Source organism: Neolamprologus multifasciatus, chromosome 23, assembly GCF_963576455.1.
Source record: "Neolamprologus multifasciatus chromosome 23, fNeoMul1.2, whole genome shotgun sequence".
Classification (NCBI taxonomy): Eukaryota; Metazoa; Chordata; class Actinopteri; order Cichliformes; family Cichlidae; genus Neolamprologus; species Neolamprologus multifasciatus.
The window spans coordinates 15,090,803-15,155,170 of record NC_140460.1 but is presented as its reverse complement, the minus strand read 5'-3'; the positions used below and the strand labels follow the sequence as shown (position 1 = coordinate 15,155,170).

The window sequence follows — 64,368 nt, the reverse complement described above, 5'->3', positions numbered from 1 at the left end:
AAATTACTTCAACAAAACAACTCATGACCCCAAAAAAGACTCAAAATAAACACAAGAAGATATTAAACCAGCCTCGGAGAGACCAAAACGACCGCAAGGAGACCCAAAATGACAACACAAACAACGCCCTGCTTTCAGTTTGGGTGTCTCACTAACATGAGTGAGTGAGTCAGTAGGTGGGGGGGCCTTTGACACATTTCTGCCCTGGGACCCATTGTCACACAGTTCTTCCATGAGGTTAACATTACTCACCAACATCAGCCAAAGGGTTCCCACTGCACTTCATGTACACACACGGTGATATTTTCAAAATCTCCTTGCAGGTCTCTGCTGACATATCCCTCAAATCTGCATTTCAACAAGTTCAACATATTGAGCAATAAAAGTGTTTATTTGGTCCAGTTAGCATACCATTCCTATTGGGGGTATTCTTTTCTCAGCCATGCTAAAACTATAGCCCCTGTCTGAGGTCCACTAACTTTAGCCTCACATCACAGCTGGTTCTTATACTGCGCAAAAATATGACTAGGCTACATTTCATTTTGCTGCCAGAATCCATAAAACAGGACTCATTTTGCTGAATTGCGGGTTCTGCTTTGATTGTGGCACATGGGTACTGCATGTGCTTTTTTTCCTTTTTTTTTCTTTGTAGAGATTGGAGGCCCTCGTGCTTATTGCTGGAAAATGGAAAAGAGTGGTTCCAGTTGGAAGACGAGTAAAAAGTTCTGTAGCTTGAAATTACACTCCTCCTCATAATGACAAACCTCAATTATAACTAGATTTATACCACAAACATCTCCCAGTCAATTAATGTTAACATCTTTTCTTTTCTCTCTCTCTCTCTCTGTGCTCATATTTCTTCATCTCCAAGCTGGACCTCTGCATGCATGTGTGCAATGTGTGTATTCATGCGTGATGCGCACGCACGAGCCAAACAGGGTCCTTCCTCCCTGCGTTTAATTTCACCAAGTGGTTTGCTGCCCAAGCCACAATCCAAGCTGAAAACAAAAACAAACTGGAAAAACTGAGCCAGCACTCGCCGATTCTTCCAGTTCATAAGTCTGTACTGTTTGGACAAACTTTCCTGTTTGAAAAAGCTGTTCTCTCTATCCACATGCTTCTCTAATGAAGGAGTCTGGGGACCACAAAAAACCTGCTAGACTCATCATATTCGCCTCATCTACTGTTCATTTCATCGTGATCTACATGTGTCTGCGTTATACTCGCACCTGGCAGCACCTTCCCTTGCACAGGAGAAGTCAGATTGCATAAACCCAACAGTTTCCTGTGAAAATAACTCTATTTTCATTTGAGGCAGGCGGCAGTTTATGTTTCTGCTAGTGTGGTCGAAGTCGTAATTTCTTAGGAGGAGCCTAGGGGCGCACGTGGCTCGTGCAGACACATCATTCATTTACACTTGACCAAATTGTGGCCTCAATCCCAAAGCAACTTTAACCGCTCCGGGAGGTGGTTTTGAGTGGATGACACATAAACAGATTAGAATCCCGAACCACAATCTGTTGGTTGTTTTATGCGTTACTTGTCGTTTTTGATAGATCCAAAAAGCGTCTCTCTAAACGAGCAAACAGATATGTTTATGTTTTTGTGAGACTAATTCATAAACAGAATTGGAGGTTTTTTTAACGTTTGCGAGTGACTGTTATTGCTCTAAAACTCACAGAGCGCAGGACCATCACTGATTATTTTCAACAGAAGGAACTTTTGTTGAGCTCGTTTGGATTTGTGCCATCGCAATCATATCATCTGTGGTGCAGATGCCATTAATGCAACAGATGGTGCCTGCTTTTATGTTTGCGGATGTGTGTTTAACATACCATTTTCTGCCTGTTGCTTTTTATTCAGTTTACCAAAAATACCTTGTTAAATAAAGCTTTAACAAACTACTACAACGTCAATGTCACATGACTTGCACGGAATAGAGAAAAGAATCACAAGTCAGTAAATATTTTTAACTATTTACTATTTACTACTATTAACTATTTACTCTTATTTTGTCAAGTATGATCAATCATCTTTGGTTAGTTGAAGTCAAATTAAGGACGTAGGCATTTTTTCCCCTCTTGTTTTCCTCTGGCCATAAAATTTGGTAAAACCAAAATCAAATCTAGATGAAGTGGAAAAGTAATGCTTTGTTATACTGAACATACTATAGTAAATAAGACAGATTTTATATAAGATTTCATATCTTTACAAGAAAGCCAAATGTATCCTGGTCCAAAAGAGAATATTGGCTTTGACTTTGGAGTCATTGGTGTTAAACTGATATTTGTTAGTTTGGGATTTACTGTGTTAGTTTTGGTTTTTAAGTGTCATTGGTTCTTACCATTTTTGTTGTCGTTGTTTTGTTTTTTAACTGTGGCACTGACTTGAAAATTAATGTCTTGGGAGATGTAGGTTTTGAACTTGTTATGCTAAAGCCGAATGTGACAGGAACAGATTCTGATGAGTGCCAGTTACCTTTTGATACAATATTTAGCAGCTTTTCCTGTTCCTGTTAACACATTAAAGTTTTAACTCTTACACACAGTCTCACCTGCACATGCCAGGAGCGACTATTGATAGATCACAAATCAAAGGCAGAGGAGATTACTCTCTGTCGGTTTGATTTTCAGTTGGAACTAAATGTAATTTTGTATTTGCACTTAATGTGATCAGCTTTTCATTTTGCCTTACTGTATGTGTGTTCATTGGTGTAAGACAACACTGCTTGTCTGCGAGTAGGGCAGAGTGTATTGTTGAGGAGAAAGGTGCCAGAAGGAATGGCACCTTGTTATATTAGTGTTTGTACATTAAAAGCTTTAAAAACAATCTTCTGAACTGAATTACAAAACTTGGGACTTGTCAAACTTAGTAACTTACTGGGAACTTCATCACCTGGCCTTGATGCTTAATGGGAAGTTCCAGTTATCTCTGAAATAAAATAATTTGAGCTTAGTTAGGTTTATTAGGTTTATTTTTGACACACAAACACACACAAAAAAACCCTGACTTATGGGACATTAATCTTCTTTTCAGTTTAACTACACAGAATCTGATTCCTGAAAACACAGCTTTTACTTACTGCCCGGGCCCACAAGTGACACGCAGCGAAAGTTGCACGAGGAAAGGCCATACTTCATTAAGATCTGTTTTTCCATCCAGGATCCGGCAAAATGCCTCACCATCCCTCAAGAGTTCAAATCTATGCTGTAACCAAACCAAATACACCAGGTCCAAGTACCCTCTACTAAGCACAACCAGATGCCTGCCCCCTTCTGAAAGAGAAAGAGAAAATACACACCTTTCCTGTGATTGGTCCAGTGGAAGCCCCAGCTGATCAGTGAAATCTGTCATCCAGAAAACAGATGTGCAGACTGCGTGTAGAAATTATGTTTGCTGCCTGAGGCAGCACTGAAAGGTGAAGGAGGCAGAGGTGTAATTTAAGAATAGTAAAATAGTGCATGGAAAGGGAAAGCTGCTGCAGCTGATACTGACACACTGAGAGGCCAATGCCAAATTTTCAGTGGGTTTAGTGGTGAAAACCGCTGGAATCAGAAAACTGATTGCCTTCATTTTAGGCATGAGTAACTACGTTCATGCACAATTTTATCATTTGATTAATTCAGTTTTTCTGGTCAATAACAAATGCTTTGTGGATAAGGGCTCCTACTATATTAAATTATAATATAATAACCAGAAATACAATTTTCTGTTTACTGCAGAAAAAAAAGGTGAGATGAAATCCACCTGAAGATCACAAATAGCCTGAGGCACTGACCCAACCTTCAAACTCCCCAGATTCTTATTCAAGCATCCATGGGATGCCCCAGAGCAAGTTTGATCCAAGGAGACCCTCCAATTCAACCCACAGGATCTAAGATAACCCACTCCCAATGTTCTGTGCCGATGCCTCTCTGGTCAGAGTTGTTTTAGTTGTTTAGGTGGCTATAGTGTGTTGATGATCAGTGTATGCTGACTGTACTTTAAATGGCCTCAATAACATCATCAAATTCATTGATAACTGATCACATATCCGGCTGGCATGACAGAACAGAAAAACAATAGCAGTGTGGATCAGGTGGGAGTCTATTTCACAAACTAGTCGTCAAAACCTGGAGCAGCCCTGAGGCTGAGAGACATGTTCTCAAATAAAGGCCATAATGCAGGCTCTCAATTTTGTTCCTGGCATTTGTCACTATAGATGATGAAGAAACGTCATACCACTCATTTATCTTTTTTTTTTTGACAAATCATTAAAAATCAGCCTTTGACCCCTTGCCTTTGAGTCATTTCCCATGAAAATAACAAAAAGAACATATGACATGAAAAAAGTGAATGTGTACATATGTCAGAGTTAAGAAAATATGTATCTTTTCATTCACAATCCAGCTCCTTAAATTGTGGTGATGACTGTGAGAACGGCAAAGGCGTTGATTCCAAAAGGTTTTAACTGAAAAAACAGAAAATGCAATTCGACCGTCATTATAAAACCAGTATGTCACGACATAACTATTGCCCATTAAGTTCATAGCACCCACATTGAACATTATAACTGCAAAAGTGTGCAGTAAATCATCTCCTGTCTTATCCTAACAGTGTGATTCAGCGTAGCAACAGCTAACCAGCAGAGCGGGCAGATAGGAAAGGTGTGTTTATATTAAAAACCAGCAGACAGATAACAACTGCTATTTTGGATTTTCATGTGTGGATTTAACACCTGCAACATGAAGGAACAATTTTGACTCCGACATAAATTAAATAATTAAAAACAATCAAATCATGACTGTTTAGTCTGATAACATCTTGAATCTGTTGGTCTTGGAATTAGGCTCGGCTCTTAACGTCATATCCAGACTTACTTGAAAACATGAGGTAAGGCGATCTGACTAGATGGAAATCTCTACCCATATCACTCATGGGAAGGGTCGCCACTATAAAAATGATGATCTTGCCAAAAATAAATTACTTATTTTTAATGATCCCTAACAAACCATCACAAGATTGGTTCAGATCTCTGGATTCACATATTTCTAAATTCCTTTGGAAAGATAAACCCCCGCGCATCAGCTTAAAAACGCTACAAAGAACCAAGGATAGAGGAGGACTAGATCTGCCTAATTTTCACCAATACTTCTTAGCCAACAGGCTTCAGTTCATCTCAGAATGGTTAAAATGTACCCTCTTAGATGAGCCCTGGCTAGATGTTGAACAGGCACTATGCAATGATCTAGAGATTTCAGACCTACCATTTATTAGCTCAAACATCAAAAGACATGAATGCTTTAAAAGCATCAACATCAGCTTTTCTCTGTCAGCATGGTGGGAGTTTCTAAAAATAACGGAGTCTTCATTAATCCCATGCAAACGTACACCTATCTGGAATAACCCTGACATATTACAAAACAAAAATATGATTAATTTCCCAGAATGGAGTTGTAAAGGAATTAAATACTTAGAACATATATTAGAGGGAACAGAATTTATTCCATTTGACAGACTAGTTACACAATATGGGATCAACAAGAAAAGATTTTTAGAATATCAACAAATTAAATCCATAGTAAAAAAGAAATTTAACCTCAGTCAAGTTGAATTACAAACACCACCAAGTGTGGTTCAATTTCTTACTCTTAAATCCCCCAAACTATTATCTAAAATATACAGAACACTTTCTAAAATAGATGAATCAATATCCCTTCCTATTGCAAAGTGGGAAGCAGATTTATCAGTCAGCTTAGACCAAAACGTCTGGTCTCAGATTTGCTTAAAAACCTTTAAATTTATTAAAAATCCCAATCTGCAATTAATACAATACAAAATACTGCATAGAGTGCACTATACAGGTCATCGAATGTTTAAGATGGGCTTTACATCCGCCAACAACTGCTCACACTGTCAAGGCAATACACCAGACAGTTACATCCACGCTCTTTGGTTCTGTCCACCAGTGCAGAAGTTTTGGCACGAGATATGTGAGGACTTATCAAAGTGTCTGAAATGTAAAATTCCAACCTCCCCTTTAGTATGCTTGTTGGGAAATTTGGATGATGTCACTACAGAAATTAATACAGTCCACATGGTTTTTATTGCCCTATGCATCGCCAAGAAAACGGTCCTCATGAACTGGAAAAATAAAAATAATCTTAATTCTAGCCAATACAGAAACTATCTAATAGATCACATTAGTCTCGATATAGCCTCTGCCACCACATTAGATCAATCCCTCTGGGCTCCTTTGATCGGCTCCATCACCTAGCGGGGGTGGGGGGTCGTGGTTTGGTCCCGCCTTGGCTATTGTGGTTGATGTGGAGGTTGGGATGGGCTTAGGGCACCTGGAGGACCCCTAGAGACGTTATCCCTGGAGGGCTTAACCCGGGGGTTGTGTTCATAACCTGGTTAGTGGCTCTGGTCGCTCTCAGAGGTTGTTCTCCTCGTGGCCGCGTGCAGCGGGGCTGGAGGATGGTCTGTGCTGGCGGACGTAGGTTACTGGCCTGGTGGCCTGGCTGCCCCTGAGTGGATCCGGGGCGGGCGTGGGGGTTTGGGGTTCGGGGGTGCTTCGCCTCCGTGCTGGGGCTCTGGCTGGGCCTTGGGGGCTTCGGTCCTCGTCGGTGTGTCGCCGGGGTTGTGGGCGGGTGGGTGCACGGGGGCTCAGCCCTGGCGCAGGGGGCCTCTTGTGCATCGGCCTAACCGGGGGGCTCTTGAACTGGCAGGGAGGTTGTTCCATCTTTGCAGGAGTCCACTCTGCAGGTGGGGGAGAGACATAGGAGAGGTGGAGAATAAACTTAACCTGGGTGTCTGTGTCTTGTGTAGTCTGGGAGATGATTGAATGTTGGGGTGGGTACAGTTTCCTCTGCGGTGGGGTGGAGTGGGCTGCCCCGGGTCCTGTGGGGCTTGGCGGTGTTGCTGCCGTAGGCCCCGGTCTGGATGGGCCTGGGCTCCCTTGCCTTGGTGGATACCAGAGGACGGGGGTGCATATTGGGGTCAGCGGGGGAGCTGGCCCTAGGGAGGGACACCCTCCCCTCCCTTCTTTTCCTCCCCATCCCCGGCTGCCTCCCTCTTCACGCTCCACCACACCCACCCACACAGGTAGGGCTTTGGGGTGCGGGTGTGTCACCAGGGTGCAGGGGAGACATTCCCCCCCCCTCTGTCCTCTTCTGGCCACCTGTGCCTCAATTTTATCTCACAACTTAGACATCCACATTACTTACACTCTCATAACACACACATATATATATATATAGGGCCTTGAGGGTGGGCACGTTAACGGCGTCCAGTAGACGGTCTGTGTATTCAAACCTGCCTCTGGCGCCGGTGCCCACCTCTCAATTTTAAATCCATGTAGACATTGAGGGTTCTCGGGAGGGGCCGTGCTAACACCTGCTGCTCTCTGGCAGCAGCACCATGCTCTCCCTTGTTTTAAATACACTTTAGAGCAACACGCAGCAACACTACACTTGAGCGGGAGGAGGGAGGTATGGGGTCTTAACACACCCCTGTTCTCTGCTAGCCATCGGGGCGGGGGGGCTGGGAAGAGATGCTGGCTGTCCGATTGGCCTCCCTGCTGCTGCGGAGCCTGGGGCGGTCTGCTTGCCTCCACCCCGGAGGGAAGGGTAACATCTCTTGGGTCTGGGTGCCGTTTCCATCTCTGGGGGTGAGGATACCTGGACCCGGGATATAGAGTATGTTTGGGGAGTGTGATTGTGTGTACATGTCCATTTACGTTTATTCCTGCGTTGGGTGAGTGCTGAGTGTCTGTATATGTGTGCATGAGGGTGGGAATGCATGTCTGTGTCTGTGTGTGCCTGTTTGTCTGTGTCTATATGTCAGGTCGGGTCTTAGACTTCACCTCTCTGGGAACTCCAAGGCCCTCCAAAGTGTGGAGGCCTATCTCCCCTCACCACACTCCCTGCCGGTGACTGATGCCCTCAGGGGTCGGTGCGTTGGTGGTTCTTGGTGTCCGGGGCTGGGCGCTCAGGTATGTACCAGCTCACTCCCGGTGACTACTTGGCGGGGCCTGGCGCCTGCTGCTCGGTCAGGCCTCTTCCGGGGCGCGGGGGGCCCTCGGGCCTCCGGCCTCTGTGCCTGCGGCTCGGTTCACTCTGGCACAGCTGGCTGCCGGCAGAGCCGGCGGGCACGCCGGTGCAGCCCCCTCTAGCTTCTGCCCGGTGGCTACTGGGTGACCCCTCATCTGGGGATCCTCAGCCCTTCCCATGAAGGTGGCACGGATGCCCCTCCGGTGGTCCTCCTTGGGCTCTTGCACTCTGGGGCCTCTGGATGTCGCTTGTTGAATACAAGCACGCCGATCCACACAGGTGTGCACACGGGTGTTCACTGTTCGTAGACTTAAATCACACCTTTCTTGGCTGCTACTTCAAAGCACATTGTGCGCTGTCTGTCCTGCGTGCTGCACAACAACATTCAATATTTAGTATTTACTGCTGTTTACACTTAGCTAGATTAATGCGATGGTGTTGTGTATAGTATGTTGCATTGTTTTGTTTTGTTTTTTGCTTGTTTTCTATTCTTTTTCTCTCAACAGGTGATCCCGGAGATATTTTTTCTTCCCCCCTTTCTCACTGTCCCTCTCCCCTTCTGTTTTTCTTTTCCTTCCTCTTTCTTTCTCCCTTTCCTATCCCTCACTCATGTCTGTCCCGTCTGTAACAACTGAAAATAAAATAAATAATAAAAACAAAGGTCGATCAAATGGACCAATACGGCAATGCCATGATGATCCATTTGGCAAAATAAATCCATTGGGTATCCTTGTTGGTCTTCAGACAACAATTCTGACGGCTAAAGAACCAAATGGGACAGGCGGGAAAGAAAAAAAAAAAAAAGAAAAAAAAAAAAAAGAAAACATGAGGTAATTGCTGATGGCTCTGTTATGTAATATTTCACAAAAAAGGAGGAAAAAGGATCTCATGTATCTTGTTGGCATTAGAGTAAGCTAGGAGTCTAATAAGCTTGCAGCAAGTGGTACCGATCAGCCTTAAATTGTCATGGTTCTGGCAGGCACTGCTGCTTTTTTCATCCTGTTTTTCTCCTGCTTTCAGGTGGAGTGTGGGCAGTGCCCTGGCTTGCTTGTTCCACCCATGGGCAGGTCCACCTTAAGTTGTAATTCTGCCCTTGAAAGAGACCTAAGTAAGAATTTAATCAAAATACTGTGTGTACAATTCACTCCTCAAATTCCATTACACACCACTAACCAGTTTTCTCCTCTCTGGTAAACTGAAAACCTGACTGCAATAAAAGCTGCGTTGGGCTCTTTGGGTCTCCCTCCTCACTTCCACTTGTTCCTGTTAATATGACACAAAGAGGAAAACTGGCATCTGTTTTAAGGTACCTCAAGGACAAATATGGAATATTTTCTCCTAATTGTGGTCATGTTACTGGCAAAGAAAAACAGCAGAATACAATTACCAAGGTATCCTATAATGGGGCCCTCTATGTTGGCTGGACTGAGTTAAATTCCAGAGACACGTCACCAAAAAGACTCCCCGAAGAGTTCTCATCTCTTCTCCTTCTCACAATCTTGAAAACAGACACCGTGCAACCCAGTCAAGCTTAGGTTACACCTGGCTGTGGTTTGTCCTCTTCTTCTTTACTCCTGCTACTGCAAGAGAGTTTTTAAATTCTGTTTTTAAATGTGTTCTGCATTACTTTCGTTGTACGGAGCTGTCACAGAATGTGACGTTATTACAAATCTGCTAATTTATACATTCTAAAAGCTCGGCTTGACATGCTCTTCAATTCATCTAAAGATCAATAATGCCTGTAGACAGCAGTGATTAATTAAAGAGCTCACGTCATGAGGGCCCCATACAACAGTCTCACAACTTTGTAGATTTAGAGACCGTTCACACTGAGATATCTGCTCCTTATACTCTGCAGGCTGTCAGGAGCAGAAGGGCAGCAGGCTGTTAATTTATTAAAACTTGCTGATTCTTATAAAAGTCCTGCTGGCCTGATTGCTCTGATGTAAACAGTGCTCTCCCAACTCTGAGGATCCAGTCATGCAGTGCTACCACGAGAGTCTACTTTACACCCTATATGGTCAGCATAGTAAAACCACTCAGGGTTAGGTCCCAAAACAAATTATTCACATGGACCTCTGTTTATGGAAGTGTCACACATCTCCAGGATTCACATTTTTGTGAAGGTTCTTGTCCTGTTCTGGAGCCCAGCTGTGCAAAGTTTCACCATGAAAAACATGGGAAATTAAGCATTACGCCCTGCCGTAACGGTGCACTTTAACAACACGATGTTATAAATCTCTATGAACAATATTCTACAAACACGCGATTAATACTGACATCCATGAAAACGCCACACATTGCTCTGCATCTGAGAGACCTCTGCAGGCCAGCAGATGCTGACTTCCATCGGTTTACATCAGCTGTTCAGCTTATTAGGTATGCACATGTGTTTCATTTGTTCAGCATTTTTTCTAATAATGAGGGGAATTTATTGGAGTGCTAACACCTCAGTACTGGGATAAATCACAAGTAGATATGATGCAGAGCAGAGTGCTCTGCCCTTAGTGAGCAGTGCTGAGAGTTTCTAGACACACAGTATTTTGGTTGATCTACTAATGCATTACCCAGATGCATTTTTCCCCACTCTGTTATTATGGAGGTCCTGGATGAGCGTCCCTGCAAGGCAGGTCTGGGGCTTATCACGAAACAAACAAATAAACAATATTTTCAAGCTGAGCTATATCCATCCATTGTTTTCTGCTTATCTGATTCAAGATTGTGGTTAGGGAGGAGCCTATCACAGCTGTGGCCAGGCAACAGGTTGCCAGTGTATGCAAGGCTAACACATCAAAATGATTTTGACACAACAGAAATTCTTGCATGGATGGATGGATATATATTTTTTGTGCATTAAAACTGCAATGCCTGCATCAGATTTTGCCAATTTTTCTGACTGCCATTGTGTAAATCCTGTTAGCAGTGCTGAATGGCATTTAATATTTTGAGCAACGACTGTATATAAAAGATGGTTGTATCCACTGTAACATCATTGGTTACTGCATCATTGGCTAGCAGGCCTTTTTAGCAAGGTATAGTCATTATTCACTGGGATATTGTATAGGGTGCAAACTTTGTCTAGACTTGTAATAAATGTAAATGTAAAGCTTTAGGGTGTCTGAGTACCAGCAAACACTGTGAAAAATACAACACTAGCCAACCATCCTAATGATGCATAACTTTAAGCTACTTCACTTTAAGTGACCAAGTTACAGAAAAAAACCCTTCATGAGCACAAGGATACTGAAGGGGTGATTTAATTATAGCGACGGTTTTTCACTAAAATGTTTATTTCTTCTTTATTTTATCATGAGAGTCTAGGATAAGGATTTTTTTTTAGCCAGCTTCAATTGGCCATTTGAGAAACTAAATTTTTGGGAAATTCAACATAGGGTTTAACTTTTAGAATGAAGCGGTTACTTCATTGTTACTTTAAATAATACCCCATACTCCCTGTGGCAGAAATGAACGACTAAAACAGGGCAATGAAGTACTAAAACCAAAGTGATACACAGAATAATATGGTAAGACTCCAGAGAGAAGCTTTGCTTATGCTTAATAAATCACTATTTATCACATAGATGATCAAATATTTCAGAATTAAGTGAATATTTTATGTCATTAGTTATCAAAATTGCACCTATAATCATAGCCTTTTAGCCAAAGAGGCCCAAGAGACATTAGTTAATTACCTTGCAAGGGCTAGTTAAGCTTTCATGGAAACCTTCCTAGAAATTACAAAGCCCCATCAAAGGGCAGAGCTATTTTACATCAGTTTCTTTACTGCAGAATGTAATAATTAAATGATAATATTCATTATTAAAAGTCATTCAGACCTGTACAAAAAATCAAGAATTGTCTAAAAAAAATACTAATTTTTTGATCTTGCATGAACGCTGCTGTTTTGAAATAATCTGTTCTGCAGTCGTTGTTCCTTCCCTCTGATGATGAACCCACATGTAAACCTTTCTTGTTGCCGTGAAACAGATGGCTCACCTGGTTTTTAGTGTTTGAGACTCATGTTCTTTTTGCCCCATAACCAGGGATCCCTCCTTTCCTCCCAGTTTGGCTGGTGACCAAATAAATTTCCTTCACACAACCTGCTTCTTCTTCATATCAATGTCTTCATTTTGCAGTGCTAACAGAGCAACCTTGTTGTGTGAAAAACTGACCGTGCCTTATGTATCAGTGCTGATTGAATGGACTTCTTGAGTTCTTCGCCACTTATGGGTCTGCTGAACCTGTCAGCATCGTCTCCAGCTGTGCTCTTCTATCTTCTATAAGTTTCCATACAAGATTTCAGCTCTTCCTTTTTATGTTTTTCCTTGTTTTCTTTGTTCTTTGGTGCTGCTTGACAGCGAGGATAAAACAGCCATCGGGGGTCTTAATTTAGACATTTAATGTGATCTTGGACTTGACTTCTTGAAAACCTTTATTTGTGCAAAACTCAACTGGATCTGATCATTTAGACTGTGGTTATTTATTTAATAATTACTTCGTTTAGTACTGCCAAATAAAAACCACACTTCCTGCTACATTATATGTCTCTACATGATGTTATTAAGCAGTAAAAATGGGATATTACTATTGACATAAAAAATATCCCACTTTGGCACTCCCTATTGGTAGCCATCAAGTTGTTTTATTGTTTTAAAAAACATTGATATCTGATAGTCAAATAACCATAACCTAACTGTATGCAATCAAAAACTAAATAAGCTCAGCATTCACCAGTTTAGGATTTAACATGTCAGTTTGTGGGCTTTTTATTATTATTATTATTGTTATGGGTCTTTGGATCAATGTATGCATGATGTGTACTTGAGAATTCAAAGCAGCCCTTTGAGGCAACACACTAAACCATGGGCTCTGTGGTCCCTGCCACTGGAGAGATAGCTGGTCCACTTTGATTTGATTTCACTGCTGAGTGTCTGGACTCCTTCAAGAGATCAACTGGTGCCCTCCAGGAGCTAAATGTATCACTGCTGCTCTTCATCTCTCTCAGTGCTGCTGATCCAGAGGCATTAGTGGTCACATACTCACAGAGGGAAAACCGCTTTCATGGAGAGCATCAAACATTCAATGAATAGTCCCTCAAATCTATGTGAACTTTAGACTTTTGCTGAACCTGTGGTCCCTTATTGTGCTTTTTTTTTTTGCTGTCACTATGATTTCAGTTTGTGATTTTCTTAAATATTCTTTTTTTTATTTTCCTTTTTCCTCTGTCTGTTTTCATGTTTGTGGTGTCTTATATTTAACCTGTATTCACTGTTCTCTGTATTCTTCAGTTGTTAACACATATGCTTTGACTAGGGAGCACTTTGATTGTTGTACTGTTGAGTGCTTAAAAAGAATGCAACTGGACTTCTTTGGGGCTTTTTGAAGACGCTTCTTCAGCTCTCTAACTGGTGGAGATTCCCAGGTAAGAATGTCAGACGTCAGCCATGGAGGAGCAGAATGACAGAAAAAACAACACTGTCATCCCTAATGCAGCAGGCTCTAAAAAACTCCAAAGACCCTTCTGGTGTATTTCAGCAGCACCCTCAGACAAAAACTGTTTCATTCCAAGGGAAAAAAAACACTCAAGTAGAAGCTAAACAAGGTAATGTGGCGCAGCTTAGTGAGGTGTGCTCAGACTTCTGGATAGAAGAAACCACTTTCTGAAGGTCTTTCAAAGTTGGATATTGGTTGTTTTTTCCTTGTACTTGACCATTTTCAAATTTTGTTTTTTGTTTGTTAACCCACTTGAAGGCTAATCTACAATCAGGTCTGCAGTGGGACAGAAAAAAAATCAGCCCTTGCATTTTTGTAGTGGTTGGTTTATTTCTTAGTTGCTATTTAAAGAAATCACAAGAAGCTTCCTTAAGAGAGTTCAGGCTGTGCTGAAGAATAAAGGTGGTCATAAAAAATACTGACTGTTTTTGCCTTATATGCTGTATTTCGATGTGTATTTGCATGTTTCAATAAATCTCTGCATGTGTTTTCTATTTTCGCAGAAAAATATAAAGAAATGAAGGGTGGCTCAAGACTTTTGCCTAGTATTAAATATAAATAAATCACTTGGAGTCAACTTTTACCTGACACTTCAATGTTAATCCTTACATTTCTTTAAGTAATCCAGTTATAGAAGGGTTTTGATGTGAATATTATGCATATTTAAAATTATTAATCTACTCAGTGGACATTAAAGAAATAGGCTGGGATGAATAGTGATTGTTTTTCTTCTGTTTTGAATAACAATCATATCCCCAGTTTTCTGTGTTATTTGCATGCCTGCAGAGCACTGAGCCAAGAAAAGAAAATAGTGGAAAGATGCTATCTGCACAATGTGGTCACATTCAGAAATAAACAGTATTTAAGAGCAACTGATAAAACTTATTCATGACAATAACAGGATTTAGTGTAAAAGCCTTACATTAAGCCAGTTTAGCTCAGGTCTGTCTCACAGATTGAACCCCGATAACAACATCTGATAAGCTGTGGTGCCAAGGAAATGTAGTGTGTTGTGTAAAAATGCAGACCACATGCTTGCGGTGGCCACAAAGCGGATAGGGACCTTCTTTGCTATAAACTGCACGGTTAATGGTGCCAGCATATAGCTCGTGCGGTATCCGGGTTGCACCAAATCTCCGTTCCCAGGGGTAAACGTAATCACGTGGGCAATCATTAAAATTCAGGCTCTGTTGTGATCAAAACTGCAGGGTACACACAAAAAGCTCTCCCTGCACTTATAAAGCATATTTAGACCATTAGACTCGCCACAACTGACAATTAGGCTGTTGGCTGGCTCTACCACATAGATTTTCCCTGAGCCTTGCTCGAATTTTAAACGCAATCTTTGCACGGAGCAAGGAAGGAGCTACCTTATCAAACACTGTTAAAAAAAAATGTTGATTTGTTGAAGGAAAATAGGCCTCTTCACACACTAAATGTTCTTTATTTTCCTTGTGGGCTGAGATTTGAATGTGCTTGTGAAGTACATCTTATCTGAGCCAGATGTTTCCAGGTTGAGGCCACTTTAGTGCATGCGAGTTAAGGGGTGTTAAATGTAGGAAATTACATCAGCTGTCTTGAGTTTCACAGACAGACTACTGTCACATGTATCCTCATTTTGCGCCTGTAAACAGGAAATGGTAGGAGAGGAATGCTTAAAGTTGATCCACGAGCTGCCGAAAACCACACGAAAGCATGTGGTTTTCATGTATCAGTGTGCGTGTTCTTAAGCAATCTACCAATACTACGTTTTTAAAAATGAAGATCTTAAGAATACCCCTGCAAAAATGTTTTTCAGCATTGGTTAACACACTGCATTTTTGGCTCTAGTGTTTGTTTTACCTTGCTTTTAAATAGTACAAAGCCTCTTGCCAGAGCTCTCCTCTTCAGGAAGCTGTGGTCTACCTGCTGTCCGGCAGCCACCTGCTCTTTCGTGCAGAGCAGCAAAAAACATCTGCAGCTCGGAGAGAGTTGGCTGCCTCCTTTAAGCCCAGTGAGTAGACACCATATCGTCGAGGGGAGAAGAAGAAAAAGTACGGGGGAATAAAGATCAGCTCACAGATGTTGAATTGCAGATGAATGCTAATAATCCTAGAGCATGAACAAATTAAAGAAAAAGATCAGGGATCCAGATGTGTAGAGGAAGTGACTCCCTAGAGTGAAAATCCTGGCAGCAGAGCAGCGTCTCCTCCAGACAGGACAGAAAGGAATAACTCATCCTGGCATAAGGGCTGCAGACTCCTGCTTGTGTTGTGTTTGGGCCAAAGGGTCGCTGTGGATGTTTGCTGACTAGCCTCAGATGAACCTAGCCGTGCTCTCCATCCTTCCACTATCACCTCATTTAATAAGAGTAAGAACAAATGAAAGGAAATGATCCGCATCACAACTTCCAATTTTGTGTTGTTGTTTTTTTTCCAAATTGAAAATCAGAATAGTAAAACTGCAGAAATAGATTAAACAGTGTATTTATACTATCTAACACAAATGTTAGCATTTATAACTAAAAAGCTAATTACCCAGCATATTGAAAATGGGATACTTCAAATTAATTATTAAGCTTTAAAATGTTATACACAAAAAACTCTTTTCATATCTAGCACATTAACTGTGTCTTATTTCCTCGCTGTAAACTATCCAAGAGCCTATGGTATCAGGCTATTTTTATTAGCTTTGGAGAGGTTTACTCTCCTGCAGCCCTAGTCAGCATTACCTTAGATACTTCTGCATTTTCCAAACACAACAGTTAGTTCTCAATCCCCAAACATTTTATGCTGTAATAATAAAGAGAAAAGACAATGTTTTTTGGTTATTCTTGCAACAGTTACTACACCGATTCTATCCGCACAATGCAAAACAGTCTGTTTATTAATGTTTTACACATGGATTCACTGGTGAGGATTAACTTTTAGCCTCTGCCTTTCAGCACATTATATTCACAATTTGCTTAATTAAGCAGTAAACATTTCAGTAAATAGTGACTTTAATTGGCAAAAAGAAAGAAAGACAGCATGAGTGCACTTTACCTAACAAAAGCACACTTGCATCCTAAAGCGTGCTGGGAGATGTAGTCCTGGCTTAGCAGTATCATTTCCATCCATCAAGTATGCTTGGTTTACCTACAACAAAGAAAATAAACCTCAATGACAACAAAGGAGTGTCATCATTCAGCACCTCAAAAGGTCCAATATTTTTTAATAAAACTACAGTTGGCAGTCAGGATTCAGCAGCATACAAAAGGTTCAGGGAGGAGCATGGCTCGAGTGCCAGCAAAAACAAATGTACGTTTCTTTTATTGATCATTTAAATCTGTTCATTAAAAGGCAGCAGTTGCATGTTCTTGCTCTTGCTCAGAAAAACTTCCCCGCAGGATTACAGGGATGGCATAAATTGTAGTTTCTGCTGCTGCCCGAGATGTGTTCATTGGCACAGTAGAGGGCCGTGGTAACACTCTGGAGGCAGAAAACATTTGTGTTGGATAAGAACCAGGAGAGTGGATTGCGCAACGTTAATATGAGCTCTGTGCAGTATCTGCCATGGGGAGGGAAAGAGACAAACCATCAGACTAAAGAAGCTGTCCCAAAGGACAACTGGCCTCTCTAATAAAAGGTGATGAGTGGAATTTTACTCAGACTTTGTCATAGAGGCTCAGCCAGGCTGCAGATGTGTGACCACGTATCTTAGAGTGCAAGAAAAAGAGCGACTGCCAGGGGCTCACTTTTAGCTTTTCAGTCAATACAAGCTGTGAGATAACACACAAAACATCATATGTCAATTTGAGGTCGAAGTGCTGAGGTCATTGAAGGCACACTGTGCAGCAGTGTCATCGCTACAAAATTCAGCTGTCTGCACACTCACTGGCATAAACTCAGTTCTTTGCAGACTGAACGTTTCAGTCTGTTTATTCATAGTTGACATATGAATCTTATGTTTTATGTCCAAGTTTATCTAATAGATTATGGGATGTCTTCTTTTTACAATCTAAAGACCATAGTCATGCTTTTAGTTTAATAAATAAATACATCCATCTATAACATGCCACAATTTGTTTCTTCAGGCTACCCGGCTGTCTCAGGTAAACATGAAATGGAAAGTTAGCAAAATGAAGCCACTAACATTTGCTCATCTGCAGCGCCCTCTGGTGGAAATAAAATGCCATGAGCTGGACAACAATATGTCTCCTAGATCCGTGACCTGGCAGGATCAGAAATATTTTCTTTCTTTCTTTCTTTCTTTCTTTCTTTCTTTCTTTCTTTCTTTCTTTCTTTCTTTCTTTTAAAGTAGTATATTGTTATTATATTAACATAAAATTGAAATATTAAGACATTGTTTGGGTGAGTATCAGTGTGAATGTGGGAGTGTGTGCATACACAGCAAATTCAAAAGTGTTAAATGTTTTGGTGTTAGTAGTCTTAGAGTTAATTTTACTCTAAGTAGAGTCACATGCTTTTAATGTAACTCTGAGGTGTAAAATGATAGTAGTTAAAATCGAGTGTTAAAAATGAGTGTTTCTATTTCAAATCTGGAGGTGTTACAATGGAAACATTAACTCTTGACCTCTTAACTCTGAACTCCTAGAGGGGCTATGACACTAATAGAGTAAATTCACAGACTCCGCCCCCAGCACGGCTCCAATCGAAGCTGAAGTGAAGCCGTTTCAGAACATTTTGCTCTACATATTTGAGTTGTTTGCCATGCTTGGTAAGTCATTTTTTCAAAGATTGTTTCAATTATTATTATTAGCTTTTACTTCTGTGGCTCTTTGGAGTTGAGACAAAGCTGTGTGAAAGGCATTAGCCATGTTGCTCGCTGATAGCACCGCTTGCTGTTTTAGCTAGCTGAAAGGTATTGTTTTCGGCAAATACCACAGCCTTGAAAAAAAGCTTGCATGTGAATTTTCGGTTAAATTTTTTGGTCAAATACACCTAAAACAATGTCTAGAATGTGAAATGTTGATATAATGGTGCTACTTGAAGCCTGAAAACGATCTCCCATAAAAAACGAGCAAACAGCAGTAGCAGACGTCCCGACTGAGTTCTACGTTAGCATTTAGATCCCTCCAGAGTTTTGTGCACACGGTTTAGGTAAAAATGAAAAAGGTTGAGGTTTTACATTTAGTTCAGTATTACCTGTTGTCTGTGTCCTTATCTTTTGGGAAAATACTTTACACAAGTAATGTCTCAAAAAGGATTCCTTTTTTTTTTTTTTTTACTGTGCTGCAATTGATTTGTGCCATTAATTAGTGTCAACTAATTTTTATTCAATCTCCACATAGGATATGCTTGTGAAGATGGAATATGGGGGAGAGCAGAAGTGCGTTGAAGTTCCACAAAGTGATGAATGAAGGACATGCATATTGTATTTTGTATTTATTGAAATAAGTGATGAGAATGCTGTTATTTGCATTTACCAGCTCACCTATGTCAGACCTTTTGATAAACAAAATTCTAATGAAAGTGAGAACATGTACACTGTTACATCTTTCAGAAAATATTTTGAAATTGTGGTGCACAGTTCAGAATAAATGTTTTTCAAAAACCATTGCGTCTTTTTAGTAAATGTTTATTTCCAAAAGAAATTTCTAGAAGTTCAGAACAGTAAAATTCCCGCTTTTTAGAATTAATTAGAAGATAACTCTTACGTAGTTAAACTAAAATACTCTTTGAGAGTTAATATATAAACTCTTAACACCAAGTGTTAAATTATCAACTCCAGAGAGATTTGGTGTTTAACACTAAATCAGAGTTAACATACCAACTCTCCAAAAAGAGTTAAATTAACACTCTCTGGTGTGGACCCATATAGACACTTTAAAAGTGTTGAAATCAAATCTGACAGTGTTAATTTGGACATGCTGGATTTGCTGTGTACAATGGTTAAAATAATCATTTTCACTGAATTAAAGTATATTTATAACGGGTTGAGGTCACTGCTTAGAACGTTGCTAATCTAAACTGAGTAACATAATTACATTTGTGTGTGCAGTTATCAAAGCTTCTTAGTGAGGCCCTCTGACACTCTTCCTCTTTCTCTCTGTTGTGTTTTCAAAACCTCAAACACATCAGACGATTGATCAACAGGCTGCAAGAACTTTTATGTATTTTTAGGCTGATTAATTTACCTAAAAGCCAAACTGCCACCGGACCCACACAATAACACACAGAGATCCTGCACTGCTTTCATACGACCTTCTGCTGTGTTTACCAATAAATAGTTCAGTTGCATCTTTAGTTTTAAACACAATTCATAGATTTCACTTTCAAATCTGAAATTGAAATATGTGTATTAAAAAGAAATCGACCAAAACAGGATGGTAGCTATTATTATTTATTTATTTTTATTTAGGTAAAGACAAAGTGGGAAAAAATCCAACAGAATTAAGCTTTAGTTTTGATTTCTGAGCAGATGGATTTTACTTGATATAACGCTTCAGCTCTGTAGTTAGCTGCCACTCTGAAACAGAGTGCAGTGAATGCGGCCTGGGGAAATCCCATATTTCCATGGTCTGTACTTATTTGTATAATAAAACAGAAGTTAGAAAGTAAGATATATGATCATATACTGTAGAACTATATGTTAAAAAGTATGTGACAACTCATTTATAAATGAGGGTTACTTTACAACTCTCAACTATGCCAGTCATAATCACCATAAAGCTTTGATTTCAGGTATGTGGATGTACTAGACCCACTGTTGTTTTGTGCTATTTTGACCTAGCCGTTTTTTTTGACTACATTATACATTCAGAATAACATGGACCAACATGAGAAGAATAGATTGTTGGGTTAGAGAAAAGAACAAATCTATAAACTCATACATCCACTCTCTTACTTTTAGATGATTCATAAGACAAAAATAATAATTCTAGCTATGGCACATCTTAGGTAATTGTATTTTCTGGTGCAAATTTAAGCCGAAAATAATTAAAACGTCATCAAAAAGAGCCGTTAACATGCAGTATTTATTATCAAGAACAGACAGACTCATGACTGGAGCTAGTTCCTCCTGTATCCGTACCCAGCGGTAGTAGTATCCTTTGAATTCATGCACAAAGTACACTTAGCCCTCTCTGACTGAAATGAAAAAATAGTGCAGTATACTTTGAGATGCATCTGAACCTGACTGAACCCCTCCAGCACAGACAGACACTTCTGCAGTGAGAGAGATGAGTGTGTGGAGGAGTGCAGACTGCAACCCTGAGCCAAAGTCTGCATTCCACAGCAGTACAGTACAGACCAGCATACTGTAGCACATTTATTACAGCAGCCGGATGTGCAGGAAGCTGCTTGGCTCGTTGTGTGCGCTCATCGTGCCAAAGTTTGGGGGAATAACTGGCCGAGGCCTCAGAGCAAAAAAAGTACATGGTATGCTGCCACACTCCCACTAAAAACAAGCGAAAACTCCTGCACCACTACTGTCTGGAAAACAAAAGAATTCATTTGTGATATTGAAACTGACACAGAGTTGCCAGCGACACATGCTGAATACATTTCCAACTGGGATGGGACTTCACACAATAGATGATCACTATCAACAATAAAAATCACTATAGTGTACAGTCATTGCGAGATCAGAGTGCAGAGAGACTCAGTTGACTGTGGATCTAACTTTTCTGGAGGGGGAATCATTAAAACAGTCCCATCGCTTGATACCCCCCACGGCAGCGTTGCCCTTATACCCAATTGTTTCTCAATTAAATTGAAAGAGTTTGCAGCATGCAAGTGCAACAGTAAATAATACAGCTGCACGAAAGCTCAAAGACTGTCAATCAATTATCCCATTAGTGGAAAACTTTACAGAAGAGTGCTGTTTGTCTTGTGTGATTAATAACTGAAGCATGTTCCAGAGGGCCACACTCTGCTGCGGACTCATCGAGTCCATTTGAGGCCGATAACAAGGCAGATGGGGAGGGGGGGGGGGGGGTCCTGCCGTAACCTCACTGTTATCCAAACCAGCATCTCTTATTCCTTTGTGCAAAAACATTAACTTAACAACAGAACCGAGGTCATCCACTATTCTCTTTATGGAGCAATCACAGGAGGCAAAATGGGCTTTATTGAAATAATGAGCATACACATACAACATCTGACACAGACTCACAAGATTTCGCTGTGCTTTGAAGAGAACAAACACATCGGTGAAACTTTAAGCATTCTCTTTATTTCTCTTCCTCAGATATCTTGTGAAAAGAAAACAAATATCATCGCAGACTCCAAAGCACTTCTCGTCTCCCGTGTACAGAACTAATCAGCCTGTGTTACTCGCCCAAGGTCTTCCCATTTTTTATTAGCAACATTCAGCCCCCAGAGTGAGGCAACATGAAAGAGAAAGAAGAGCGCTCAAAAGATGGCTTCGTCTGTGCAATTTATGTCAATCTCACTTGCTTTAGCGTGTTTACAGAGAGATCAATTCCCAAACTCCGAGGGCCAACATTGTCAGAAATGAATAATTTACTAATGATAACCTTAAACTTTCTGTTTTTGCCATAATTGCCTCTGTAATACTCTTCCTGATTTTTTCTGCGCCAAACAGACATGACTAGAATCAAAGCAGCGCTGCTTGTTTTTTTCCACAGCGGTGACAAAAAAAATAATCACTTTGACCTTCTGCTGTTAACAGACTTGGAAAAGTAGCTTTCAAAGCGCTAACTGTGGAGTTATGATGTCTTCTAATTTCTTCGAATGTCTACACATGTTCCAAATTACTTATCTGGATTTTCTTTAAAGCATTTTTGATAAATACAAAGCTCGCGCTGACCAGTTTTCCTCGCCCTCTACTTAGCCCTTTAAACTAGTCTGAGGCCAACAGCTCAGTGCTCTGTTATATCCATTCCACAACTGAGAACTGTTTAAGATCTTGCATAAGCATTAGGGCGTGAATATCTGCGCTCCACGCATGGCTCATCAATGAATTATGGCCCACTGCTTTCTAAAAGATACCGCTGTGTGAGATCTGCTTAGCAGATGAAAAATTACATCTACATCAAAGGGCTACTCTTAAAAGTCCAAGTTTAGAAAAATTAATATTTGATAATGCTCAAAGTCTGCATAAGCACACAGGCAACGAGTGCCTGATAATCTCTTAAGAATACTAAAAGCCCTAATATGCCATATTTACTGATATTAGGGATTAAAACAGCATATAATATGCGTTTAAAAATCGTTTTGCATATCAAACTACAATTTGTGAGCAGTGATTTAATGGTAGTTAATAAGACTCATTTCAAAAGGCACAGTACAGATGGACACACTAAGTTTCTCTCTGCCACCTTGTGGTCATTTTCTCCAACTGCAGGGTTGAAGTGGAAATGGTGTGCAAAACATTTTTTTTTATTACTATCTTATAATATGCCTGACATTTTAGAACCTGATACGGACACATGTGAGGTGCACATAATATACAGCTGTTATTAAAGCGGTAAGCCACAAATATCATACTGTAGGTTTATAACCAGGCTATGACACAAATGATAAAGGCCAGAATTTATGGTCTGCGGGAATTTCCCATTTGAAAAATCCAAGCTGCAAAGTATCTTCTTAGTTATCTGAGTTGTTTTTGGAACTGCTACAAATACATGGGTAGTTTGACTATGTAGCTACATAAAGAAGTAGGGACAGCGTAACTAGACTGTCGCAAACTTTGTTATCAATTTATCAGCATTGAAATGTAACCACTTGAATTCAGCTTTGAGCCACTTGTACTCTTCCACATTATGATGATAAAACCTGATTTATTGCTATCATTTAAAAATGATCAAATAATATAATGTATATTCATACACAGACAAAGCTAACATGCAACACAGACTGATTCAGTACAAAGCGATGCACAGGCTGCATTACTCAAAAGCTGAACTGCACCTTCAGAGTGTGTCTGAGTGTGATAAGTGGTGCTCAGCCGAAGGCTTAACAGCACTCCTTTCTTTCAGCCCTACATTATGAGACTTTTGGTCTGTAATTTTCAAATGTCATTCAGAGAAACGAGGCTCAGCCATGACCTGGCCATCTTTGGGTGCTCCGAAGATACTTTTAAACTTTCATTTGATGTGCAGCTCTCAGCAGTGAGGTCTAAAAAGGTATTCTTCCTCATTTTCCCCCAGTATATAAACAGCAAAATGTAAATTTCTTGTATTAATATATTGACATTTCTCCCATTAAAACAAGTAAATAAGACACTGAATAATGGTTACTGTTTATAATGTCAGGCTGCGGTGCTGTAGTTGCTGTTTGCTTTTCATTTTAAAATCTGTTTTATGATGCTCCTGCTCTTTCACCTGCAATATCTGCAGCTTGTGTGCAGAACTGGGAAATGTTTCTACACTCTGGCCTTATCTGCGTCACCGTGTCCACTTTAAATCACTAATAAATCACAATTTTCTCAAAAATACTGCCTTTAACGACGCGGCGCAGTAATAACAGCGCAGGTGTAAATAATGTATTAATAAATGTCTGGGAAAAAGGTCATTGCTGGTTCTGAGCTGATGCAGACGTGTGACTCACGTTTCAACTCGAGCTTGATTTATAATTGAAAAAAAAAATAGAATTTAAAATGCCGCAGAGTGGTCAGGTGCTGACCTTGAATTCAGACTGAGGTGTGAGGCAGTCGTCATTAGCGAGCCAGTTCACCTGTGCTGCTGGAGAGAGAATATATGAATTTGCTGCATCTGACGTGGTGAACTTGGTAATTCGCATACTGTCTTGTGCCCTGTGATTTAAACTGGTTGTCTGCCTCTCTTTGTTAACCAGCTTCAGCATAATGATGTAGTTTTCTGTGATGTTCCAACACCATGGCTGGAGGCAGGAGTTTAGTCAGCAGCGTGCAGGATCAAGAAAAAAAAAAAGTGAGCCACTGAAAATGGAGAAAAATGGCTCGCAGTACCCCAAGGTAGGAAATAAATTGCAGACGATAACTAGCGAAGCGAGGCACAAACAGCATAATAAATTGTTCGAGATTTTTGCTCTCATTTTGCAGAGCAAAATCAAACTTTGGAGTGCGCAGTTGGCAGGCCATTAAAAGAATTACTTCATGCTCTGAAAACAGAGGGATTGTGTCAATCCCTATATCTCACACAAAAACGACAACACGCTCCTCGGAATTGCTTTGTGTTTTCTGCCATCTAGGTGGGTGCAATGACGAGCTCAGATCATAGCGAGGCAAGCGCAAATACAGTAAGTGACTTGGAAATATCTCTGAAAGAAACACATCTCTGTTGAATAAGGCGCTAAACCAAAAGTTAATACACACTGGCGTGGAGTAGATAAATATTTATGCACAAATATTTATGTCTTACAGTTTCGCAATATATCAATATTAATGATTAATGATCTGCATTCCACACTTTTAATAATTTAGCAAAGATAAATAAGTCATATTTCGCCCACTCTATAAATATGCAACAGTTCTGGAGAAATTTTTGTTGTCTGCAGACTATCTCTTGTTGATAATAGCAATCACTGGAGCAATGTACGCTGAAAGATTTGTTAGTTGTTTGCTTAATCCAATTAATATTTCATAAGTTTGTGAACATGAGAATTACCACTCCAGCAGTGATGCAGGCACCACACGCAGACTAGGTTTCCCCAAATGCAATGGTCAAAGACATTACTTCACACAATAAAAACAGTTAGTTTTAAAATCCACTATTAAGTCTGAGCTTTTGCTATGAAGTAAAACATAATATTCAGACTGAGGTGTTTTTTTAGACTCTAGAGTTATGTTAAGTGAAATTTATGCAGTACGATTGCACCAGTCTTTTGGATATGTTTGCTAAAATCTTCTGCACGCCATCCAGAGATCTTCTTCAGCGTCTGAGGTTCGTTAATCACACGCCCTGTCCCAGATTGTCTAAAAGGAATCATGTGGAGCAAGGCAACATTAACAAAAATGTTAATAAATACCACCACAGTTCTCTGAAGCACATGATGACACGCTTTTCTTCCCCCTGACTCATGAAGTTTGAAAAGCACCGTGGTTTTCCAGTGGAAACATGGAAATAACACTTGGGCAAGAGAAAACATGAGACGGTATTAATAATGCATTCTGCATCATTATGCTACAATTTAAATGAGGGTTAAAGCTCACTGCTTTACTTGTACAAGACCAATTGGACATTAAATATACAACAGAAGAATTTTTCCTCCACCATATTCACTCATTCATTGGAGGCATTTTCAAATGCAGTTCAAGGTCACATACACTATGAGACATTTAACCCCTTCTGTCCTGTCCTGCTTGCAGTTCAAGTTTTTATTTCAACTGGGGGAAGCACAGTGTATCAAAGGATACGTGCATCTCGATTAAAAATGTAATGCAAAATCTAATCTAATGCGACTAAAACGTTTTGAGCTTATTACTATTATTATTATTATAAAGTGCGTGTTTCTGTAAGAGCAGGCAAGCTCAAAAATATTCATAATCAGGTCAAGGTCATTTATGCCATTCACTAATTGTTACAATGTCAAATTCGAGGACGTTTGATAATCTAACAGTGCAAATGCGCCGTTTTCTTCGGACTAAGGTGGACACAAGGTGTAGGTGTGCAGTTCGGATGACGCTCGTTTCTCTACCTCCTACCGTGAACACCCCTCTCCTGCAGTCCAGAGTGCAACCTGCGTGCTTTTACAGCAAAATGGCGACAGTCTAATAGAGGGAGAGAAGACGGTGTCAGGCGCAGTGACAAACTTGAAGACATGAGCTCTCGTCCTGAGGTAGGTGTTACAGATGCGCGCAGGGATACGTCGTAGCAGGTGCGGTCATTAGTCGGTGATGTGTCACTTGTGTCGTAGGTCGCTGTGGAGGCAAAACACCGCAGTGAGTGATAACAGGCAGCAGCTTTGTAGTCTTACCTTAACTTAAGTTGCTTCACTATTGCGACACTCACTCTTTGTCCAAGATATCGCTGCTGGAGTTTCTCCGTCTGTGGGAAGAGCAGCAAGCTCGCTGTCGCATAGCCAGTCAAAGTAAAGTCGCGGCTCTTAGCTAGGGAGCTTTTTGCTGAAAAGAACAAGACATAGCAAACTGAAGAGTGATGCAGGACACTAATAAAGTTTTAAGCTGCCAGAATTGCCAGTGGCTAAAATAGAATTTAATTCAAAGAGCATGCAGGCAGGGTTTAGACCCTAAGTTGGGCTTTTAGTGGCTGAGCTGGCAATACAGTGGAAAAACACTACTGGAGAAGCATTCGTTAAGGGAATAGATGAACGCATGAGTGAGGTTGCATTCGACCTTGAGTCATAGCAGTGGCTATGAACTAAATGCATGTAGTGTACTGGGAACGATACAGCATCCTGTAGCAGCAGCCTGTACTCGCTGTCACTGGGTGACAGGTGAGGAAGTTCTGTTAATCAGTTAACCCACAACACCCAGTCAAGATGAACATACAGTAAGAAAACTCTTTCCTGAAAAGCAACAATGAACTTATCAAGGGGGCGCCTCATGTGGCGTTTGGAGAAACATTGCTTTATTATAATTTTGTTTAGTTATGAGCTCAGATTTATATTTCTAATGAGTGTTTCCTGTGATTTTAGGGTTTTACAGTTTTTTGCTGTGAGTGTGCATCGCATTCCTGTTATCACCTTTATGCTGGAGGTTTAGTCAAATCAAAGTGTAGACCTACATAAGTGAGTCCATCACTCCCTGCAGGTGTCTAAGGAGGAGCTTAAACAGCTATAGAAAGAAGGCAGCTGCAGCTTAACAGCCTAGTGTTGGTTTTACCGCATTAGTATACCGCAGAGAGTAAAGGAGTCAACTGCTCGACTAAATAAATCAGATGGTTGAGGCATGTTATCCACGAATTGATTATATGTCACTTGACAAGGTCAAATATTTTAACCAAGATGCCTGAAGTCCCTGAATGCACAGCATAGCAAACAGTTACGTGTTCTCTGTTGGCCTGGCTGGCTGCTTACACAGCTATAAATGAAGACACGTGGGACTTCTTAAATGGGAGTACACTGGCCTGAATTAGCAACTCAGCTGAGGAACAGCTGCAGAGATGAGATATTTTAGTAATCAGATGCTCCCACCAAGAATTTGCAGGAATATATCAGACGGGAGGTTTTCATAGAACCACATTGACTGGAGCACTGTAGTGTTCACACCACTAGCTGTTTCTCTTGGTGGTGAACATTTCAAGCCCAGTTCAGTTTCCACTGGGCCTGAAACCAGATATTGTTTTCATTATTCTAAACCACATAAAATGCTGGAAAATGGCGAAAATGTCCAACCCAGAGTCCAAGATGATGTCAGTGAGTGCTTGTTTTAGCCACTCAGCAGTGCAAATGCTCAACTACTGCATAAAACAGTAAAAAGCAGGAAATCAAAACAATTTTTTTTTTTTAGCATTTTTGTCCAATATTTTATGTAATGTGGTGCAAAATATTTTGTTAAACTAGTAACTGCTTAACTGACTAAAGACATTTTAGCTCCAGTTGACCTATTTCTTAAATTTTAATCCTCTTTGACAAAGCTTTTCCTGATTTTTGGTAAATAGTGAATGGACTGATTCTTATATAGCGCTTTTCTACTCTCCCGGAGTACTCAAAGCACTCTATACAACATGCCTCATTCACCCATTCATACAAGCACTTCTAAACACAAGTGCAAAGTAATCTACATTCACACGCATTCACACTCCGATGAACGCATCGGAGGGCAACTTGGGGTTAGTATCTTGCCCAAGGATATTTGACATGTAGACTGGGGAAGCCAAGGATCGAACCACCGACCTTCCAATCAGTAGCTGATCTGCTCCACCCTTTTTGTGTTCAATTTAAAAATAATGAGGGAATGCGTGGATATCGCCTGTTCCTGATAACTGTGGTGATGCTTAAGTGTGATTTCTACCCACAAGGAAGTCTAGCGAATTATACCAAAGCTATACAGCCATGCCTTGACGATATATCGGGGTTGTGACTAATTATTTTCATCACTGATTAGTGTAAAAATTATGTTTTTTTCTTGCCTACAAATTTTCTGAAACCAGTAAATAATGAACTTGATTTGTCCTTGATATTGTAAATATTGCTCTATCATTTTCTGTTGGGGCCCCAGAGAGTCAAAGCCCTTTTTAACAGGTTAAAACAAATACTTGATTTATGACTTACTATTGATTTATTACCTCGATACTCACGCCTTGTCACATTTTTATAATGATGTTTATGAATCTGATTTTAAACTGATGCTCTGTTTTGAGAGTCACATAAAATGACACGTGATCTGTTGGTCAACAAGAAAATCAGCTCTAAAATATGCTGACAATACTTTTTAGCTTCAGAAAATAATAATTAGCTTCTTTAATATATTTCATAAAACAAGTTTCATAGACTATTTTTTATAGTCTAAAAGGGCGGACAACCCTAATATGGAACGTGGGTAGGGCTTTAGCCAAACAGAAGCTCCACCCACCTGCTTTTTAAATCTTTTTGTTTGGGAGAGAGAGCCAATCAGAAAAAAGGTGGTTCAATGAGAGGAAGCTGAAACAGCTTGTTTCTCGCAATTTGCAGGATTATTTCAAACAAAAAGGCTCCTGTGATATTCATCAAATATGCAATGTCAGTTTGTGACAAAGTGAGGGGATCTGAACACTTCACTCAGTGAAATTGCAGAAATAAAATTTTACTCCTGTGTTCTCATTACCGTCCCAGTGATTTGATTTCAATGTAAATAAACAAGTTAGATAACCTGGTCTTATTGGTGGACCCAGGTTAAGAAAAGTGCTGCTTGTATAGTGTGTGTTAGCAGAAAGAGATGGAGTTAGATGATATTTCATTCTGCGTGGTCATTTGTTTTCCTTACATCTGTGTGGATTGCATTTACTGATGACCAAATGTGCTGTGTGTACCAAAAGTTGGCTCAGTGACATTTGCAGCCTTAATAATTTTTGGTTGCTTTGCTTTTGCATTTTTCCAGTAATACGCAAGTAAAACAGGCAATAGAGCTGAAACACCAAAGGCAAAAAAATTCTTACAGAAAAAAAGTTGGTTAACTTGAAAATTATTATTGCTTAAGTTTGCACAAACAGTGAAGATTTTAACGGCTCCAAAACAATAAGAAAGCTGCTGAGAATGGAGACATATCCCCTCCGGCAGTGTGTGTCAGATGGACTCACAAAATCTTACCAAGACTTCTCCCCTCATGTGATCCGTTTAGTGTGCAGCTTGTCAGCATAATAATTCTAAAGTTTCTGAACATTTACCTGCTTTTGGCTCCGTTAGGGGTGTTTTATGAGAACAGTGTGGATTGCCTCATTATTGCCTCAACATACACTGATAAGTTAGGGCATTCTGATTTGTTACAGCGTGATTATCCATATCAAGCTTTTTTCCATATGACAAAAGACAGGAGCATTAATAGGGTATTGTCTCTCTTTAGAAGTCATAATGATCCATTCATGGTTTAGTATTCAGACAAGAATAACAACAAAGTGACATGCAGTGAAGCATACATGTCCATAATTTGTTTCAAAGAGCCGCTGAACTGAAATAAATGTATTTGAGCAGTAAAGACGAGCTTAAAATGTGTGTTGATTGTGTTTTAATTGTAAAGCAAAAAAGTGTGTGTGTGTCTAACTTTCTTCTGCTATCATTATTCTAATCATAATCTCAGAGCATAAACCTAAAATGTGACCCTCTCTGAGAAGGTGTTATCATGCAGAGGCACAGTCGCGTGTTTCCTTACCAGCTTAACACCTGAAACTGTAGCTCAGATGTGTGAAATGCTCTGAAACTATAGCTGGGTGTGATTACCAGTCAAATTAAATCTGAGATGTCAGTTACATGTGTCAGTGCTTCCACTCCTACTCTTGGCAGGTTGCGGGGAGTGACAAGCTGGCTGTTGATTATTTTCCAGTGTGAAACAGAATCACTGACACACAGTTAGTGTTTACAATCCCCGAGTCTTTGTTTAATTTCCTTAAAATATAAGTGACTTTTGTGATTTCTGATGTTGGAATTGCCATGACACTGGCATCGTACCGTCAGTAAATACTCAGCTGACTGCTGGATGGTATGTGCTTCTTCTCTGTTTGTATTAGCGAAATGTCAGTAAACGGTCTAGTAAAATCGAATGAAGCACAGATGTTGCAGAAGCTGTTTGTCTAGAAGTTTTGCCAGTATTCTGGTTTAAAAAGCAACAATTTTGTAACATTACTATTTTTTGACCCAACAGATTAATGAAAAAATATGGCATGGTTTCATTACACCAGCTTTCACCAGCTTTCATACACAGTAGTAATCTGTCAGTAATCATTCGGCAGCCTATCCTAATGTAATAAGTCAAACTCCCTGCAACATTTTAGCTGTATTTAACAACATATAGTGATGTGAAATGGCATGCAGTTTATAACAATATGAAAGGGGTTGGATGGCATCATAGCTTTAACAATGCCATGTTAAGGTTCCACCTCTTTACATTACCTTTTTACCTTTTGTTATTGGCTCCATCTCTGAAAGTACCCACAGTTTACGAACCTTATTTTTAATATGAAAAAAGATTGGGTTTCAACCACTTAACGGAACCTTAACCATGAGTAGGATTTGTAAGTAGGATTTGTAACAAATCGATTTTATTTTTTCTGTGGTTTTGCATTTGTTTCTGCAATTTAAACTCTTGTTTTTTGTTTGTCTTTGTCCTGCTTCATTCACTGCTGCCACTTCTGCTGCAAACAGTATGAAGATAATGTGAGAGCTTTTCATTTCCTTGATTTGTGACGGCCGCTCTACTGTGAAGGATGCTTAGAAATGTATTTTAGATGAATACCTGGGGTTAAAGGTGCATGCTCGCATTCTGATTCTTTGACACGTGATACGTTCGGATTACATAAAATGCCTCAAACAAGTCGCTTTTGAACACAGTTAATGTTGACAACTTCCAAACTACTAATTTACTTTCTTTTTTAAGTTTCAAGTTTGTAATACTTTTGGTCTTCCTAAATCTAAATTTACATATAAATTGAGTGGTACTCCCCTTTTAAATAGTCATGGGAGTGACTTCTTCTTGGAGAGGAATTTCTTTTAAAGAAGAGAAGGACTTGAGCTACTTGAATCTTAATTCACTGGCAGGTGAGATTATTGCAGTCCATCAAAGGCTGATTGAAGCACTGAGCTGTCCACAATCCAGTCTGCTGTTCAGCCTTTGCAGATCAAGCCCTCTCTTATCCAGTTTCACTTGGGCTGTGGACCATTTCCTCCACTAAGGGGCAGAATATGATTACTGATACTCTCAGCCCTCACTCTAAGAAATGAGACACTGAAGAGCATCATCAGTTAACGGGGGTCTATGTGGTCAGTAATTAATATAAATAGGAAAACTATAATGAGTTGATGTTGGTACATGTTTTTCTTTTCTTTTTTTTTGTATTAAGATAAATAACCTAAAGGAAAATCCTTATAAAATTCTAATTATATACAGTTATGACTTACATGTAAGAACGTGTACAGAAATTAAATCAGCCCTGATCATTAAGTGCACAATCATTCTGTCTTAGTAGGTTGGTTTTAGTATATTTGCATGACTACATCCAAACTACCACAACCTAAAATATACTTATCGCTTATATTCCAAGTTTGAGCCAATGCATACAAGTCTGCAAAAATGTCAAATCAGTATGGTCTTGCATTTATCCCTCTGAACATTTCACAAGTCCAAACAACCTCTATCTTTGAGGGTTGGGATTAGCGAGCTTCCATTGTACATGAGCTGCGAGGCAGCTAACCCTTTCTGTGATACCTATCTGAGGTTGAGCTCAGCACTTCCCTCATTAATTTCCCATTTATTCTCTGAGTTGGATGTGATATTTTACAGATCTGAGCATGCGGGGCACAGGTTAGGTGCAATTATGCTGACAGAGGGCTTTTACAGACATGCTCAATGAAATCTGGAGTGTAGGATAATACATGTAGGAAGTTATATAGTGATTAACCTTCATTTCAGTCTCCTCGGCGATCTCTAGGAGGCAAATCCTCCTCCAATCAGCTGTTGCCAGGTATATTATCCAGCCTTTTAAATGACCTTCAAAATAAAAGATAGTGGCAGGCCTGCTTCTTCTAGAGCTTTTGAAGCATTTATTTGCCCTTTTATGTTGTTCAGCAGCATCTTTAAACTACAGCTCACTCCCAAAATCTTTATTGGTAAGGCTATACGACTTTACTGGACAATTTCATGTGGAATTTTTGACCAGTAGCAGTGCAGTGGAGAAATGTTCTGTTTCAGTGTTTGTAGCAGAAATACTGAAATAAGCATAGCAACTCCTCAGGTTGTCATTAGAAGCTTTAACATTGTAGCATCACAATCAATATTTGACAGAAGTAAAAATTTGTATATTAGTTTATGCTTGTTTTTTATGTTTTCAGCAAGTTTCAGTAGCTGCAGGTGCAATGGTGATGTTGTTAGAGTGGTTTTGGTAATAACTCAAGTAGACCTAAACATGTATATAGTATTGATTTTTGAGTGTTATACCAGATTCAGTGAAAACTATAACCAACCTTTAAAAATGACCTTACTCCAGTTGTTATCTTTAATCTATTTATTTTTAATATGGTGTCAGCAGCTACAGTAAAACGCCACCCTTCTAACAACGCGCAGAAAAAATCCTGTTAATCTGCTAATGATATAGAAAATAATGAAAGCTCCAAAGTCACAGTTATCAAGCACCATTGAACTGATTAAATACATGAATGTCATAATTTTCGAGTTATTATGCCAAGATATTTAACACAATTAAGATTTAAACTTCTTATCTGATATCATGACATTATAATAACGTGTAATCGTTTTTCACAAAAGCAGCATGATTGATGAAGACACTTTTAGCTAACTTGTATTTTTCTGCAATTTTTTTAATACTGATGCCGCAGAAAGCCGCCTTTCACAACAATGGCTGTTACCTCCCTCGCCCCCCAAAGAAAGGACATTTTTGAGCCCCTTTGATTTGGTCCGATTTGTTTTGATGTGAGGAGTGAGTGGTTTTTAAAATCTCTTTAACTCCCCAGGCCTGGCCCAGCCTCCCACAGGGCTAATGACCGTAGCCTGGCCTGTGTTGAATAATACAGATGCTTGTGAGGTGCGAGCGGGGAGGAGGGCAAGGGGTTAGACACGGGCCCTCCTCCTACAGTACACTTCCATTGATAAGATTGTATTAATTGGTATGAATAGAGAGGGTTTTCTCCCTCTCCGTGTATACATTTACTATTATACTCATTAGCTTCCTGTTGCCTCCCAGCGAGTTTCTCCTTCACATCCCCCGGGGTCTCCTGGGAGGCAATTTGCATCTCTCCATGGTGTCTCTCTGGGGTTATTGAGGAAATATTAGCCTCTTTTCTTCTGTGGCCGACCCTTTGATTTATTTGGAACTGGGGCTGATAGAGTGGCACTCACATGTTAATGACCGGCGTTGATATAGGGTCTCGGTGCAAGACGACTCATTGATCCGAGTTGAAAAGGTACAATTGGCAAGCAGTACTGAATAATCATCTTACACGCATCTGTGCGTGTGTGTCTGTGCATGTGTGTGTGTGGACCTTGAGAAATGACAAGGGATTCCCTCTGCTGTCAAGGCTACTGTGCTCTAGCTGTCCACTTTCCCTGATAGTTAGATAAACAGGCTTCTGTAGGCTTCTGAATTTCTTGCGACTTTTCGACAGGCACAGTTTTGGCTTCTTTGCAGCTCGTGTCATCTCTTTGACCTCACGTGATCACAGTGGCACTTATCTTAGCCGCTTCTAGGACTCTACAACCAATCAAAGGCTGCACGACGCACTTGATCCAGTTTCTGTTTGGAGTCTTGGTCTAATAATAGAATTCAAGGTGACTACTGAGGGATCACTTTGGCTGCCATTAATGAGTGCTGAGCCCCTGCTACCTGCCCCACCCACTCACCCCCTCAGTTTCTGCCATGGCACGCTCATATTATGTGTTAAAGAAAGATAATGAGAGTTTTCGTCCTAATACCTGCGATGCTTGACATGCCTCCGAATTTAAGCTCACTGATGTCTGCTCGGCAATGTGGAGCCCGTCCTCAATTGGGAGAGCAGTTTGACACTGACTCGCTTTCATCTGGATGGTCACATGTCTACAGTGAAGCAGCGGCAACAAAGTTTGATATATATGTATATTTCATGTTTTTTTTTCTCGTCTCAGCCAGAGTGGAACGCATCGGCCTAATCATAGCAACATCTTCTGTCTTGCTTAGTATTTATATACTTTCAGTCATATGGTAATAATAACATTTAATAAAAGCCAACATCCTAACTGCCACTAAATAAAAATACACACCACCGCCATCGCTGCATCTTCTCTGCATACTTATAACAGATTAGAGGTTATGTATATCAATTGTGCAGCTCATGCATATTGTTATGAAGGAGAAATGCAAGAAATGGAAATGTGCCATTTCAATGCGCCAGCACAGCTTGCCAAAAGCAGGCAAGTGGGTTGTGCTTGCGGTGATGGTCGGGTTTGTTTTCCTCTCAGTGTTGGGAGATGAGAAGTCATGTATCTAAACAGAGCAGATATGATGTTTATGAGAGCCATCTGCTTGGCAGCCCTCCTGTGCCCACTGCCCTCTTCAACGTGAGAGGAGCCTCATTAAAAAAGTCACATGCCTGAGAAATTTCTAAGCGCTGTGTTTTTTTCCCCCCCTTTTAAAAGGAGTGGAGTTTAAAACTAACAAAGCCTTGGGAAATCCCCATCAGACATCCCTCCCTTAATCCATTTAATTTTGAAAGGTATTGTTTAAAGCTTTAAAGTTTATATCGTTTAATCCCCCTCCAACACTACGGGCACCAAATGAGGCCGTGTCAGCAGCTTGAACAGATATAATCTACTCCACACAACAGAAAATCCTCCTTCAAGACAAGGTTGCATGGGTTTCCTGTGAACTCACTGTTTGATGTTTCTACCTGCTATTGAACATGACTTCTGTCTTAACCCAACTGTCACTCGCTCCCTGTCCCCTTTTATCACTCCGAATGTTCTCGCTTCACCTTTCTTCATCAGTAAATCTACCATCACAACCATTTCACTCATTCCCGTTTTTCAGGAGAGGGGGCCGAGGAGAAGTTTGTTGTGGACAGGTTCAAGAGGGTTTTCTGCCTTCTGTTGTTCATATTTTTTTCAGACAGACTCTCAGTTTCTTTTCTTTGAGTCCCATTGTCTCAAAATGAAAACTTTAAATTCTCCACTTATTATTTCTTTGTTTAGGCCTCCCACAAATGTATTTTATTCTATTTTAATGACAATAATTAACACAAGAAGAGTGATGCATTTCTGTTTGCTAAGCATAGAGTTTCTGCCGGCTAGTTGACAAGGTTAACATAGCACAAAGTAAACTGTAAGAAATTACTCCTGATGTTGCTTTTACAATGAACTTTTCTGAGCATTAAACAAATTAGATTTATGATGTGTATTAGTGAGCTGTAAACCTGCTGATCGATATTATTAAAAGGCTAGAGTTAGGCTAGCAGTCATGTTTCTAGCCCTTATGCTAAGCTACATGTTAACTTTTGTCATTATCAAATATGGCCACATCACATGTCACATGATCTAGCTGTAAGTACAATCACAATTACAAACATAAAGGTTGGCACTATTGAATCTGCTGGGAAGACATCAAGGATGCTATAGACTTTCAATAAAGCGTGAACATATTAGTCTAAACTGGAAATACTGGGAGCCACTTAGAGTTTTAGTTGGTGCACAGTGCACTCAGAAGGTTTTGTCTTATTACACTGAAACTTACATGGGCTGAGAATATAAAATTGTGCATGTAGAGGGGAAGACATTGTTTTCAAGTCTTGTCTTCGGCTCTGGCTTTAAAAGTTTAACATTTAGTCAGATACAGTTAATAAATCCGACAAATTAATTCTTCATTTATATAGTGTCATCATTATGTCATCATAGTGCTGTACTCACTAGAGAGGATGCAATAAAATAATCAATTTAAGTTTAGTAAACCAAACTTTAAATTAATTTGAAAATAAAAAGGAAAAACAGTGGGGATCAGTAATTACTTATTTAGGCACAACCACAGCTTACGTGCCCATCTGTCTGGCTGCTTATTGGTTGACGTAACAGGCTGCTGTCTTCTGTCAAATACTGAACACAGGCAGGCCAAAGAGCCATAGTCACCGTAGGTGGCTGCCGCTTAACTAAAATGTTGTTTTTAGATCTTAAAAACCATAATCCTTATTTTGATAAACTCTTCATAGTGAAGTTATGTTCCTAGACTGGATGTATCCCATATATGCTAACAGTTTGTTTTGGACGAAGAGACAACCCTCATATTTAGTTCATAGATGTTAGAGTCCCATCTAACGCCTTGAAAAGAATAAAACTCATTCCTTTGAGTGACATCTTGCTGTAATACTTACCTGTGAGCTTTTATTCTTGTTGTCAAAGCATGCATTACCATTTAATGTGTTCATACTATAAAGAACGTAATATTCTTTGGAACATACCTTCTGTGGTACTCGTATAACATGTTTTCCTTTAGTTTATAATTTGAGTCGTATAACTCCAATATATATTTTCACTCAAGCAGTAAATTACATTGTTTAGTTATCAAAGGCTTTGTGTAATTACATTTGTGCAATTCAGGATGACAGAGCTGATAGTGTCTGCACAAGACGCTGGCATACATAATCACAGGCGAAATCCCATTAGGGAGGATGCAGACCATTATTATGGAAATGACCTTTGGGTGACAAGAATTCAGGGGGATAAAAGAATACTATGTAATCCTGACAAAGAGGCTGTGTGAAGCCACTTGCTCTTTATTTTCTCTTGTGCAAATTTAAGAAATTTATGGTGTTTTATGAATGTGCAATTGTGTTTTGTAGTGTCACATTCCTTTTTTTGTGTGTGCAAGAAGCCAGTTAGTCTGCTTGAGAAGTGAGATTTGACAGTGCATTGCTAATTTCATCCTGCCTTTCTGGTGTGGGGTATGGGTAACTCCAGGGCCAAGATAGCAGAAGAAAAACTTTTTGATGTGTTTGTTTCTCCCTTTTTTTCCACCGTGGCACCTTCATTGAGAACTTGCTCACCTTGGGATTACTGGATTGTCAAGCTGAATCTCCGTCTGTTTGTTTTGAGCCACGCTTTGATACTCTCACACTAAAGAGGCAGCTTCATAAATTCACATTGTGTCAAATAAATCAATAGATCCTATTAACTGAGGAAGTTGTGTAGTGCAGTACTTGAGGGACTGTGCCCCCCCTCGTTCAGGCATTTCTCCAGCAAAGGCAATGGCAGAGGAATGTAAGGTTGGCTCTTGATCCATACAGACAGCTCCAGCAACAGAAATGGTTTGGCTGACTGGTCTCAGTTGGTCTTTAGTGTTGTCTCCACTGTGCTGCCAGCCTGGGTCTTCAGCTGAACAAGAGGAATGAATTTGCTTGGACATTTCCAGCCTTACAGTGCCAACCTCCTGGTCAATCAGTTTGTAGTCTTCATGTGACTTAAAGTTTAGTGTTGCAGTATTTTTATTTTATATTTTATTTAATAATTGTCTGCTTTCACAAAAATGATACAACAAATATACCAAATATTCTACACCTATAGCCAGATTTTAATTCTTTACTTCACTGGCATGAGATGAATAACATGGCAATGTCAATTCTAGATGTACATATAGTTTCAGGCAAAAATATGTTAGATCACCAAAACAAATGTCCAAAAATGCACAATGGAAAATACACCAATATTTTTACTGATATTTTTACCACACAGAATCGATCTTCCTGAATACAACTTTAAAAAGAAATAACATGAAAGCTTGCCTGAGAGAGTTCAGGCTGTGTTGAAGAATAAAAGTAGTCAAATATTGACTTCCAAGCTCATTAGAATTGTACAAATGCTGTTTGTGCCTTAAACTGTATATTATATTTCTATGTTTTTTTGCACATTTCAATAAATTACTGCACCTACTGTATTTCCCACTGTATTGTACCTGTCTCATCTCAAAGTACAGTCCCTTACTTAAACCATATCTGTTGTGTTATATATTATTAGGCAGCATAAAAAAATACATCAACCATATATAAAAGGCTGCATTCACATGTAGGATAAAGATAAAACTCCCCAATTACTCGTATTGATTTTAGCACGGCTTTTTCCATCACAGCACAATTCCACACAGCCGGGATAAGTGCACTCTCCTACACCTCCAACACCTACTGTCATCAGCTAGGCACATTCTTTTTGATTTTGCTGGTGTAAAATAAACTCTGTGAAAGACATTATGTAACATACTTTTGCACATAGCCTCTCTCCTGTATTTACCATTTTTAGAAATGATATAAGCTCGGGTTTCTTCATCCGCTGTATGTCTTCCTCCATGTTTTCTGTCTTATTAGCCTTTGATTTTCACACTTCACTTGACCTTTTGTTCTAATGATTGTCCAAAACAGCAGAAATGACTAGAAACCTAGACCGTCATCGCACTGCTCCAAGTTCCAGCCTTATAACATAGATGGCTCATGAGATCTAGAGGAAATAATGACAGAATTGAACTAACAACGTGTGACCTTTGCACTCTGTCATTATAATAGAGGCAGGTTTTTGACTCTAGGAATATCTGTCTGCTCTCACAGGAATATTGGAACATGTCTAAAAGAACATGGAAAATTACTCCTTACCTTGTGTACTAGAACAAGTAATTTACAGTCGAATGTTATGCTATTTTCATGAATTCGGATTGTTCGCAGTAGAGAATGACAGGAGGATGAAAGGGAATAGAGCATGACATGTGCTGTAGTTGAGAGCCAGACTCAAAGCTATACCAACGTGAGTACATGGCATGCTTCCCAGCCCACCAAATATCAGAGCGTGCTTCAGGAGATCAAATTAACCGCATAGCTTGAGTTAGCTTGAGTCATTTTTACTGTTAGTGAAGTGAAAATCAGTACTTTTATTTTCTAAATGTGTAGTTTCTGGATGAATGCAATGCAAGTTTGTAAATAGCAATCATTAATCAATCAGCAATAAAAAATAGTTGAATATGGTGCATATAGTATATGAAGTGTTAGTACCAATAATGCTGCATTTATTGTAGTTCTTGGAGGTTTAGCTGTAGTATATCGAGAATTGCATTTGCTAGACATCATTTTGTTCTCAAGATGAGATGCACGATCAAAGCTGTAGGTGCTAGAAGAACAAAAAAAAATGTTAAAGACTTCACAATAAAAGAGAGGTGTTATATTGTTTTCTATTGTGTAACAGAACACAATGATGAACACAAAAGGGATCATGATATTGCTTCTAAATCTCATTTACCAAACTGAAAATACAAAGTGAGAGTCTTGGGGAAAATAGCAGACAGGGTTAGTAAAAGCTCACAGCAGATTGATCTGTGCATACAGCTTAACTGTATTAAAGCTCATAATCCCTGTAAATATCTTCAGGCAAGGCAAAGTCAGCCTTTTAACATTGACTAAATGAAGTAAATAGAAGCAAATACATTTTTAAAATTTGCTTTTCTGTTGAGCCCCCGTTCTTTATATATAGAAGCGAGTTGTGTGAGTTGGCTGCTAATGAGGCTTGCACATTTTCAACCAAGATATTTTGATGGTTTTGCCACCCTGCCGTTTGGGGGTAACAGTGAAGCTCGCTTTAAATGTAGAGCGTCTGTTCCCCTTTCGAACCTTTAACACCACAACAGATGGGGAGAATATGGAGCTCGGAAGGTTTTACCTCTGAGGTGGTAACAGTGAAGCCACTCATTAACACTGAATTTACCACTTCGTTAGCAATGCAGCTTCCTGTAGAGAGCGACCAGCCCTGGATGTCAAATCCACTGAGCATATGTTTCAGACTAAATCTGCTCTGGACAGCAAAATATGATCTGTTATAAGATCCAAAATGCACATTTTTAGTTGTAGTTATTTTTAATAGCTCAGAGCTATTTGGTTTCATACTGTCCAAATAAATATGGAGTAACTGCGCTTTCAAATCAGCCACTCTTAAACGAATTTGTATGCCTGTCCACGTGTATGCGCCAAAGTGTATGTTTTCTTTGTGTGAGTCTGTGTTTGTATTTCAGACAGATTGTGTGCCTGCCAATTTGTCAGGATTCAAGTAACAACAGTCTCATGCTGGGATCTGTGTTGGCACCATCACAGAGTGATAAGATGCAATATGATCTCATTGGAGGTGTACTTTGTTCCCATGGAAATTGGTCAATTTTAGCAGGCGACTGAGAACTTTAGGTGGAGAAGCAGGAAGGTTGTATCCCAGAGGTACGCTCACATAATTAAGCATCCTCACCAGGGTATTCAAGGCTAACAGCAGGGTTTGTTGTGAATAGAGGTGGTGAAAGAGGGTGTTGGAAAATCATAATGCGGCACAGAATAATACCACTCTCATTTTACCGAGCAGTGGGAATAGCCCAAAAGGAAAAAAAAAAGATTTTTTCAACAGCACCACATTGTCAGTGAGAATGAGAGAAAAAGAATTAAATTTTACTATATTATGTGCAAGAGTTATCTTTTTCTATTTATACTGTGTATACGTGTAGATATGTATAAGACGTTGCGCGCTTTATTTGACTCGCTCAAAGTTCGCAGAATAATTTTCTTCTTTATATTTCAGAAAGTATCGCTGCTATGTCTGATCTGAAGCTGAATGCGCAAGAGGACAAAGATGTGGAATCGGTGTCTGACAACCCAGGTCGTACTCGGGAGCCATTACAGACTCACACGTTCTCCTCGAAGAACAATGCTGCAGGTCTGTCCTCAGATGAACACGAAAACCCTTTAAATGGAACCCAGCCGAATCCATTTGTATACAGCAGTGTCCCTGCTGTTCCCCATGCAGGCAATTCATTGCCTTCAGGAGCACTTGTTAATGGACCTGGTTCACACCCCAACTCAGAGGTACACTGTGTCCTGAACAAAGGCACTGTTTTATCCAACAGTGTCCTGGATGCCGTGTGGCAAGCGGAGAAGGACACGAGCCCCGAGGTGTTACCACCACCTAGTGAGCTTCAATCAGACGCTTGGAAGAACACAGTGGGACCCGACGTAAAAACACCGGCCACACAGCCAGGTGTCAACACGCCACTGTCTCACTCGGAGGAGAATGAGTCTAAACTGGCCTATTCCACGCTGTCAGGTGACAGTGCAGAGCAAATGCACATTAGCCAACCTTTGACAAAACAGACAATAAAAACAAGATCTCCACGGGACATGGAACGGTCTGGAGTCTCCTTGGATGATTATGATAATACTGAAGTAATCAGGTGGGATTCAACAAGAAAATGCTTTTTGCACAACGACAGAAGGCTGGAGACCAAAGTGATGCCCCAAAGAGACAAGAAGCACAATACACACACGAAAAGCATGTTAGACTGTCTTGAAAAGGTTAACAACAGCTACAGACATTTCTGCAGTGGTAATGATGTTGAAAGTGTTGACACTGGCAACAAAGATGAATTTCTGGGTACACAATCTGACATTAAATATTCAGTTATGCCATTCAAAGACCTTTCTCGGAACATAGCTTTAGACTCTGAGAGCCATATTTATAGCACAGCGCAGGGAGGCAGTAATGAGGAAAATGACCCTGAAGATGAAAACTGTGTTAGTCCAAAAGTGGAACAGTTGAAGGCAGAGCAACTTGAACGAGATTCACTTTTCTTTTCATGCACAACATGCAATGTTAATTTCAAGGAAAAAAGACATTTCCATAGACATATGATGTATCATTTAGGCAAGCATAATCAGGTGAACAGTGAGAATGATTCACAGCCCTTTATATGCGGAGAGTGTGGGCTTTTGTTCTGTGATAGCAACTCCCTCATGAGGCACATCATTATTCACCAAGATAGGCTGGAAAAACTTATGGGGGAAATCGAAGGTCTCAAAAAGACTGAATTTGAAGACGTGGCCACCGCAGTGCCATGCTCTCGGTGCACGTTTGGTTGTAACTGCCAAAAAGTCTTTGTCCAGGGTACCAAAACACATGATAATCTGAAGCACTACTACTTTTGTGAGGAGTGTAATTACATTTCCTTGACACGGCAGGCACTTGTAGCACACTTACATGTCGAACACCTCAACACACACCAGCCTCAAAACAGGAAAATGAGTCATACTAATGATGCAAAGGGAGCACAACATGTTCCGTTTCAGTGTAAAATGAGTTTTTTCCCAAGGAGAGACAAAGTAGTGTTAGGAAAACATTCTGAAATGCCATATGTTGGCAAATATAAAACAATGGCTCGATGTAAACCAAATCTATTTAAATCTACTTTAAAGGAAAAACTCGACCGTTCCACTGAAAAGGGGGATATTCACATTCAAAAAACTGTTGACAACACTGTAAATTGTCATCAGTTTAAACCCAATGCCAGCTGCACTAAAAGCATGCTGTCGCCATATTTGTGGAGAATCGACAAGCATGGAAAGTTACTCTTACAACCAGCAGAAAAATTGGATGTGGAAACCGATCTCACCTGTGTACAAGAAGATGCTGAAAACAATGACCGCAGGGCTTTTGGCAGCTTAAAGCTGGCAAACCGTCCTACAGCCGCTGCTTTTACAGCCAGGAAGCTTAAATTGGACCAGATGTTCTGTCAGGGAAGCAAAAATGACCCCGTAAACGGGAGTTTACAAGTACAAGTAAGCCAAAATTCTCCATCAATGGGAAAAATGAGTACACCTTTGCATAACACTACTGAAAGAATGAATGGTAATATATTGCCTGGGCTTAGCCAGAGGCTTAAGAAACAGTGTGCAGTTAGGGAGTTAAAGAAAGGCTGTGAGGGTGATGATAACTTCAGTGATGACACCAGCGAAGCTACAGGCAGCTTCTTGGAAAGCAGCGAGAATGAAAGGAACTCATATGCTCGGAGGTATTTGAAAAAGAGGCAGAGCTTTACAGCCAAACACCAAAGCCCCCACGCACTCAAGGTTGAAGATGATGGAGATGAAGACTGCAGTGACATAGAACAGCTCATAATCAAAGAGGAGCACATTGAAACGACAGTGAGTGATGATTCCACAGAATTGCCTAATACATCTCCAAGTGATAGTTTTGATATGTCCCCCACACCATCAGTAAGACATAAGCCCTGTCCTTACTGTCCCGCCACGTTTGAGTCCGGAGTGGGTCTGTCCAATCACGTGCGAGGACATCTTCACAGAGCTGGGGTGAGCTATAATGCCCGGCACATGGTTTCACCGGAGCAAGTGGCATTGTGGGACTATCAGCCAAGAATCCGCAGAAAGATTTCTACTAGCATGAGAAAAAAAGGTACGATTATTTTAACAAATAATATATACAAACCGAGTCTGAATGGACTGTGTGCCAAAACTAATATCCCTAACACCGATTGGCTCATTATAGCCTAGCTTGTACAATATTAGGTGCCTGCACATACTGTAGAATTTTAGTGTAAGTGTGCCACCTATCAGATGTGTTCTGTACGTCCTTAAATGCTATCAACAGATGAATAACATTATATTTTGTAATTTAGTTAGAAAATCATTTTGCATTTTTGATAGGAGAAAGAAATGGAGCCAGGGATGTGTTGGAGCAAGCATCTATAATCTTAGTCAGTGGGATTGCATATTGCGCACCTCTCTATAGAAGTTTTGGTTAATTACTCCATGATAGAAGTCAAAGTTCTTCAAAGCTCCACAACCATTTCACAGTGGCACTTTAGGATATGGTATAGGGTTTACGATTTAGTATTTCTGTGATTGGCAGTAGGGTCTATTATATGACTTACATATAAAAGCAGCATAGAAAATCTATATCTATAAAGTTTCACAATCCAAAATGTACACTAAAAATAGTTTTTTTCGTTCCTTAAATTGTGACACACTTTTCTTATATTACAGCTGTTAAGCCAGAAACTCGAGGACAACACACGTGTCCTGTGTGTTTGGAATGTTTTGATAGCAAAACTGGCATCTCTAACCATGTGAGGGGACACCTGAAACGAATAGGTACAAAGGTTACCAGCAGCAGTAAGTCTCCACTGTGCGCACTAAATGAATTGCTACAGAACAAAACGGAACATTGGAACAACCTTCTGACCAAGAGTCAGTTCTCCTCTCAACCTTTAGCCCCTCAGAAGTTCATCTGCAGCAATGGCCTGTTTCTGATGCAGACAAGCATCCCAGGGAAACTCCAACATGTCAAAAGGAGTCTGCATCCCATAAAGAAAAGCCTTGTGTGTAAACACATGGTAGATAACCTCTCAGAAAGGAAGAAGCTACAGGAGGAAGCAGAAAAAGGCACTGCAGCCACATCAAGCGCTTTAGTTGAACTCCTCAAAGCCAAACAGGAAAGTGTGGAGCTTGCAGTGAGCCAAGAAGCCTATGCAACCAGGATGATCTGTGAGATGACCAATGATTATATGGCCGAAACAGAGATGACCAGTCGGGAACCAAACTGGTCTGCTGGTATGGAATCTTTAAGTCTAGATTTGGACAGCCAACATACTCTATGTAAAATACATCATTTTTAAATGTTATGCAAAACCAGCCAAAGCAGAAAAACAAAAATTGAGGTATGACCCATTATCATGCATTTAATAGATCATATGTAGGACAAGCTACTGTATGCAAGCTATTATATCATTAAGTGTAGTTTATTGTTGCGTTTTAATTGTTTTTTATTTAATTGTCTTTTTATTTCTCAATTAATTATCAGTAGACGAATAGACCCAGGCAAACGCTAGGCTTGCATAAAACATAACCACGTCCATATCAACAACAACTTTATATCTTTTAAATTCAGAGTGTGCCCTGTTTTTGAGCTGCTTCACTTGCGTCGAAGTCAACTAATTATCAGATTTTAATTCATATTTTATTACAAATTTACCATGTCTCATCCCAGATAACGTGTTTATTGTCGACAGATTACAGTTAAACAGTGTGAGAATTGTTCACAGTCATTTGATTTGTGGGAAAAGCACATTCTCTGCATAGAATGCCACCAAAGTGCTTTTGAAGTTCATATTAAAAAAACATGAAATCCTCTTGATGTTGTGTCACAAGCCCATCATCCACGAATCCACAATTTTATTTAATGTCTGTCCAAATCAAATTTTCAGCGAGGTACTAAGGAGGAGGTTGATAAAGATTTCAAAGCTGCAGTGTACTTCCCAAAGATGTTTTATCCCATGTCTTCTGTCCTAAAGACTGATGAATGGCAATTTGTAGAATAACATTTGGGTATTAACGTAAATGCACCACCGAGTTCGTTTCTTCTCACCTCAAGGTCAAGATGACTCTCATATTATGTGTTACTCACATTTGTGGCATATTTTTCTTTGACATACAAATAAACTGAAAAGTAAAATCAGGTTCTTTAATTTTTGAAAGATCGTTCGGGATATCTACTGAATTATGCCAGATATCATTAATCATTAACATGCAGTCTAGTGTACAGCAGCATTGTTGCCAGTTTTCCTGTAAAATGAATGTATCTGTGATTTTGTGTGTGTGTTTCTGCGTGAGTTTAGGAATCCTTTGTGACTCCCTCGAGGTGGCGAATTGTATGTGAAAAAAGTCCCCCTGAAGACACAAGATTGTGTTAAACTTTACCAGTAACACTTTCCAAACAGGAGAGTGCAAATAAGATGCTTAGAATGCAGCCAGGTGGAAGAAGACTTTAGCGCACACTGGGACTAACAGTTTATCCGATAATAAAATTACTGCATGAACTCTAATATATTCTATATTTCTTCGTAAATATTCAACTTCTAATGTTTGGAAACTTGGATTTGTCACATGTGGTATCATGTACAGGCTAAACTGTATTAAAATGAATATATAACCTAAATATTAGGGAAATGTAAAATACACTCACATCATTTATTTTGTTTTTCAGGGGAATGTGACTCAAAAAAGATTTATATTCAGTGTGACAGCACCTTCCCCACTGTTTCCCAGCTTCCTGGTCATATTCAAGCAAATGCACACAGGAAGAGGATTGCAATTTTTGAAGAAGCAGGTAATTTCTGTTGAAGTAAAACAAAAAGCAGATGATATTTGCTGTATTTAGAGACAAAATGTTGCAAAATGTGCATTTAGAAGTTCCTGTCAAGGATAAACGGATGCATTTCTTGAGATAAAGAATTCTGGTGCTTTATTTTCTAGACTATGATTTTAGGAAGAAGAAACCAAGACTGAGGCCGGGGCTCAAAAATAATAATTTACCTTCACTGAATACTGAGATGTGCACACTGACCTGCAGGTAAAAGGAATAAAAGGCTACATACACAGTATTTCAACAAAACAACGGTTAAACCGGTAGATGTATAAAGGACAAGTTGGAATATTGACATTTTCATGTTTGGTGGTTGCAAGCAATTTGTCTGCACCCAGTTTTATGACTGTATATTTGCACACCATGATGTCACCCAGTGGTTTGTAAAGTCCTGGACAGCTCAACTTTTCTTAATAGTAATTACCATATTGCTCTTTTGGGCCAGAAGGAGCCACTCAGAGAAGCTGTTTGGCTTTGAGAATGCATTTAGCTCAAACTTGCTGCATATACCTGGTAGTTCAGCTAGATCTAACTTAGATTCTAACTATAAACAAATCACTGAGGAGTTTTTTTGGAACCGAACTACCACCTGCTGCAAAGGGTTAAAAGTCCAGAAACTATCAATGAATACTCTAGGAACTTAAATTACGGTTTGAATATTTATGGAGAAAGGACTGAATGTAATAGTTACGATATCTGTGGAGCTTGGGGGAAAGCAAATAAAATAACGTCCGTTTTGCTTTAGGAAATATATTGCTGTCCAGGAATGTGAGATCATCCAAACAGTCAAAGAGGTTCTTAAAATATAGTGACTGTCAAGTGTAACAGGTAGATAAGACTGAGTGTCATCAGCATAACAGTGATAGTGAACTTATGCTCCAAAAGTCAAGTTTCAAACACAGCCATGGTTTAGTAACTTCTATAAGTTAAAGTGCCAAAGTGCCCATGTCTCTAACAATGCCATTTTGAAGCCTCAATGAATTTTTTATAGTTATGGAAAAGATTGAAAAACATGAGAATCTTTGATTACAATGTATAGAATGAATAAAATTACATCTTAAGAAATGCATGAAGTCCAGAAACGCTGACAGTTTCTTTTGGTGTATCTCTGCAGATTCTGCGACCTAGTTTTTCATGGTCCCTTTTCCATTCAGGAGGACTGGATCAGGCATTTACAGAGGCACCTTCTACACACCAGCGTACCCCACTCAGGGAGAGGGATGGTAGAGGTTTTAGCTCTTCATCAGAAAATACAACTAAGCATGTCTCACAAGGACCCAGAAACTGGGTAGTTTTACTTCCAGATCCCTCAAGATCTCTCTTTCGCTCTTTCTCCCTCTAGATATATCTATATATCTATATATATATCTATACCAGCATGTTTCTGGAAAGAAGTATTTTAGTAATCCAGGCTACTATATAGTATAAATTTTCTGTATATTTGCAAAAACTTAATTATAGCATATTTTAATGCAACACTTTGCCTCAGCTAATACGACTAATAGGATTCCTGTTTTTTGACTCCAATATAAATTATGCCCAACAATATGTATGATCCAAAAAATGTTTTTCTCATTATATAAGTGCCTTGTTAATTCAACAAAACAACTGCTCAAATATCAGATTTTTGTAAGAAGGTTTTCATTATAATACAAAACCTTAGGAGCATTAGTTAGAAGGAGAACTGCACTTTAAAAATAGACAAGAATTTGAATGTGTTTCATGTTTCATTTTCTTTTAGAGATAATATTCAGTGAAACTGTTGCTCTACTTGTACGCACAGTACAGAGTGTCATTAGTTTGTGGATGCTTTGTACAATTTCACCTCTGTGTACCTGCATCAGAGACAGAATTCTTCTTAATCCAAATGACATTCACGACGTTGGGACAGCTTGTTCTGTCATCATTTGTTCTTTGCTTTAACCTTCAACATTCAGCTTAATTTCTGAAATCTGATTCTCATTGTTAGGCACAACAATAGCTTTTTATGAAAAACCCTCTTTAGTTGTAACAAAAGTTATATTATTTTCTATGATTAGCTCTGCGTTTCCAAAGGTGCTGTCTTTGGTTCAGTGGAAATGTGTTGTAATTAGAGACATCACGCTTTCGATTCATACTTAACAGTTTAAAGACGGAAATACTATGAACATTACCTATTATCCAAATTCACTTGCACTTAAATTTGTCACAAATTTTGCATGACGGGACTTCTGGCTATGCGCTAATATAAATTTAGGTATTTCAGCATGTGAATAAGTACTTTTGCCAGGTCCTTTCAGTAAAATGTAGTAGTTCACCTTTTTCTTAGTACATTTTCATAATTGTATTCTCTACATTGTATATTTTAAGAACAGCTAAGGCTTTGACGTGCGTGATCTAGTCTGGCTGAACCTATTGCCAAAGCACTTACCTCGATTGTAACACTTTGGATTTATACTATATTAAAAGCCAACAAATAGTATATTTAAAATTCAGAAATTTAGATTTAGCTAAATCAAACAAATGCTTGCTCTGGTTTTACAACCAAATACCATGAAAGGATAACTATTTTATGCATTTACTTGCCTATTTTGAATATGAAAAACTGCAGATATAGTATCTCCTAACATGTTGTACAGTTTAGCTTTGTATTAATACATGTTGTTAAATCAATTTAAGGATTCCAATTTGATTTGGATTATATCTTCTGCAATCAAATATTCATACAATTCTCATGAAACTTGCATGCAAATATTTCTATAGAAATCAGCTCCATTGATATTCAGCATGTGTGATATGAAAGAAGTGTTGTAAATTTAAGGAATTAAACACATGTTTATTTGTTGATGCTGTGCCAAATTACATTAGTGACGTTTTTAAAGATCTTTTTAATCTGACAAAAAGATCTTATATAATGTGATACCATGCTTAGAGGAGCATCTGACTCCCCTCAGCTGCACTGGCATTATTTACAGCAGCAATTATGATGGACTGAGCAAAAGGTTTAACGAACATGCGGATAATTGAGCAAGGTGAGATTAGGTTAAACAAGAGACTTCATTTACAATAAAATGGTGTTTATCACACAATATGTTGTTGAAAAGACATGTTAATTAATAAACCTTAGCTGAATCACAGATCAACAGGCAGGTGCACATTTACACACTGAAACAAACATTGCTGGCTGGAAGAAGTCCTAAGGCAATTTGAGTGTGGGTGATTGAAATCCATACTCGACTTCCAATGTAAAAATATATTCCAAAGTTTTTCTGAAAATAACACGATGTCTGTTTTGTGTTTCTTTTCCTCTGCTGTGCCTCAGCAGGGAAACATAATCCAGGGCAAAGAGAGAGAGAAAGGAAATTTCTTGGTGTAAAACTGTAAGCTTGAAGGATAACCACATGCGTTGTTGAAAACAGACTCCGGAAAGAAGGTTCATAACATAGCAGGCCTTGGTGACAGCATTCTGTCACTCAGGCATTGGTCACTGTTCCTTTAATATTTTTCACCTTTGTTCAGCTGCAATTTTTCACTATACATGGAGAAGTCTTTTTTGTACTTGTGCCAATGAGTATTGTCAGCATTGGCTCTAGTGAAGTGCAAACACACCTTTGAACGTTTACTTCTCTCTGCCATTGTCAATAAAAGCAATGTCTTCCTATGTGTCACCTCTTGCAGCAGCTGCTCCACCCTCCAACCCCTTAGAAAGATCTCTCTCCTGGACTGGGAATAGTAAAAGATGCATGTTAAATGAATATTGCCATCTTATTGTAAATCAGAAACAGAGTTGATTAGACACAAGAGACGTGTGCAGCATAAAAAAGTGAGATCAAGCCAACATGTTCAGATTCATATTTGAAAAGGGGCTTTCTCTTTCAGATACCTTTAAAACAGACTTTTGCACATGGCTGAAGATGTCTTTATTTGCCTTTATTTAAATGTATTATGTTTAATCAAGACACAACCTTGGCAAATGCCAGTCGAAATAACTCGACAAATGAGAATTCACAAACGGTTAAATTGATTGGCCAGTTTGTTTGTAACCAAAAAGCAGAACCAGTGCCTGTAAGACCCAAACATTGGTGTCATTAGCCTATTAAATGGTAGTTTTCAGATATTATCACTCCAGTAGATTTGGCTAGTGTCTCCTAGCTCACTAGCAGGCTGTTTTAACCTCGTTAAATTACGATGTTGGCACAGATAACAAATAAAAGCAAGGTAGAAGTGACAAGGTTGGTATTCAGTGGTAGTGGGGTCAGTGGTGGCATGAGACATTTATTGCACTGGGGTTTGTGTCGCAGCTGCAACTGGTTTTTAGACTTTATTTTACAACTAATATGTGCTGCTTAATGGGCCACAAGCATCCAAAGTTAGTGAGTAAACATTAAAGCTCTTCATAGAAACTCAAAAAAACACAGTTGTCGTGCTGTTTATCCCCACTTTTTCCCATTAATGTTCTGCTACATCTATTTTAAAGTCAATTATATATTTGTGGAAGTAAATGAATATTTTGCTAGCTTCAACCATCCATGAATATAACAACAGTGAAGCCAGATGCGAGTTTAAATGACTTTCTCTTGCTGCTTCAAACCTGCAGTGCCTTTGAAATCTGTGAGTGGAAATATTTCACAGTATATAGTAAGTGATGTCTTTTACATTCAGACAGCAGAAAATTCATTGTTTGTGTTAGTGCGGGATGGCCATTGCCTTACAGATCTTCAGCTGCAACAAGATTCACATTTAGACAAAAGAAAATCTGAGTGCTGGTGTCACTTTGTTTGGAAGATGTAGAGAAAAAATAATAAAGATATGATCTAAATAAAGGCAAAATATGAATTTGTAGTGGATTTAATTGAGTAGAGTTTAAGGTTGATTGGTGTTTATCATGTATTAATCTGTTTAATCTGCCCTGAAAGTGGTGGCGTAAACAACCTCAAACGCCACAGCAATTTTTTTGACAAAAACGTCATCATTCTAATTTCAAAGAAAAGTCTCTTTGATTACAGAGCACAGATGCAACTTTTAGCAGCAGCAGCAGCTGGAGTTGCCGCTTTCAGCTGTCTAAAGGTGTCTTAGGTGATAATGAATCAGCCCCTTCCCCACAACACACAACCTGATTTTATTTGTTATGTTTAACAAAATTTGTTGCAATTCAGTTGGGTGAAAGATGCACATTTCAGTGTCATTTTGCACCATTATTCCCAACAGAAAGTAATTTTAGGGCTATGTGCTATTTTAAACTCCAGTGTTTTGCAGCAGAACTGGCTGGGTATTTGATGTTTCTAATGCTTGAGAGCCACTTCTGGGTTTTCTACTTACCAGTGGCAAAGGGGGCTAACCCTGCAGTTTATCTTGGGCAGTATTTAAAGCAGCGATCAAAGCTGTACAAACCAATTGTCATCATGCTTCTCTGGAGGGAATTTTGAAGTACATTAATACTCCTTCTTTGGGAAATAATTGTGCCACTCTGTGACTTCATTAGGTCTCCTGGCTGTTTCAAAAGATGTTCTCTCTGGAGGTTGAAAGCCACATCGCTGGCAGACAGCATCCCAAGGGGCTGAATGAATAAAAAAAAGGAGAGATTATAATGAGATTGAGTTAGCCATGACCAGAATTGGGCTTTTCATTATCCCACTGGCTGGAGAGAGAAAGAGAGAGAGAGAGCAAGAGAGGGGGACAAGGCTGACAAAAAGAAATGTGTTGTTGCAGGACCTGCTCGCCATCTGCCAACTGGGTCCAATGGTAGGCAGCCAATGCATGCTTATCATTTCCATGGGTATCAAAGGGGCCTCCTCTCTGGAGATTTAACCATTAAAACTGCAAGCACTAACCCCGTACAAAGAGCGAAACACGCATTTAATTCAGAGGTAACAGTTTCTGTCAATTTAGCAAATCAAAATCAGGGGCAGCATAAAAAAAACCCTTCAATTACTTCAATTTTTATGATGCGTACGGCAGTATCCCGAAAGAGTATGCATCAACCAGAAGGACTTTTTTTTATTAGCTATGCTTTTATAAATAAATATATATATTTTTTCAGTGTCTGTGGCAGCAGTGAATCAAAGGTCAGGAGCATTGATCGTGACCTGTTCCTTTGGCCAGTTATTTAGAAGTGCCACATATTGTCTGTGTAAAAAAAAGAAAAAAGAAAAAAAAGGAGAAGAAAAATCAATAGGTTTCCATTATCTGGTTGGGCAGTGTCACTGGCCTGTCAATGATCCTGTTACAGCGGCGGTACAAGGGTGACACGGGCCCACACTCAATCGCTGCTGACAAGAGGAAAACATGCTGACAGGCACCGGGAACAAGTTGGAACACAGATTTGCACTTCAAGCAGCCGTCCGAGGAGGTATCGTGCAAGGCCACCACGTGGCAGAGAGGGTGAGCTGGGTTTGGGTGGATGTGTAGGGGTTGATAGGTGGGGGTGGTGGTGCTGGGGAGGAAGGCGGGTGATTCCCAGCCAGCCTCCTTCTACTGTCTGACTGTCTAGCTCTCAACCACAAATGCTTTTATCCTCCTATAAATTATTCACCCCTGGATACACCAAAGGAAACTCGCTTGCACTGATTGTGGCTGAGGGGAGATTCATAAAACCTATGCCCCAGTCTGCATCCACTGCAGCTGCCTGGACACTCCTGCAAACTTCTCCAAATCTCACCTACTCTATGCAATATAAATATAGGTTATGTTAAGCACGAGCACTGGAATACCCATGTTTTTTTGGGCTTTGTGAATGGTGTCAAAAGCAAATTTGCCAAATCTTTGTATTTACAGGTATTAATCATTTTCCATAGTTATTGACTTTCTGACACATTAGCTCTTCACCTACAAAGAAAACAAGAGTCGGCTTTCATCAGTCAGTCCAGATGGCCAGTCAGAAATTAAGGAAGACATCAACTGTCTCTTGAAAGAACATGAATCAATATATTTTGACAAGGATCAAATGTGCTTCAGATGAACCTTTTTGCCCTCCCAAAGCAGTTTTTCTCCTCTTGTCAAACCTCTTTATTTTTGTTTGTCTACATATAATGATCACATTTCCAATGACTCTTGATTTTAGCGACTATACTTTTACCAGCATAATGAAACTGAATGCAATTCACCGGATAATCATCTGCGGTCTAAAGTCGACATACAGCTAACAAAATACTATACGATATACTTTCATTCTGTGTGCCCAAGTCGTAGCCAGCGCGCGCTACTTTTCATTCTTTTTATTTTCATAAAACAGGCCTTGGGACACTCCTGACGTCACGTCCCTGGTTAGAGAAAAATACCGTCCTTCTTTTTTTTTCTTTTTCAATTACACATACATATGTGTACATTTTTTTTCTTCATATGTAGCCAATTCTGTTCATAATGACTGGGGAATTCAGGTTAATATGTTGACAAGCTTTAACAACAGCGGGTCATGTTGCACAACACGCATGGCTGGCTCCGTTCACTCCAGCAGCTGACAGGTCCTAATCATGCGCTGCCCTAAAGGCACTGAAGCAAAAGAGGGTTTTAATCACTGAATTATAGACCAGCAGCGAGGCTTCAAATTGAGACGTAATTAAAGTCAAAGTTGCAGTAATTGTTTCAGCTAATTGGGCAGACAAGTGCATTATGGCGCGATTACAATATCTGCAGTAGTTCCCAGGGTTTGAGTTTTTTTGTTCTGTTTTTTAAATATTATTATGGAGAAATGAGGCATAATCTTGGTTTCTGACATGAAACATGTCAATAATAGGTTACGATTTATACTTTATGATTTAACATTTTAAAACAGAGGGAAAAAACAATTAAAATAAAAAGCTTACAAGCAAGTGCTCACCCCTTTTGTGGTATTTTAATTAATTAAGTTGTGTAATTTTTCTTCTATCGCTTCACCTATTAGTTCAGTTGAGCACCTCTCTCACATGAATTTAAATAAGTATCAGCATCAATGTGTCATTTACAGTAAGGAGATTAATAATGCAGTCAACACGTCGTCCTCGGAGGTGATGCGGCACCTAAGGCAACATCATTATTTCCTATTAATTACTCCGCCAACCAAATGCCTTTAGAACTGGAGCTGCAGTAGGTGTGATGGGGGGAAACTGGTCTGGGAGCAGCTGCCCTGTATCCCGCCGGGCTCAGCCTGACCTCCTTTTTTTTCTCCCCCTCTTCTTCTTCTCCTTTTACATCACTAAACTGGAGGCTTGACAAGCCCTATAGGAGCGCAGAGATTTTGATTTGGATGAGGGGAGAAATGTAGAATATGAGCCAGAAATGACGATTCAGACAGCAGTTCGGGTGAAGCCAAAGAATCAATTGTCGAAAAAAAAAGAAAAGCTGATCTTTAGCGTGTCTGTTTTGGGGCGGAAGTGTCTGTAGTGATCCATCATATTACACCCGGGCTGCTGGAACCGCTTTCCTCTTAAACATGCACTTTCACCCACGCTGATTCAATCTTTTTTATTTCATTATTTATTTTTAAATTAGATTTTATTTCTTAGACTTTTACCACAAAAATAGTAATAATAATAAAATAATAGCAGCTAATAAACGTTTGGCAACCATTAACACAGGAAGTAAATCTATTTACGGGTGTGACTGTATCCTTGTAATCACGTAGAGGGGTGTGAAACGGCTCTATGGGATTAAAAACTGTTTACTAACCACTGGGCCTATGAGCTTTTATGTGTTGACTCCAATGTGTACCTTCACCATTGAACAGTAGGGGGCGCTGTTCGTTTCGTCCTGAAAGCCAGGAGGAGAAACACATCAGCCGTTTTGCACAAAGTGGCTCCACTGAAACCGATAATCAACAATAATAAGCAGCCAGATAAAAATAAAATAATAGTAGGGAATTGAGAAAAATCACAAACTCGGTAAAATTAGTCTCCTTTTTTAAAATTTCTGCATCAATTCAAGCTGTCAGAAGCGCCTCTGTTCAATGTATTGTGATATCTTTAGATGTACATATCGCAGGATTATCTGTCAGGTCTAGGTACACGGGCCTTTTACAGTTTGACGGACTCATTTTTTCTTTCCTCTGAAAGATAAAGAACAGTAGCAAAAGACAACTTGACTTCCAGACCCCCTTATAAGGCCTTCTTTTTTGGTTGTTTCATTTAATTATTTTTCGATGCTATTTTATATGTTATTTATGAATCTATTGTGGCTACTGAAAGATCACATCCCCACCTTGCTCTCAGGACGCACACGTCTCCAAAAGCTGCACAGACTGTCTCATCATCACACCAGTAATCAAACGTATCTGAGAACAAAAAAAGAAAAGAAAAAGAAAGGAATCCTTTTTTTTTCTTCTTTTGTCGCACTGAGGGAGAAATTTAATTACAACCTCGGGTGTATGCTGGCATTGAGGAGAAAAAAATCCAGGCGACAAATGAATATACAGAGCAAATGACAAAACATGAGGGGGAATAACTGACAGATGAAAAGACAGAGGATGTGCAGCTAACAGGCAAAACGCGCCGGTACAAAGCCGCGCACACCTTTGAGAGCAAGAGTTTGTTTTATTGCACTTCTCCCGGGTTGCATCTCCTGTCGATTTGCAGAAAAAGAAGGGGGGATAAGCGAACATGCCCTGTTTAAGAAACAAACATGCAGATTAGATGGGATTTTGACAACACACAGCTCAGACTTCGTGTCCCACAGCTCATCTCTCAACAATGAGAAAAAAAGAGAGAGAGGTTTGAAAAATCCACTCAGCGCGCGCTTGACAACACTTACCGTCATTCTGCAAACAGTAAATGTAAATAATGAGGTGGCATCTGGAAATAAATAGGGGAAGTCAAGACAGACTGATAACAAGTCTCGTCCGCTTAAGACCCAATGGGTGTCACTGAAAAGCTTTATATAGATGCCTCTGAATAATAATATTAATAAAAAAAACAATAATATGATAAACGTGAATTTGATGGATTTGGCACCCATATATATATATATTTTATTTCTAAAAAAAAATTTAAATTTAAATCACATTCAGTATAAGTGGATCAGGGCGTAGCCAGCAGGAAGCCTTTCTTACAAAGAAAGAGAGAGGGGGAGAAAAAGAAAGACCTCACAAGGCGTGTGTAACATTTACTTCAAGTGCGGGGAGTTGTCACCTGTGATGTGGTACCAGGCTACATGTCAGCAGCAGCAGCACTCACTCACCTTCAGGGATGCTCCACTGTGGACTGCCACGACCAACAGCAGCACCACTGACTGAACACAGCTACACAAACGCGCACGCACCTTCTGCACACCTTCTTATTCCAGCTGGACGGGTGTGACTCACACGTGACCACGAACATCTCCTAGAAGTAAGCGGTGTCTCAGCAGCAATGAAGGAAGTTCCAAGAATATTTACTTGAGCACTTTGTCTGCGTGCTATAGGCTGTGTTTCTGCTGTTGTGTATTTTAGAGAGAAAAGTTGCGTTTCGGCTGCTTCGGTTTGAATAACTTACAGAAGCGAAAAAAACCAAGCAAAATACACTTAAGTGCACCACTAACAATCCCCAATGCTGGCTGAAGATGCGTTTACATTTCTAAATAAATAAATTATGTATACTTTGTTGTATTTGTGGTTTACTTTTTATATTTTTGGATTTTGTATTGCTTTCGCGGTGGGTTATTTCTAAGTATTGTATTGCTAATTTTAATTTTTCTTTCCTTTCAAAAAGCGATAAATACAGCACAGTGGTGTTTTGAAATCCGAGTGATGTTTCTGTAATCTTGTTTAATGTATTTAGTTTTCAGCTGACACACAACAGGTTATTTAATGTTTAACTAAACTAAAATCTAACGTACATCAATTTTTTATATGCAGACAATTCCTGCGTGAATATGTGATCTTGAGATTCAAATTTCAAATTTGCAGTAAATCTCACCGCAAAGTTTATTTTATTGTGAGAAATGAGAGTCAAAAAACGTAGCTGTTTTTTTTTTTTTTTATAAAATATAAATGGTTCATTAAATAAACACATGAGCGAAAATAAAATTAATGATACATGTTATTCATTTTTTCCTCAACATCCTTCCTCAACCGCCAGGCAGGTTTGAATAACGGTCACGTGACGCACTATTTGGTCACGAGGTCATTCCGGAAATTTGGGTTAATTACGCGGTGTTTAATTTTACTCTAATTCTTCGCCATGAAAGCTCTGTTTTAAATGAATATTTAAAATAGAGAAATATAGATTTTTTTTTTGCGGATTTATTCCTGTATGCAGTATCCGAGCTTCAGTCTGAAGGATGCCATCAGATCATCGGAAGGTACAGAAACTTTACGTTGTTGGTGCCAGATACAAGCTGTTTTCTGAATGCCATTAGCTCATTCCAAGGTTTGGTAGAAGTATCACAGTAACTCAGCAGTGGGCTGTACCTGACATTGCATGGCCCTCTGGCCAAGTCGAGGGGTTTTCAACCTGCAGGTGGACGTCACCAACATGGTCTCTAACAAAGTCAGATGCGTCACAAACAGGAAAGAAAGAAATGAACAAGATCTGCTTCTTAATTTGAATTTCCAGTTGAATGTCCATAAATTTGCTTATTGGTGCGAAGAGTGATTTCTGAACCTTAATGTAGCAAGGACAAAAAAATAATAGTCATTACAATAATAATGCGTTTTTGTTTGTTTGTTTGTTTGTTTTAGACATGTAGCAATTATTTCTAGGGAATGTGAAAACCAACAAATATTTAGAAAGTGCATTTGCAGCTGTATGGACATGAAAGCACGACTGATAAATACAGAGTGGTGTCCGATTAAAATAAAAGCCAAGATAAACCGGCTCACAACCTGCTGGAAAGGTTTCAGTGCATCTTAGTGATAAATCTTCAAGTGTCTGGAATTTTACTGGACGAATGAACACCAAAAGATCTCTCAGTTGGTGTTTTGATCATCAAGTCAGTCCACAAACTGAAAAAGGTGATCAGCTTGGTTGAGAGCTGTTGACTGCAAAGGCCGTAGTACACGATTAGCATCATTTTCACACTCTATTCAATGACCCCACCCATGGGGACCTTGTTTACCATGAATGGACCAAAAGTGGACTCTAGCCATGCCAATCAAGCACTAAGAATGGCCTAAAAAAGATCCACAATACCACAGATTCAAACATTTTAGTGAGACAAGACAAAGATCACTGGCATAACTCAATAAAAAAGTACACAGTAAAATCACTGAAGGCTACACTAATGTTCTCTATCAGGAGTTTGGGATGTTGCCTTCAAGAGTGCTCTTTAAAGCCCAAGCTTGCAGAGTATCCAAAGAAAACTAGACTTTATTTCAAAGGCAATCTGATGATTTTTATAATGTCCATAGGCGTGACTGGACATCGCTTATCCAAGAAGGGTGTTTTCTGCAGGATCTGCTGAAAAGGGAAAAGTTTCTGTGAGCTTACCTTTTAATCTCATCTGAACACTTTATACATGCGGGGTTTTGTCCAGTTTAATATACAGTAATTGTTGTAATTAATTACTTAACTCATTTTTGTGGACTAAACATAGCAGACAAAATAATCAGATTCCTCAGTTCATGTGGGTGTATGTAAGGTCGCAAATCAAAAAAACAAAACAAAACAAGGTAATGAACCACTGATTTTTACTGTGTGACACTGAGTTAAAAACACATGTGACCTTCTCTAAATTTAGAATTTTTCTGCACCCCGCTAATTTGAGTATTCATTATTTCCTCATAACTCGTAGGCTAGTGTGAACAAATCATTATTCTGCTATTTAAATGTCTTTCATTTTTCCTGGCCAATTTCCCGCTCTGTGAAGTGTAACAGTATGTAGTGACAGCAGCCCCACAGGTCTGAACATTACAGGCAGCTGTGCATCGAATCTCCCCAGCAGCCTCATTATTCTATTCTCCTCCAATATCCAAGGTTGATCTAATCACCAGATCAACAACGGGAAGTGCAAGAGAACAAATAATGGAGACAAAATGAACAAATGATTAGTATGCTGTGAAAAGTACTATACATTACTTATTTAGCATTTAGATAACTATCTATCCTGAGGAGCAAGCTTCAAAGTTGAACTCAGTTTAGGCGAGGGGGATTAATTCTCTCTGCTGCATGCTTCATTGAATCTCTCATTACCAAACTTTGTCTGTATTGATGTTAGATTTGATTGAAGATTAGAGCATTTAGCAAATCTTGCTTTTCCGCATGTATCAGGCTTTTTCAAGCGCGGCGCACCGCTCGCTGGTCAATACCCTCACTTTTATCCAGTGTCTGCTTCATTTAAACTTAATCAACTCCATCAATGAACTGGAACAGCGAAATGTCCCCTGGAACAATAGCTTTTGTTGGATAATGCTTTGGTCTTATTCCCAACCGGGTGGCGATAAACCTAAAATTACACTATGATGAACTATTTCAATCAATATGATAATGGAAATTGGCTTGGGTGACTCTTTGCAGGGCTTAAGGAGGCAGGCTAAAGCCTATGTGACATTAATACATCTCCATGCTCTCTCCCTGCTGTTGCAACCCCCCTATCTCACTTTATTGTCCCATCTTTTCAGTGACATTGACTACACCATATTGCAAAGCGCCTGGTTGTTTAATGATCTATCTGCACAAGGGAATGCTTGTGCTGAAATGGATGCGCAAGCCGACGGTCTCACGCATTGTTTTCCAACTAAATTATAGGCTCTATACTTTGTTTCCTGTAGTGGCTCAGCGGGGTGTAGATCAATCATTGATGGCACCGTTGTAAAGCAGCTACAGCGTGACTTTTGCTGCTCATTTGGACGTTTTGTCCTTGTGCGGCATCCAGTGCCTGTTATAGGCTACAGTTCATCATATTTATACTGCCACCAAAAGACCAATTTCACGAGTCTAAGCAAGGAAAACGCATGCCCCACATCTGTTGCATACTAATAAATATGCCACCTTCTGGGACAATCCAGGAGTGATCATAATGATCGACTGCCAAGTGATATGACTTACCATAAACCTGTTTATTTGAAAAGTTTCCTCTAAGCCAATAATAGTCAAATTTATTTTGGCATCTATTATTATTTTTGAAAAAAATGATTTACCCAATGTGCACAGCTGTTTTTCCTCTCATCGTTTCAGATACCAGCGTTGGCACATGGAAAGAGATGGGTGCCTTTGTTGTTTTGCTAGAAGAGCGCAGTTATTACTGGAGCTTAAAGTCACAGCTGTCCTTTTGCAGGGAGTCACTGATCTGCTCCATCTCCCATTAATTGCATGTACTGATTAAGTTATGGTTGGGTTTTAGAGGCATGTATTTGGAATTTAATTTGGATTTTGAGAGAAGTTATATAGTTCTGCTGCAGATCCAAACACCGTATTTATACAGACAGGTGACAAATCAAAAGTGGTGGGTTTGGAGTCTCTGTTGTGCTGCACAAGCTTTTTGCTCCCATTATTTGGGAAAATTTATTCCCTGAAAAACTGTCTCTTATTAATCCAAATATCAACCAAAATGAAGATAGTAGGTGATGGACTAATGTGTCAGATAACACTCTTGACCACCATCATCAAAACAACAAACAGTATATATAGGGATATTTTTTGAGAAAAATGGTTTTCCATCTAGGTCCATAGACTTGTAGAAGGTCAATCTGTTACGGTGCCATGTGACGGATCAACACTTTAATAAACACTTACTTTACCTACATAACTGTTTGTAGATAGACAGCATGTCAGCGCTCCAGAAGCGAATCTCCCTCTGTTTACTCATACCAGTATAAACCTCCCTATTAACCTCAGTTAATGTTAATAGCATTGCAAATAAGCTAAACGCATCAGTTTGACCCACAGAAAACATGAACATCTGTTGCGAACTAAGACAGGCCAATGATATTGTCCGTATTGATATTCATCAGTATTGTGAGTCTTGATGTCTGTGCAAAATATATTCTTTCCAAAAAAAAAAAAAAAAAACTCCTTCTATTTATAATTTTAACGAGATTTACTCGTTGTAATATGCAAGGAGTTGCACGTAACCACTGTGGCGTTATTGTAACAGTATTATCCAATAGGAGGCAAGGTGCGGGAGTGAGGGGCATCTTGGGATACGTGAGGTGTGCTGTGTTTAGATTTTCACTGGAAGGTCATAAAAGAAAGTTCTACACAAGAGTGCAGTTAGTCTCACGCTTGTTTTCTGATAGAAAACACAACAACCACAACACTGCGATTGTTGCTCACAGTTGCAGTCGTCTCCTCATTAAGGGGTGTTTATGCACCTTTCATCGTATGTTTTGTCTTACGGTCTGCAAATCTTTGTCTCTCTGCTCTCATCAACCTTACTTACATGTATCCAGTGGGTAGCTGACGAGACGAATAAAAATACAGTATACCATGCGCTCACTGCTGAGCATCATAAAAATGTCCGTAACAGAGAAAACAGGAGAACTCTGTAGCTCCTACTGGTCAACAGATAAATTAATAACGTCAAAAAAAATAATGCAGATGTAATAATATTAGAATCTGATTTCTAATCTTGATGGAAGAGTACTGATTGGCTGAAAACAAACTGCCGGTTCATAAATGACTTTAAAAGGTTTAAAACTTGAATCTGACGATAAAGATGTCACATACCAGAATGTGTTTTATTCTCCCTTTTAGTGCATTTAAAGCCTAAATGCTTATCTGCATTGTAATGGATAAACATGGATCAAGTTGAAGCACGGTTCGTGAAAGCGTTGGCCATTCCCCTGCCTCGCTAACCTTCTGCCTTCTTCAGCAGCCAGTGTCAATTAGCCTGTCCTGTATCTTAACCGTGTGAAGTTGCTGCCATGTCACCATCATCCAGCAAACATGAAACACCAGATGTGTCGTTTGACACTTTTGAATATGTTGTTTGCCTTTGTTTCCGTGTTTTACTCCCGGTGCTGAAAATGATTTGAGAGGACAGACATGCACAACAGATACAGCACCTTGAACATCAAAGACCGGCGCTGCAGTATTAGTAACGGTGTGTCTGTGTTTCTGCTGTAACTCTGCACGCGCTCACACACACACACACACACACACACACGGATAAAGGCTTGTGTGAGTCTGCGCGCACGTCTGCTTGCCTTCCAAAGGAAAGCATCCGAGACAGCCCAGAATATAAAAATTTACAGGCCTCTTTCCTGCTTTGTCTGTCTCCTTTCCCATTCTCTTAGGTGAATGGGGGCCTGAGTGATAGACCGAGAACCTTTCATCTCACCCAGTGAGTGTAAATAGCTGTCATGTTTGATTGGCGGTTTGACGTGCACGTGATGCCCTGGAAGAGGGGAAGAAATTCAGTGAGGACGCGGTGCATGATGGTTTCTCTGTCTGCAAACTAAAGAGGTAATGAATGAGTAATTGCACAAAAATCTGTGTTCTACATTTTGTCAAATGTGATTTCTCAGAGTTCATGTGGAAGAATCTGCAGCTTGTACTGTACAAGATTGAGTCTGGGCTGACTCACAATGGCTTTTAATCTCGTCATATTTCAGAGTTACGAAACAGAAATTTAAAAAGTGAAATACTTTTATTTGAATCTGCTCAGCATATTACAGCCTGTAGAGCCCCTGGAGCACAATTATACTTAAAGTTACTTATCATAATTGCCAACTTTGTTATGTACCCAGGAATATTAAGCATGTTTACATCACTAAATTGTGTTTTACTTGTTTAAAGTGAAAGCGGTGATCTTTCAGTATATAATTCAATCTACTGGTTCTAGCAATAGAGAGGAAAGATTTACAATAATGCTGAATTATGTGCTGTGTTTCATGCTACAATCAGTGATGTTACTGATTGACTGCTTAACATTGGGGAGGTATGAGAAGTGGGGTGGGGGGATTTAGCTGAGTAGATCTGACGTAGAACTGGATCCAAAGTAATCTGCCAGTGCTTTTTGTTTTAAATGTTTTGTTATTATGTTCAATGGGAATTATTTTTTTTTAAAATGCAAGTTATGTTAAAGTGAATCCTTAGTGTTAATTCAAATGCAAACAGATTATTTTGAAAGGGCTTGGGTTAGTTGGTTTTCCATTTGGTTCACACAGAAAATATCTTCTCGGTGCCTGAAATTTTAATGCAGACGTTCATGGTCCTCAGAGGATGCACGTCACCCGACTTTAGGAGACAAATACCATAGCAACACCAGCACAGTGGTGCAGGTGGCAGCACTGTCACTTCACAATAACAGGCTTTTTGTTGTGGAGTGTGAATGGTTGTTTGTCTGCATGTGTTGACCCATGACAGACTGGCAGCCTTTGCAGGCGGTACTCTTTCACCCACTGGGATAGGCTCTAGTCCACCCATAACTATGGTTGGATAAAAAGTTATGAAAGAGGATGGGTTTAATCTTAATATTTGTGCATTTGGTATATTTTATGGTCAATATCTTTTAAACTAGAATACATATATTTTGTCTCCATAAACTATTCCATGAACTGCCTTTAAAATCTCTTCCTGTTGGTGTTTTTATGTGGATGTACACGAAAAACAATTGAAAATTCAATTCCAGGAATAAAAAGCAATGCATTAAATTCCATGACTGTGCTGTGCGAACAGTCCTCTGTATATTGCAGTTACCCTAGTTTTGATCAAAAAGAGTTAATGTATCACTTTAGCATACACTGCCCACCGAGAAGCATGATGGCTCTGTGGTTTGACATATATTTCATTGTTTGGCCTCAGAATGATAACGCTGATCTATTTTACAATGGACTTTTGCTTTGATTTAAAACACCAAAAAAGCATACCACTCTCATCTGCACTCCAATGGTCTGGAATTGGCAAGAAAAAAGCTATTTAACTAAAGAGAATATATGCATCAAATGAAAAGCAGATGAAAAAATATGCAATTATGTTCCTGATTGGGTTAAGTATTTCTCTGCCAGCACATGCCAGCTACCACTAGAACCTTTCCCAAATGGTCT

The 64,368-nt window shown here is 39.5% G+C and overlaps 1 protein-coding gene and 1 long non-coding RNA gene across 3 annotated transcripts; one reads left to right on the top strand and one right to left on the bottom strand.

Moving 5' to 3' along the window:
• Positions 1 to 18,713: 18,713 nt before the first annotated feature.
• On the bottom strand, positions 18,714 to 26,933 carry LOC146491242 (uncharacterized). Its single transcript, XR_014872253.1, has 2 exons — positions 26,404 to 26,933; positions 18,714 to 26,312 (listed from the first exon to the last, which is right to left on the bottom strand). It is a non-coding gene; the product is annotated as an uncharacterized LOC146491242 (long non-coding RNA).
• On the top strand, positions 25,933 to 57,068 carry znf644b (zinc finger protein 644b). Of its 2 annotated transcripts, XM_085150397.1 has the most exons (7): positions 25,933 to 26,230; positions 41,106 to 43,769; positions 44,360 to 44,488; positions 44,588 to 44,926; positions 46,359 to 46,481; positions 46,628 to 46,724; positions 47,632 to 57,068. In XM_085150397.1, the coding sequence occupies exons 2-7, from the start codon at positions 41,120 to 41,122 to the stop codon at positions 47,807 to 47,809; spliced, it is 3,516 nt and encodes a 1,171-aa protein (XP_085006523.1). In that variant the 5' UTR covers positions 25,933 to 26,230; positions 41,106 to 41,119; the 3' UTR covers positions 47,810 to 57,068. The 2 variants fall into 2 exon arrangements, with proteins under 2 accessions (XP_085006523.1, XP_085006522.1); XM_085150396.1 differs by having other exon boundaries at positions 25,934 to 26,230; positions 44,360 to 44,926; positions 47,632 to 57,067.
• Positions 57,069 to 64,368: the final 7,300 nt, after the last annotated feature.

Excerpts from the sequence above, each read along its gene's own strand:
- znf644b (XM_085150396.1), top strand. The coding sequence starts at position 41,120 with ATGTCTGATCTGAAGCTGAATGCGCAAGAGGACAAAGATGTGGAATCG. Across the intron at positions 44,927-46,358 it reads GGAACCAAACTGGTCTGCTG|GGGAATGTGACTCAAAAAAG; the intron begins GTATGGAATCTT and ends TTTGTTTTTCAG. Across the intron at positions 46,725-47,631 it reads ATGTGCACACTGACCTGCAG|ATTCTGCGACCTAGTTTTTC; the intron begins GTAAAAGGAATA and ends GTATCTCTGCAG.